Consider the following 72,089-nt stretch of genomic DNA (forward strand, 5'->3'; position numbering starts at 1 on the left):
TTGCTTACACAAGCCATGGCTAACCGAATCCTTCGGGTGCCTTCCAACAATCACATACCATGGAGGAGTGTCTATTTAGTTTAATTAATTTGGGACTGGGAATCCCGTTGCCAGCTCTTTTTGCAAAATTGTTGGATAAGCGGATGTGCCACTAGTCCATATGAGAGTCCGTCAAAAGTAAATGACAAGGTTGAAAGCTAAACACCACATACTTCCTCATGAGCTATAAAACATTAACACAAATCAGAGGTGATAAATTTTGAATTGTTTAAAGGTAGCACTCAAGCAATTTACTTTGGAATGGCAGGAAATACCACATAGTAGGTAGGTATGGTGGACACAAATGGCATAGTTGTTGGCTCAAGGATTTTGGATGCATGAGAAGTATTCCCTCTCGATACAAGGTTTAGGCTAGCAAGGTTGTTTGAAGCAAACACAAGTATGAACCGGTACAGCAAAACTTACATAAAAACATATCGCAAGCATTATAATACTCTACACTGTCTTCCTTGTTGCTCAAACACTTTTACCAGAAAATATCTAGACCTTAAGAGAGATCAATTTTGCAAACCAATTTTAACAAGCTCTACAGTAGTTCTCCACTAATAGGTTTAAACTACATGCAAAAACTTATGATCTACTTGAGAGCTCAAAACAATTGCCAAGTATCAAATTATCCAAGACATATGAGGCATTTTCTTTTCCCAACCAAATAAAGATAAATATTGTAGCTTCCAACTTTTATCATTGAACATTAAAAGTAAAACGAAGAACAAGTGTTCATATGAAAAAGCGGAGCGTGTATCTCTCCCAAACAAGGATTGCTAGGATCCAAATATTATTCAAACATAACAAACGAAAAAGTAAACACACAGACGCTCCAAGTAAAGCACATATGATGTGACCGAATAAAAATATAGTTTCAGGGGAGGAACCTGATAAGTTGATGAAGAAGGGGATGCATTGGACATCCCCAAGCTTAGACGCTTGAGTCCTCTTGAAATATGCAGGGATGAACCACGGGGGCATCCCCAAGCTTAGACTTTTCACTCTTCTTGATCATATATCATCCTCCTCTCTTGACCCTTGAAAACTTCCTTCACACCAAACTTCTCATAAACTTCATTAGAGGGGTTAGTACTCAAAAAATTTGAATCCACCTTGGTCCTGTAGTGGCACATTGCAAGAACTCAATAAAACATTAGCTACAGCTCTCTACGTCTAGAAAACCTCGCTTAAAGTCCACAAGAGACAATGCAAAAAACAGAGACAGAATCTGCCAAAACAGAACAGCCAGTAAAGACGAATTTTAATAAAATACTTCCGTTGCTCAAATCAGAAAACTCAAAACTAATGAAAGTTGCGTACATATCTGAAGAACACGCACGTAAATTGGCACAATTTTCTGAGTTTCCTACAGAGAATTGGACCAAGATTCGTGACAGATAGAAATCTGTTTCTGCGCAGAAATCCAAATATAGTATCAACCTTCGATTAGAGGCTTCACTTGGCACAACAAAACACAAAACTAAGATAAGGAGAGGTTGCTACAGTAGTAAACAACTTCCAAGACACAAATATAAAATAAAGTACTGTAGCAAAATAACACATGGGTTATCTCCCAAGAAGTTGCTTTCTTTATAGCCGTTAAGATGGGCTCAGCAGTTTTAATGATGCACTCGCAAGAAATAGTATTTGAAGCAAAAGAGAGCATCAAGAGGCAAATCAAAAACACATTTAAGCCTAACATGCTTCCTATGCAAAGGAATCTTGTAAATAAACAAGTTCATGAAAAGCAAAGTAACAAGCATAGGAAGGTGGAACAAGTGTAATTTCAACAATTTCAGCATATAGAGAGGTGTATTAGTACCATGAAAATTTCTACTACCATATTTTCCTCTCTCATAATAATTTTCAGTAGCTTCATGAACAAACTCAACAATATAACTATCACATGCAACATACTCTTCATGATCCACAAACACATAATTTTTATCAAGTTCAAGAATAGTGGAATTTAAACTTTCAAACTTACTTTTATTAATAATATAACAAGGTAGTTGATCAATCTCAAGAGATATGGGACTCATAGATAAAGTCAATAACTCTCCAATCCCATTTTCATTAGTAGTACAATTAATATTATCAAGTATCATAGGACCATCATCTAGAGATTTATCATAAACATTTGCTAAGCAAAATTCTTTAGTACCATGCATTTCGACATCAGGCACAAACAAAGCATTATCATAAGATTTATCAAAGTAGCATGGATTATCATAAATAACAGTAGCATAATTATTCTCGCAAGTATTACTCATAGGTACTATTTCAAGAGAATCCACAGGAACACAACATTCAACCTCTTCCGGTAAGCATGGAGGACAATCAAATAGTGTAAGAGATAAAGAGTTACTCTCATTAGAAGGTTGGCATGGGTAGCTAATCCATTCTTCCTCCTTTTGTTCGTCGCTCTCCTCTTCTTTTTCATCCAATGAGCTTTCAGGTTCATCAATTTCCTCCTCTTTTTCATCCAATGCGCTTTCAGGTTCATCAGTTTCTTCTTCCACCGGTTCCTGCAAATTGTGAGTGCATTCTTGTGCATTAATGAGTCTCTCTTTATAATCAATGATATAAGGATTATTACCGAAGCATTCCATGCAACAATTAAGGATAGAAGAGACATAATCTTTAAGGTCCTTACAAACAACACAAGTTTCATAATTCTCAACCATGAAGGATTCGATCTCAGAGGCTCCCATAAACACGACAAATTGTTCTACCTCTTCGAACCCATAATGAATATAGCAATTCCGATTATAGTTCTTAATTAAAAATTCCTCACTAAAGCCACATTGAAATTTAAGATGTTTAGTATCCTGTTGAGAGCAACAGTTTATATCATGGCGTTTAAGCAAGATTTTAGCAATTGTATCCACTTTTTCTATCATAGCACTCATTATTTCACCAGCTCTTGATTTCCTATAATTATTATAACATTCTATGAGCTCCAAGTAGGTTGTTGGTTCTCCCATAACAGCAGTTTTTAATTTTTCAGTTTTTCAAATTTTTATGGATTTTTGGGTATATGAGACAAATAAAATAAGACAAAAATAAACTAAGCAAAAGTAAACTACGCAAACTAATACTAGACAGAAATAAACTAAGCACAAATAAACTAGACAAAAGTAAACTAAGCAAAACAAAATAAAATAAAACAGAGAGAGAGGTAGAGTGTACTCCCCAGGTGAACTTATGAGTAGAGCTATGCCTCCCCGGCAACGGCGCCAGAAAACAGTCTTGATAACCCACAAGTATAGGGGATCGCGATAGTCTTCGAGGGTAGTATAACCCAAATTTATTGATTCGACACAAGGGGAGGTAAAGAATACTTATAAGCCTTAACAACTGAGTTGTCAATTCAGCTGCACCTGGAAAAGCACTAGCAACAGGGGTGATGTGAAAGTAGCAGTAATATGAGAGCAATAGTAACAGTAACACAGCAGCAGTAATAGCAATATGGGAGCAATGGCACCGGAAAATAGTTGATACTACTTCCAATGACATGTAGAACATGTATATGATGATGAGATATGGACCGGGGTTCCCAGCGATCTACACTAGTGGTAACTCTCCAATAACAAGTAACAAGTGTTGGGTGAACAAATTACAGTTGGGCAATTGATAGGAATCAAAGCATTAAGAAAGAACATCAGGCTTATTAATCATGTAGGCATGTTTTCCGTATATAGTCGTACGTGCTCGCAATGAGAAACTTGCACAACATCTTTTGTCCTACCAGCCGGTGGCAGCCGGGCCTCAAGGGAAACTACTGGATATTAAGGTACTCCTTTTAATAGAGTACCGGAGCAAAGCATTAACACACCGTGAAAACATGTGATCCTCACATCACTACCATCCCCTCCGGTTGTCCCGATTTCTGTCACTTCGGGGCCATTGGTTCCGGACAGTGACATGTGCATACAACTTGTAGATACAATCTAAGCAATAAGTATAGAGCTCAAATCTAAGATCATGCCACTCGGGCCCTAGTGACAAGCATTAAGAATAACAAGATTGCAGCAACAATAACTTCATAAACTTTATAGATAGACTAATCATAATGTATCATCCATCGGATCCCAACAAACACAACACCGATTACATCAGATGAATCTCAATCATGTAAGGCAGCTCATGAGACCATTGTATTGAAGTACATGGGGGAGAGTATACCGACATAGCTACTGCTAGAACCCGTAGTCCATGGGTGAACTACTCACGGAGCATGGCGGAGGCGGTGGCGTTGATGGAGATGGCTTCCGGGGGCACTTCCCCGTTCCGGCAGGGTGCCGGAACAGAGTTCTGTCCCCCGAATTGGAGTTTCGCGATGGCGGCGGCGCCCCTGGAGTCTTTCTGGAGTTTCGTCAATTGGTACTGTGTTTTTAGGTCGAAAGGGCTTTTATAGGCGAAGAGGCGGCGCAGGGGGGCACCTGGGGGCGCCACACCCTAGGCCGGCGCGGCCTAGGCCTGGCCCGCGCCGCCATGTGGTGTGGTGGCCCCCTGGCCCCTCTCCGACTCTTCTTCGGTGTTCTGGAGCCTTCCGGAGAAAATAGGAGGTTTGGCGTTGATTTCGTCCAATTCCGAGAATATTGCCCGAACAGCCTTTCTGGAACCAAAAACAGCAGAAAACAGGAACTGGCACTGTGGCATCTTGTTAATAGGTTAGTTCCGGAAAATGCATGAAATCATCATAAAGTGCAAGCAAAACATGTAAGTATTGTCATAAAACAAGCATGGAACAACAGAAATTATGGATACGTCGGGGACGTATCAGTGCCGGCCTTGTTGGGGCGGCAGTGCCGGCCTTGAGGTGGCGGCAATGCCGGCCTGGGCGGCAATGCCGGCCTGGGCGGCAGTGCCTGCCTGGGCGGCAGTGCCGGTCCCTGATGAGCAGCTCGAACTGTTCTTCACGAAAAGCGGACGAAAATTGACCAAAACGACGAAAATCGATGGAATTGGGGGCTAGAAAGTGGGGGAAACGTAGATCAACCAGAGGGACACGAAATCCATGGACCAAAACCACTCAAAACTCAACAAAATCGTAGATCTGACCAAAGGCAATTTAGGGCTATTTTTGGGGCATTTTTTTGGAAATTTTTTTGGGGTGAAATTCGATGGATGGGGGTCAAATCCGTGCTAACCAAGAGCTGATGATACCATTTGATGAGGCCTAAGGGCTAGGATGTGCGCAGATATCACGAATTTGACCAAGTGAGTGGATGGGAGAGATGGAAAAGGGAAGAACACACACAAACACAAATCAAAACACAGACAACCCAACAGAAACCAAATTTACTCCCTTGGTAGGTTAGACCAAGCCAATAGAACCACTTCTTAGAGAGACCCTTGGGTAGAATCTAAGAAGTGAGAGATTGGTGATGGAGATCCAACTAGAACTTGGATGAAAGAGGTAGAAGCCTTGAATCATCCATGAAGAGTAGAAATCCCTCAAGAGTGCCTTGATACAAAGAACATAGTTCTAGGGAGACAAAGCTCAAAGTAGTTTAAGCCAAATCTTGTCTAAACCCTAATTGAGGTGGGGGAAGAAGTACTTATTGGTCCAGATTCGTACAGGGGTAAAATAGGCATTATATTAAAGTATCCAGGTCCATAGATGATAAATAGACGGCTGAGATGAAGTCAACTCGGGTGGGGCCGGCAGTGCCGGAGTGATCCCAGCGGCAGTGCCAGTCATGCCTGCTGTAGCGTCGTCAGGATGCTTGGGCGGTAGTGCCGGCGGTTTGGGGCCGGCAGTGCCAGGGTGCGCAGGCCGGCAGTGCCGGTGGCTTGGGGCCGGCAGTGCCGGGGTGGCCGGCAGTGCCGGTTCGCAGAGGTCGGCAGTGCTGGGGTGTCGAGGCCGGCAGCGTCGGTCCTGGGTGGTGGCCTCCGGATGAAATGCTTCTTCCTCTCCTTCCTTGTCCGGAGTTGGGCCTCCCGTGATGTACTCTTCTCGAGGCTCGTACCTGATGACACAAAGTACATTGGCATGAGGTATGATGACCCACAAGTATAGGGGGTGTATCGCAGTATCTTCGATAAGTAAGAATGTCGATCCCAATGAGGAGCAAAAGGTGTTGACAAGCAGTTTCGATGAAGGATTCACTGTAAATGCTCACAGACAAGTATTCAGGGGGTTTTGATGTAACAGATGAATAAAGTACGAGTAAGTAAAGTGCGAGAGTATCAATTGCAGCGAGTGGCCCAATCCTTTTTAGCACAAAGGACAAGCTGGTTTGTTTACTTATAATGACCAAACGTTCTTGAGGACACACGGGATTTTAGTCTAGTGCTTTCGCTACATACGGCTAATTAATCTTCATTGTTTTGATAAGTGTTGTGTGGGTGAACCTGTGCTAATGTACCGCCCTTCCTAGGACTAATACATACTTGTGATTATACCCCTTGCAAGCATCCGCAACTACAAGAAAGTAATTAAGATAAATCTAACCACAGCCTTAAACTCTGAGATCCTGCTATCCCTCCTGCATCGATATACCAATGGGGGCTCAGGTTTTTGTCACTCCGGCAACGCCGCAATTGGCAAACGAGTACAAGATGCATTCCCCTAGGCCCATAAAGGTGAAGTGTCGTGTAGTCGACGTTCACACGACACCACTAGAAGAATAACACCACAACTTAAATATCATAACATTGAATATTACTCAACCATACTTCACTACTAGCATTTAGACTTCACCCATGTCCTCAAGAACTAAACGAACTACTCACGAGACATCATATGGAACATGATCAGAGGTGATATGATAATGAATAACAATCTGAACATAAACCTTGGTTCAACGGTTTCACTCAATAGCATCAATAACAAGTAGAAATCAACACCAGGAGAGTTTCCCCTATCAGACAATCAAGATCAAACCCAAATTGCTACAGCGGTGACGAGGTGCAGCGGTGGAGATGGCGGTGATGATGATGAAGATGATGGTGATGGTGATGGAGATGATGTCCAGCTCGATGATGGTGACGATGGTGTCGATTTCCCCCTCCGGGAGGGAATTTCCCCGGCAGATCTCAGCCTGTCGGAGAGCTCTTTTCTCTCTGGTGTTCTCCGCCCCGCAGAGGCGGCTGTGGCTCTTCGCGACGTACCCCTCTGGCTTAGGTTTTCGGGACGAAGGAGTACGCGAAGAAAAGGAGGCGAGAGGAGGCTGTGGGCCCCCTCCTCACAGGGCGGCGCGGCCAGGGCAGGGCCCGCGCCGGCCTGTGAGGGGAGCCCATGGCGGCCCTCCTCGGCTCCCCCTTCTGGCTCCCTTCGTCATCTGGAAAAAAAGGATTTTTCGTATAATTCCCGTCAATTGTTGATCTTCCAAAATATTGCATTCTGACGGTGCTTTTTCCAGCAGAATCCTAGCTCCGGTGCGCGATCCTCCAATAATCATGAAACATGCAAAATAGATGAAATAACATAAGTATCATCTCCAAATATGAAATATATCAATGAATAACAGCAAATTATGATATAAAATAGTGATGCAAATTGGACGTATCAACTCCCCCCAAGCTTAGACTTCGCTTGTCCCCAAGTGAAACTGAACTCGGTAAACAGGACCACATGTTTATGGAGTGAAGAGTCGATAAATCAAATACGGACAAGAAGCATCATATTCATTCACACAAGACATTCTAGTAAACAACTTCCTCATATAACTCAACTTGAAATAAGTATAAGGTAATCACAAATAAAGGTGCATACGGAATCATAATTGGTGATGGCAAACTTTGTTCTTGGTCAGAGAACAGTTAACAGATTATACTTATCTATTGAGCAGCGCTCTCATGTTAAAGTTTATATGGCTCATTTTGCATACTCAATCATAATGATCATTGATAACTTCCAAAGCTATATTCATTTAGATAAAACTTGTACTAAACAAGAAAGAATAAAAGACATGATGAAATAAATCACAATATAATAGTTTGATCGCAACAACTCAAATGCTTGCTTGAGATGGAGGGAAATAGGTTTACTGACTCAACATAAAGTAAAAGACAGGCCCTTCGCAGAGGGAAGCAGGGATTAAATCATGTGCTAGAGCTTTTTCAATTTTGAAATCATATAAAGAGAATAAAAGTAAAGTTTTGAGAGGTGTTTGTTGTTGTCAACGACTGGTAGCGGGTACTCTAACCCCCTTGCCAAACAGACCTCCAAAGAGCGGCTCCCATGAAGGACGTCATCTCTACCAGCAAGGTAGATCATCCCTCTTCTCTTTTGTTTACACATGTACTTTAGTTTATTTAAGGATGACACTCCCCCCAACCTTTGCTTACACAAGCCATGGCTAACCGAATCCTCGGGTGCCTTCCAACAATCTCATACCATGGAGGAGTGTCTATTGCAAAATTAAGTTGCTTACTGATGAATCAGGGCAAAACATGTGAAGAGAATTATTAATGAAAGTTGATTAATTGGGGCCGGGAACCCCGTTGCCAGCTCTTTTTGCAAAATTATAGGATAAGTGGATGAAGCCACTAGTCCATTAGTGGAAGCTGCCTAACAAGACTGAAAGATAAAACACCACATACTTCCTCATGAGCTATAAAACATTGACACAAATAAGAAGTAATAATTTTTGAATTGTTTAAAGGTAGCACATGAAATATTTACTTGGAATGGCAGAAAATACCATGCAGTAGGTAGATATGGTGGACACAAAGGGCATAGGTTTGGGTTCAGGTTTGGATGCACGAGAAGCATTCCCTCTCAGTACAGGTCTTTGGCTAGCAAGGTTAATTAGCAAGCATAAGAGTTGAGGGAAACAAACAAATATACATGTGATAGACATAATCATGCATCTTTCTTGCAAGCACAAACAATTTTAACTTCAGAATAATAAGCTATGAGCTAACAAGAAAGGAAGACAATGAAACAACTATATGTATATTTCTCTTTTCTACTTAAACTTCAAGGTGTTGTTGCTATTGACCAATGCTAAGTTTGCCAAAACCAAATAGATTAACTCAATGCTCCCAAAGTGGTACCAATACTAAAATCAAGATCAATCATATAATAGAATTGCAAACTAAAATAAGGTGTGCAATATGTAAATGATAAGACTTCTCATTAATATTTCATAACGATAACTCACACCAAGGGATACATAGACAAACTAAAGGAGAGATACTTCCACACTGCAACCCATCTTATATGATAACTTCCCTACTCATGATATGACACTACTTGACAGTAAAAAGTAAAAGGTAGTGATGATGTGATACCGCGGCACTCCCCCAAGCTTGGAACAAACCAAGGGGATGCCAATACCGATGATGAATTACTCCTTTGGCGATGGTGGTGATGAATTCCCAACAAGCTTCTCCACAAGCTCCTGAAGCTCATCAATCTTGTACATGAGGTTGCGGATCATCTCCGAATTGTGCTCGACGCGGTTAAGAAGTATGTCCGACGGCGAGTCCCAACTCTTGGAGTTATTTCCCCACTCTTCAGTTTCAGGTTTCATCCTTCCTGCAGTGTTAGAACGATCTATATCCCAATTGCTAGGCAATGCTGCCTTGGGAGTCCTTTCAATTTGATTATTGTAAATTAGATTGCGGAAGGGGTGATAAGTGCCTGGAGAAGATGTCTTTGGAGCTAGGTAGTGACGTGGAAGTCCTCCTCCGGTGCGAATTCTTGCGCTCTTCTTTGCATTAAAAAGGGTTCTCCACCACCTCGATGCTTGCAATGGTAGCACGCGGGTACGCGCGCGAGTCTTCCTCCACTTCTTCTTCATCTTCTTCCTTGACGCTCTCGTCCACCTCTTTCCACTCGGGATCTTGAATATCTTCCTCCATAGGCTCCTTGTCTTTGTTGTTGGAGACCATGGTGCTTCTAGATTGAAAATAGATCCTGGCAGAAACAGCTCGAAACAAAACACGTCGAGAAAATGATATACGGACATCCAGGGGTCCGGGGGATTATATAGCAGGAATTTTTATGTCATAAGGAAAGTACCAGGTCGAACCGGAGTCGGAAAGGGGCGACGAGGCGGTGTCTTCATAGGGCGGCGCGGCCAGGCTGGGGCCCGCGCCGGCCTATGGGGACACGCCCTCGTGCGTCTCCTCCACTCCGTTTCGATCTCGTAATTTTTCTTATTTTCCAAAAACAGCAAAAACATTGTTCGGAAAGTAAATTGCGAACTTTTTATTACCTGTACTGTTACCTATTCAAAGTCGGGTTCTGGCGGACTGTCAATTTGACCTTTGATGAAAGCCTCCGGTGTTTCCACTCAAATAACATCAACATCTACATTATAAGAATCACCTGAGATATAATGCTTGAGCCTTTGTCCATTCACCACTTGCGTGGCATTGCCTTGGAGAGAACTAATTTTAATTGCTCCTGAACGATACACCTCCTCAACAATATATGGTCCTTCCCATTTTGAGAGTAATTTCCCTGCAAAGAATCTGAGACGAGACCGATACAATAGGACTTTTCCCCAATATTAAACTCTCTTTTGATAATCCTTCTATCATGTCATTTCTTAACTTTCTCTTTAAAGAGTTTAGCATTTTCATAAGCTTCAATTCTCCATTCATCTAGAGAACTTAATTGCAACAACCTCTTATCACCGGCTAGTTTAGGATCTTTGTTTAGTTCTCTAACAGCCCAATAAGCTTTGTGCTCTAATTCTAAAGGTAAATGACAAGCTTTTCCATAAACCATTTTATAAGGTGACATTCCCATGGGGTTTTTATAAGCAGTTCTATAAGCCCATAGTGCTTCCTTCAATTTACTAGCCCAATTCTTTCTAGTTTTATTAACAGTCTTTTGCAGGATAGATTTAATTTCTCTATTTGATAGTTCTACTTGCCCACTAGTTTGAGGATGATAGGCGGAAGCAATTCTATGATTAATACCATATTTAGCAAGAGTTTTTCTAAAACCACCATGAATAAAATGAGAACCTCCATCTGTCATAATATATCTAGGAACTCCAAATCTAGGAAAAATAATGTCTAAAAGCATTCTTAAAGAGGTCTCACCATCAGCACTTTTTGTAGGTATGGCTTCCACCCATTTAGTAACATAATCAACAGCAACAAGTATATGAGTGTTACCTTACGAAGAGGAAAAGGTCCCATGAAGTCAAATCCCCAACAATCAAACGGTTCAATAACAAGAGTATAATTCATAGGCATTTCATTGCGTCTGGAGATATTACCAACCCTTTGACATTCATCACAAGATAAAATAAACTTCCTTGCATCTTTGAAGAGAGTTGGCCAATAAAAACCTGATTGTAGAACCTTTTGCGCGGTTCTATCTCCGGCGTGATGTCCTCCATAAGCGCTACCATGACATTTACTCAATATCTCTTGTTGCTCATATTCGGGAACACATCTTCGCAGAATACCATCCACTCCTTCTTTATATAAGTGTGGGTCATCCCAAAAATAATGCCTCAAGTCATAAAAGAATTTCCTCCTTTGCTGAGCTGAAAAGGTTGGAGGCAAATACTTGGAAACAATAAAGTTAGCATAATCAGCATACCAAGGACTGTCTCGCGAGCTCACCTTTATTACAGCCAATTGTTCATTTGGAAAACTATCATTAACAGGAACAGGATCATAAGCAATATTTTCCAATCTAGACAAATTATCAGCAATAGGATTATCAGCACCTTTCCTATCTACAATATGTAAATCAAATTCTTGCAAAAGAAGTACCCATCTAATAAGCCTTGGCTTAGCATCTTTCTTTGTCATAAGGTATCTAATTGCAGCATGATTAGTATGAATAGTAACTTTTGAATCAACGATATAAGATCTAAACTTATCACAAGCAAAGACTACAGCTAACAATTCTTTTTCAGTAGTAGCATAATTTCTTTGAGCAGCATCAAGAGTTTTACTAGCATAATGAATAACATTCAGTTTTTTATCTACTCGCTGTCCAAGAACAACGCCTACAGCAAAATCACTAGCATCACACATAATTTCAAATGGTAAGTTCCAATCAGGAGGTTCAACTATAGGGGCAGTTGTTAAGGCTTTCTTTAGAGTTTCAAAAGCTTCCTTACAATCATCATCAAAAACAAAAGGTACATCTTTTTGAAGAAGATTAGTAAGAGGCTTCGAAATCTTAGAGAAGTCTTTAATAAATCTCCTATAAAACCCAGCATGACCAAGAACACTACGAATACCTTTAACATCCCTAGGATAGGGCATCTTCTCAATTGCTTCAACTTTAGCTCTATCAACTTCAATACCTCTCTCGGAAATTTTATGTCCCAATACAATTCCTTCATTAACCATAAAGTGGCATTTCTCCCAATTAAGAACAAGGTTAGTTTCTTCACATCTCTGCAAAACTTTATCAAGGTTCCGCAAGCAACTATCAAAAGAATTCCCATAGACAGAAAAATCATCCATGAATACCTCTACAATACTCTCACAAAAGCCATGAAAAATAGCAGACATGCATCTTTGAAAAGTAGCAGGAGCATTACATAAACCAAAAGGCATACGCCTATAAGCATAAGTTCCATAGGGACAAGTGAAAGTGGTTTTCTCTTGATCTTTAGTTTTAACAGCAATTTGTGAAAACCCAGAATAACCATCAAGAAAGCAAAAATGAGTATTTTTAGATAACCTTTCTAACATTTGATCAATAAATGGTAAAGGGTAATGATCTTTCTTAGTAACCTTATTAACTTCTCGATAATCAATGCACATTCTATACCCTACAACTACTCTTTGAGGGATGAGCTCATCATTATCATTAGGCACAACAGTCATTCCTCCTTTCTTAGGAACACAATGCACAGGACTAACCCATCTACTATCAGCAATAGGATATATAATACCAGCTTCAAGGAGTCTTAATACCTCATTTCTTACCACATCCTTCATCTTAGGAATTAGACGGCGCTGAGGTTCAACAACAGGCTTCGCATCATCTTCCATATTAATGGCGTGTTGGCAAATAGAGGGAGAAATCCCCTTCAAGTCATCAAGAGTGTAGCCAATAGCACCTCGGTGTTTCTTCAGTATTCCCAATAACCTTTCTTCTTCAAACTCTGAAAGCTTAGAACTAATAATAACAGGATATATTTTCTTATCATCAATATGAGCATATTTAAGATTATCAGGCAATGATTTTAAATCAAAGACAGGATCTTCCTTTGGTGGTGGTGTTGTACCCAGATCTTCCACCGGTAAATCATGCTTAAGAATAGGTTGACGAAGGAAAATTTCATCAAGCTCATCTCTTTCTTCACTAAAAACTTCACTCTCACTATTCTCCAAATGTTGCTGCAAAGGATTACTAGGAGCAAGAGCAATAGATGCACACTGTTCAACTTTAAAATCACTATTAGGCGAATCAATTTTATAAGGAGTTTTGGTAAATTTAGAGAAGTTAAACTCATAAGATTCACCAGCAAATTTAGTCAAAATTTTCTCTTTCTTGCAATCTATAATAGCTCCACAAGTATTTAGAAAAGGTCTACCAAAAATGATAGGACAATATTTACTAGCAGCAGAACCAAGTACCAAAAAGTCAGCAGGATATTTAATCTTACCACATAGAACTTCCACATCTCGAATAATACCAATAGGAGAGATAGTTTCTCTATTAGCCAGCCGAATAACCACATCAATATCTTCAAGTTCACAAGACCCAATTTCGTGCATAATCTCCGTGTAAAGCTCATAAGGAATAGCACTAATACTTGCACCAATATCACATAAACCATAATAACAATGATCACCAATTCTAACAGATAGCATAGGAGCACTAGCTTTCCTAGACTTATTAGGATGCGAAACAATATTAGAGGCATCTTCACGGAAAATAATATGACCATCCTCTACATTTTCAGTCACAAGATCTTTAATAATTGCAACAGCAGGTTCAACTTTTATTTGTTCTTCAGGTTCTATAGGTTTCTTTTCACTTTTATGAACCGCACTATTTATAACAGAGTACTCCTTCATTTTAGCAGGGAAAGGAGTTTTTTCAATATAAGCTTCAGGAATAACATGATCAACAGTTTCAACTACAACACATTTATTTATAGATGAATCAATTTTATCTTTATACGGTTCATGATACTTATCAAAGTCCTTCTTAGGCAATTCATAATGAGAAGCAAAAGCTTTATAAAGATTTGCAGCAACTTGAGAATCAAGACCATAAGTAGCACTCATATTACGAAATTTATCAGTATCCATAAAAGCTTCAATGCATTTATAATCATAATTTATACCTGATTCTCTATCCTTGTCGTTCTTCCATCCTTCAGTATTTTCTTGGATACGATTAAGAAGGTCCCTTTTAAACTCTTCCTTGTTGCGTGTAAATGATCCAGAACAAGAAGTATCCAGCAAGGTCTTGTCTTGAAAAGAAAGTCTTGCATAGAAATTATCAATAATAATATTACCAGGAAGCTCATGAATGGGGCATTTGAGCATTAAAGACTTCAATCTCCCCCACGCTTGGGCAATACTCTCTCCTTCATGAGGCAAAAAATTATATATGCGATTCCGATCTTTGTGAATCTCACTTGGAGGATAGAACTTAGAATAAAACCGGGGCACAATATCATTCCATTCAAGAGAATCCCCATTATCCAGTAATTTATACCAATGCGCTGCTTTACCAGACAGCGATACAGAGAATAGTTTCTTCCTCACTTCATCCATAGCAATACCTGCACACTTGAATAAACCGCATAATTCATGTAAGAACAGTAAATGATCTCCAGGGTGGACAGTTCCATCCCCTGTATAACGGTTACCCACTACACGTTCAATAATTTTCATAGGTATTTTGTATGGTATTTCTTCCTTACCTGGCGCCTCATCCACTACCTTTGCAGTAGTAGTAGATTTCCCAAATAAACACTCAAGAGAAGATCTCTCCATAATGAGTTATAGCAGCAGGCAGAAATAAAATCAGCACAAACAGTAGAAATTTCCCTTACCAATTCCACTTACCAATAGCGCTTCACTCCCCGGCAATGGCGCCAGAAAATAGTCTTGATGACCCACAAGTATAGGGGTGTATCGCAGTATCTTCGATAAGTAAGAATGTCGATCCCAACGAGGAGCAGAAGGTGTTGACAAGCAGTTTCGATGAAGGATTCACTGTAAATGCTCACAGACAAGTATTCAGGGGGTTTTGATGTAACATATGAATAAAGTACGAGTAAGTAAAGTGCGAGAGTAACAATTGCAGCGAGTGGCCCAATCCTTTTTAGCACAAAGGACAAGCCGGTTTGTTTACTTATAATGACCAAACGTTCTTGAGGACACACGGGATTTTAGTCTAGTGCTTTCGCTACATACGGCTAATTAATCTTCATTGTTTTGATAAGTGTTGTGTGGGTGAACCTATGCTAATGTACCGCCCTTCCTAGGACTAATACATACTTGTGATTATACCCCTTGCAAGCATCCGCAACTACAAGAAAGTAATTAAGATAAATCTAACCACAGCCTTAAACTCTGAGATCCTGCTATCCCTCCTGCATCGATATACCAACGGGGGCCCATGTTTCTGTCACTCCAGCAACCCCGCAATTGGCAAACGAGTACAAGATGCATTCCCCTAGGCCCATAAAGGTGAAGTGTCGTGTAGTCGACGTTCACACGACACCACTAGAAGAATAACACCACAACTTAAATATCATAACATTGAATATTACTCAACCATACTTCACTACTAGCATTTAGACTTCACCCATGTCCTCAAGAACTAAACGAACTACTCACGAGACATCATATGGAACATGATCAGAGGTGAGATGATAATGAATAACAATCTGAACATAAACCTTGGTTCAACGGTTTCACTCAATAGCATCAATAACAAGTAGAAATCAACACCAGGAGAGTTTCCCCTATCAAACAATCAAGATCAAACCCAAATTGCTACAGCGGTGACGAGGTGCAGCGGTGGAGACGGCGGTGATGATGATGAAGATGATGGTGATGGTGATGGAGATGATGTCCAGCTCGATGACGGTGACGATGGCGTCGATTTCCCCCTCCGGGAGGGAATTTCCCCGGCAGATCTCAGCCTGCCGGAGAGCTCTTTTCTCTCTGGTGTTCTCCGCCCCGCAGAGGCGGCTGTGGCTCTTCGCGACGTACCCCTCTGGCTTAGGTTTTCGGGACGAAGGAGTACGTGAAGAAAAGGAGGTGAGAGGGGGCTGTGGGCCCCCTCCTCATAGGGCGGCGCGGCCAGGGCAGGGCCCACGCCGGCCTGTGAGGGGGGCCCATGGCGGCCCTCCTCGGCTCCCCCTTCTGGCTCCCTTCGTCATCTGGAAAAATAGGATTTTTCGTATAATTCCCGTCAATTGTTGATTGATGTCTACGGGTGCTTCTATTCTTGTAGACAGTGTTGGGCCTCCAAGAGCAGAGGTTTGTAGAACAGCAGCAAGTTTCCCTTAAGTGGATCACCCAAGGTTTATCGAACTCAGGGAGGAAGAGGTCAAAGATATCCCTCTCATGCAACCCTGCAACCACAAAGCAAGAAGTCTCTTGTGTCCCCAACACACCTAATAGGTGCACTAGTTCGGCGAAGAGATAGTGAAATACAAGTGGTATGAATGAATATGAGCAGTAGTAACGGCGCCAGAAAAGTGCTTGCTGGCGTGCAGTTGATGGTAATAATATTGCAGGAAGTAAACATGTAACAGAACAGTAAACAAGTAGCGATAGCAGTATTTAGGAACAAGGCCTAGGGATCATACTTTCACTAGTGGACACTCTCAACATTGATCACATAACAGAATAAATAGATAGATGCTAGACTCTACACCCTCTTGTTGGATGATGAACACCACTAACTGTGTAGGATTACACGAACCCTCAATGCCGGAGTTAACAAGCTCCACAATATTCAATGTTCATATTTAAATAACCTTAGAGTGCATAACAGATCAACATAACCAAACCAAGTACTAACATAGCATGCACACTGTCACCTTCACACTACGAAAGGAGGAATAGATCACATCAATACTATCATAGCAATAGTTAACTTCATAATCTACAAGAGATCACAATCATAGCCTACGCTAAGTACTACACGATGCACACACTGTCACCATTACACCGTGCAGGAGGAAAAGACTACTTTAATAACATCACTAGAGTAGCACACAGATAAATTGTGATACAAAACACATTGCAATCATAAAGAGATATAAATAAGCACTTCACTATGCTATTCATAATAGTGAATAAGTATTCTGTGAAATATAGCCTAAGAGACCCACACGGTGCACACACTGTCACCTTTACACACGTGGGACAAGGAGTCTCCGGAGATCACATAAGTAAAACCCACTTGACTAGCATAATGACATCTAGATTACAAGCATCATCATATGAATCTCAATCATGTAAGGCAGCTCATGAGATTATTGTATTGAAGTACATAGGAGAGAGATGAACCACATAGCTACCGGTACAGCCCCGAGCCTCGATGGAGAACTACTCCCTCCTAATGGGAGACAGCAGCGTTGATGAAGATGGCGGTGGTGTCGATGGAGAAGCCTTCCGGGGGCACTTCCCCGTCCCGGCGGCGTGCCGGAACAGAGACTCCTGTCCCCCAGATCTTGGCTTCGCGATGGCGGCGGCTCTGGAAGGTTTTCTCTGGTTTCGTCGAACGTGGTAGGGTTTTCGCGACGGAGACTTTAAGTAGGCGGAAGGGCAAGGTCGGAAGGGGTCTGGGGCCACCAGACACTAGGGCGGCGCGCCCCCCTCCTGGGCCACGCCGCCACCATGTGTGGGCCCCCTGTGGCCCCTCTCTGGCGGCTCTCGGGTGTTCTGGAAGCTCCCGGGGATTCTAAGATGCTGGGCGTTGATTTCGTCCAATTCCGAGAATATTTCCTTACTAGGATTTCTGAAACCAAAAACAGCAGAAAACAGCAACTGGCCCTTCGGCATCTCGTCAATAGGTTAGTTCCGGAAAACGCATAATAATGACATAAAGTATGCATAAAACATGTAGATATCATCAATAATGTGGCATGGAACATAAGAAATTATCGATACGTCGGAGACGTATCAGCATCCCCAAGCTTAGTTCCTGCTCGTCCCGAGCAGGTAAACGATAACAAAGATAATTTCTGGAGTGACATGCCATCATAACCTTGATCATACTATTGTAAGCATATGTAATGAATGCAGCGATCAAAACAATGGTAATGACATGAGTAAACAAATGAATCATAAAGCAAAGACTTTTCATGAATAGTACTTCAAGACAAGCATCAATAAGTCTTGCATAAGAGTTAACTCATAAAGCAATAAATCAAAGTAAAGGTATTGAAGCAACACAAAGGAAGATTAAGTTTCAGCGGTTGCTTTCAACTTATAACATGTATATCTCATGGATAGTTGTCAATGCAAAGTAATATAACAAGTGCAATATGCAAGTATGTAGGAATCAATGCACAGTTCACACAAGTGTTTGCTTCTTGAGATGGAGAGAAATAGGTGAACTGACTCAACATAAAAGTAAAAGAAAGGTCCTTCAAAGAGGAAAGCATCGATTGCTATATTTGTGCTAGAGCTTTTATTTTGAAAACATGAAACAATTTTGTCAACGGTAGTAATAAAGCATATGTATCATGTAAATTATATCTTACAAGTTGCAAGCCTCATGCATAGTGTACTAATAGTGCCCGCACCTTGTCCTAATTAGCTTGGGTTAACACTGATTATCATTGCATAACATATGTTTCAACCAAGTGTCACAAAGGGTACCTCTATGCACTTTGTACAAGGGTCTAAGGAGAAAGTTCGCATTGGATTTATCGCTTTTGATCATTCTTCAACTTAGACACCCATACCGGGACAACATAGACAACAGATAATGGACTCCTCTTTTAATGCTTAAGCATTCAACAACAGTTAATATTCTCATAAGAGATTGAGGTTTTATGTCCAAACTGAAACTTCCACCATGATTCATGGCTTTAGTTAGCGGCCCAATGTTCTTCTCTAACAGTATGCATACTCAAACCATTTGATTGTGAAAACCGCCCTTACTTCAGACAAGACGAACATGCATAGCAACTCACATGATATTCAACAAAGAGTTGATGGCGTCCCCAGGAACATGGTTATCGCACAACAAGCAACTTAATAAGAGATAAAGTGCATAAGTACATATTCAATACCACAATAGTTTTTAAGGCTATTTTGTCCCATGAGCTATATATTGCAAAGGCGAATCATGGAAATTTAAAGGTAGCACTCAAGCAATTTACTTTGGAATGGCGGAGAAATACCATGTAGTAGGTAGGTATGGTGGACACAAATGGCATAGTGGTTGGCTCAAGGATTTTGGATGCATGAGAAGTATTCCCTCTCGGTACAAGGTTTAGGCTAGCAAGGTTATTTGAAACAAACACAAGGATGAACCGGTGCAGCAAAACTCACATAAAAGACATATTGTAAACATTATAAGACTCTACACCGTCTTCCTTGTTGTTCAAAACTCAATACTAGAAATTATCTAGACTTTAGAGAGACCAAATATGCAAACCAAATTTTAGCAAGCTCTATGTATTTCTTCATTAATGGGTGCAAAGTATATGATGCAAGAGCTTAAACATGAGCACAACAATTTCCAAGTATCAAATTATCCAAGACATTTTACCAATTACTACATGTAGCATTTTCCGTTTCCAACCATATAACAATGAACGAAGCAGTTTCAACCTTCGCCATGAACATTAAAAGCTAAGAGCACATGTGTTCATACGAACCAGCGGAGCGTGTCTCTCTCCCACACAAGCATTTATTCAAACAAAAACACAAACAAAAGCACACAGACGCTCCAAGTAAAGTACATAAGATGTGACCGAATAAAAATATAGTTTCAAGGGAGGAACCTGATAATGTTGTCGATGAAGAAGGGGATGCCTTGGGCATCCCCAAGCTTAGATGCTTGAGTCTTCTTGAAATATGCAGGGATGAACCACCGGGGCATCCCCAAGCTTAGACTCTTCACTCTTCTTGATCATAGTATATCATCCTCCTCTCTTGACCCTTGAAAACTTCCTCCACACCAAACTCGAAACAAACTCATTAGAGGGTTAGTGCATAATCAAAATTTCACATGTTCAGAGGTGACACAATCATTCTTAACACTTCTGGACATTGCCCAAATCCACTGGAAGTTAATGGGACAAAGAAATCCATCCAACATAGCAAAAGAGGCAATGCGAAATAAAAGGCACAATCTGTCAAAACAGAACAGTCCGTAAAGACGAATTTTAAAGTGGCACCAGACTTGCTCAGATGAAAATTCTCAAATTGAATGAAAGTTGCGTACATATCTGAGGATCACACACGTAAATTGGCAGATTTTTCTGAGTTACCTACAGAGAATTCTGCCCAGATTTGTTACAGACAGAAATCTGTTTCTGCGCAGTAATCCAAATCTAGTATCAACATTACTATCAAAGACTTTACTTGGCACAACAATGCAATAAAATAAAGATAAGGAGAGGTTGCTACAGTAGTAACAACTTCCAAGACACAAATATACATAAAAAAATACTGTAGTAAAATAAACACATGGGTTATCTCCCAAGAAGTTCTTTCTTTATAGCCATTAAGATGGGCTCAGCAGTTTTAATGATGCACTCGCAAGAAATAGTAGTTGAAGCAAAAGAGAGCATCAAGAGGCAAATTCAAAACAAATTTAAGTCTAACATGCTTCCTATGAAAAGGAATCTTGTAAATAAACAAGTTCATGAAGAGCAAAGTAACAAGCATAGGAAGATAGAACAAGTGTAGCTTCAAAAATTTCAGCATATAGAGAGGTGTTTTAGTAACATGAAAATTTCTACAACCATATTTTCCTCTCTCATAATAATTTTCAGAGGCATCATGAACAAACTCAACAATATAAGTATCACATAAAGCATTCTTATTCACATGCATAAAAGTATCATTACTCTCCACATAAGCATAATCAATTTTATTAGTTGTAGTGGGAGCAAATTCAACAAAGTAGCTATCATTATTATTCTCATCATCAAATATAGGAGGCATATTGTAATCATAATCAAATTTATCCTCCATAACAGGCGGTACTAAAAGACCAATATCATTATAATCATCATAAATAGGAGGCAAAGTATCATCAAAATAAATTTTCTCCTCAATGCTTGGGGGATTAAAAATATCATGCTCATCAAAGCCAGCTTCCCCAAGCTTAGAATTTTCCATATCATTAGCAACAATGGTGTTCAAAGCGTTCATACTAATATGTTCCATAGGTTTTTTAATTTTCGCATCAAACCATCCATGTCTTAAATCAGGAAATAGAATAAGAAGCTCATTGTTGTCCATTATGCCTAACTAGTGTAAACAAGAAACAAAAAGATGCAATTGCAGGATCTAAAGGAAATAGCTTCGAGCGCACACACAACGGTAACAGAAAAGTACTTAGTTACCTGGGACCGGAGTATGAGTGCCTTTTACCTTTCCTCCCCGGCAACGGCGCCAGAAAAGTGCTTGATGTCTACGGGTGCTTCTATTCTTGTAGACAGTGTTGGGCCTCCAAGAGCAGAGGTTTGTAGAACAGCAGCAAGTTTCCCTTAAGTGGATCACCCAAGGTTTATCGAACTCAGGGAGGAAGAGGTCAAAGATATCCCTCTCATGCAACCCTGCAACCACAAAGCAAGAAGTCTCTTGTGTCCCCAACACACCTAATAGGTGCACTAGTTCGGCGAAGAGATAGTGAAATACAAGTGGTATGAATGAATATGAGCAGTAGTAACGGCGCCAGAAAAGTGCTTGCTTTGGCGTGCAGTTGATGGTAATAATATTGCAGGAAGTAAACATGTAACAGAACAGTAAACAAGTAGCGATAGCAGTATTTAGGAACAAGGCCTAGGGATCATACTTTCACTAGTGGACACTCTCAACATTGATCACATAACAGAATAAATAGATAGATCCTAGACTCTACACCCTCTTGTTGGATGATGAACACCACTAACTGTGTAGGATTACACGAACCCTCAATGCCGGAGTTAACAAGCTCCACAATATTCAATGTTCATATTTAAATAACCTTAGAGTGCATAACAGATCAACATAACCAAACCAAGTACTAACATAGCATGCACACTGTCACCTTCACACTACGAAAGGAGGAATAGATCACATCAATACTATCATAGCAATAGTTAACTTCATAATCTACAGGATATCACAATCATAGCCTACGCCAAGTACTACACGATGAACACACTGTCACCATTACACCGTGCAGGAGGAAAAGACTACTTTAATAACATCACTAGAGTAGCACACAGATAAATTGTGATACAAAACACATTGCAATCATAAAGAGATATAAATAAGCACTTCACTATGCCATTCATAACAGTGAATAAGTATTCTGTGAAATATAGCCTAAGAGACCCACACGGTGCACACACTGTCACCTTTACACACGTGGGACAAGGAGTCTCCGGAGATCACATAAGTAAAACCCACTTGACTAGCATAATGACATCTAGATTACAAGCATCATCATATGAATCTCAATCATGTAAGGCAGCTCATGAGATTATTGTATTGAAGTACATAGGAGAGAGATGAACCACATAGCTACCGGTACAGCCCCGAGCCTCGATGGAGAACTACTCCCTCCTCATGGGAGACAGCAGCGTTGATGAAGATGGCGGTGTTGTCGATGGAGAAGCCTTCCGGGGGCACTTCCCCGTCCCGGCGGCGTGCCGGAATAGAGACTCCTGTCCCCCAGATCTTGGCTTCGCGATGGCGGCGGCTCTGGAAGGTTTTCTCTGGTTTCGTCGAACGTGGTAGGGTTTTCGCGACGGAGACTTTAAGTAGGCGGAAGGGCAAGGTCGGAAGGGGTCTGGGGCCACCAGACACTAGGGCGGCGCGCCCCCCTCCTGGGCCGCGCCGCCACCATGTGTGGGCCCCCTGTGGCCCCTCTCTGGCGGCTCTCGGGTGTTCTGGAAGCTCCCGGGGATTCTAAGATGCTGGGCGTTGATTTCGTCCAATTCCGAGAATATTTCCTTACTAGGATTTCTGAAACCAAAAACAGCAGAAAACAACAACTGGCCCTTCGGCATCTTGTCAATAGGTTAGTTCCGGAAAACGCATAATAATGACATAAAGTATGCATAAAACATGTAGATATCATCAATAATGTGGCATTGAACATAAGAAATTATCGATACGTCGGAGACGTATCATTGATCTTCCAAAATATTGCATTCTGACGGTGCTTTTTCCAGCAGAATCCTGGCTCCGGTGTGCGATCCTCCAATAATCATGAAACATGCAAAATAGATGAAATAACATAAGTATCATCTCCAAATATGAAATATATCAATGAATAACAGCAATTATGATATAAAATAGTGATGCAAATTGGATGTATCAAGGTAGCATTCCATCCAAAGTAGTTCCAAGGTTGAGTGTCGAGAGGATTGAGTTCACCTTTTCATGTAGGGCTTTTACTCGGGCTCGAGTCATTGGTCCACTTGGGGGACTAGTTGGTCTTGGTGTAGTGTCGTCCTTAGGCGGGGCTACATCAATAGTGCTAGTATCATAGCTAGTATCATACACATTGGTCCCACAAAAATGCTGATGTGACAGCAAATTAAGTAGAAGAGAGGAGATTAGAGTAACATAGGTAGATACTGTATCATAGCGTAAACAACGAGAAAAGTTAATGCTAAACAAATCTTTTACACAAATTTTCATTGAGATTCTAAAAAATAATAAATATAGCATGACTATGATACTACTCCATGATACTACCCACTATAGAAATAGTATCATGTAGTAGTATCATATGCATGATACTACTACATGATACTTACCACTATGACCAGCCTAAACCGTAAAATAGGCACCGCATAATGGTTTTGCAATATTTCACATATAAATCACAATAAATCAACACAACAATAATCCGAATTTACAACAAATGTTTTAGTATCATACAATACAACAATGATCCGAATTTTGCAACAAATGTTGAACAACACACAATACAACAATAATTCAACAAATAACAAATGGTTACAAATACAAATAAATCCAAATGTGACACTACCTAGTTGTCGTGCCTCTGCCAACAGTGTTGAATGAGATCAAGCTGAAGCTGTTTTGCTGATCCGGCATTGTCAATCTCACACTATGTTTCAAGAAACGCCGCAATAGTATCCCGGTTTCTTGATGGTTTGATCCGGGTGCCAACATCGTCAAAGAAAAAGGACTAAGTTCAAACCCCTCTCGTCCTTGATGATCATATTGTGAAGAATCACACAAGTGGTCATGATGTCCTTGAGGGTTTGCATATCCCAAAATCGGGCTGAACCTCGGACTATTGCAAATTTATCTTGCAAAACATCAAAAACCCTCGCAATGTCCTTTCGGGGCAGCCTCTTCAGATTTTGGAAATTCAGCTTTAGCTCTGCCAATTGGAATCTTGATGCTCTTCACAAATATAATCCAATTCGGGAATATGCCATCGACAAGGTAGTATCCTATCGTATACTCCCTCCCGTTGATGGTGTAGTTGCAAGACGGGGCATCATATTTAGCTAGCTGGGCAAGAAGATGAGACTTGTGCAACACATTGACATCATTGACAGAACCGGCAAACAAAAAAAGCTATGCCAAATACATAGGTCATAGTATCAACTACCTTAAGCACGATCGTCGGCTCCTTGCTCTTGCCACGGTACATGCCTTGCCAAGCCTTCGGATAATTTTTCCATGTCTAGTGCATACAATCAATGCTACCTAGCATACCGGCCAACCTCGGCGTTCATCTCCGCCATTAATCTAATGGTATCTTCTTTGTTGGCAGCTAGAAGATTCTTCGTCCATACACACGGATCATAACCTTGCAAAACCTACGAACGGATTCCATGGCTGTATCTTTGCCTATGCAAAGATACTCATTGGCATAGTCTGCCGGGATGTAGTAAGCGAGGATACGCATCACGGCGGATAGCTTTTGATGGCCACTAAATCTTATCAGCCCGGCCACATTATTCTTACGCTTGAAATAGCGCGTATTGATCTTGCATGCATCAAAGATTTTGTTGAACAAAGATCGACGCATACGGTACTGGCGGCGAAAGAGATCAGGCGGGTATGTGGGTACGTCATCGAAATAATCCCTCATGAGCATATTGTGCCCAGGAGCGCGGTCCCGAGGGATGCAAAGCCGGCCCATGGTCGACCCCTGCCGCTTCTTCAGCCTCATGTCCATGATCTCCTTCGCCATGAGGATTATGGCGTTTTCTTGCTACCGTCGTCGAGCAAGTCCTCCAATCGAAATCGTCGTCGGAGGAAGAATCCTCCATCAAAAACAACTCGCACGTGTCCATCTACAAGCGACCGCAGCAAGCAAAATTAGGACCGGCAGTGAGGATTCCGCGGTGGCGACGAATCCGCGACTATTGAGAAAAATAGAACGGTGGTGAGGGTTGGTATTGATGGGTGCGTTGCATGGAAAACAAAAAATTTCTACCGTGAACAAGAACAAAACCAAGATCCAATATAGGAAGAGCTAAGATCTAATCTATGAAGATCGAAGCAACGAGAGAGATGAGAGACTAACCCTCGAAGATCCAAAGCCTTACGAGATCAGATCTCGTGGTTGACGTAGTCGATCGTTCCGGTGCTGCAATCCGGCAGCACTTCCGTACTCGGTCGCACGTACGGTGTCGATGAAGTCCTTCCTCTCCCCTTCCAGCGGGCAGCGGAGGTGTGGTAGATCTTCTCGGAATACCAGCATCACGACGACGTGGTGGTGGTGGTAGAGGAGAAATTTCAGCAGGGCTTCGCCAAGCCTGCGCAGGAGGAAGGAGGAGGGAGAGAGGGGCGGCTAGGGTTTGGGGGGATGATGTGTTGCACCCCAACCCTCCCCTCCCTCTTATATAGGCGTGGGGGGGCTGCCTTGGCCCCTCCTCCAAGCCCTAGGGTCGGCCAAAACAAGGGGGGAAACCCCACCCCCCCCCCCCCAAGTTAAGTCCCTATTTTCAAGGGATTTGATCTTATCCACTTGATCCAGCCACATGGGCCTTGGGGGGCTGGTGTGCCTGGCCCATGTGGGCCTATGTGACCCCTCCGGTCCATGTTGGTCGTTCAGCATAGGTGGGCCCCACTATGGTACCCTCCGGAACCTTCTAGAACCTCCAGTACAATACCGAAAAATCCTGAACTTTTCCGGTAACCCTGAAAATGACTCCCATATATGAATCTTATTCTCCGGACCATTCCTGACCTCCTCGTGATGTCCTGGATCTCATCCGAGACTCCTAACAACATTCGGTCTCCAACTCATATTCCATATCTACTATACAACATCGAACCTTAAGCGTGTCACCCTACGGTTCGTGAACTATGCAGACATGATCGAGACTCCTCTCCGATCAATAACCAATAGAGGGACCTGGAGATCCATAATGGCTCCCACACATTCAGCGATAACTCAGTGATCGATTAAACCATTAACATACGATACCAATTCCCTTTGTCGCGCGATACTTTACTTGTCCGAGGTTCGATCATCGGTATCTCCATACCTAGTTCAACTTCGTTACTGACAAGTACTCTTTACTCGTACCGTGGTATGTCATCTCTTGTAACCGTGTCACATGCTTACAAGCTAATTAGACGACATTCCACTGAGAGGGCCCAGAGTATATCTATCCATCATCGGGATGGACAAATCCCACTCTTGATCATGTGCCTCAACTCATACTTTCCGAATACTTAATCCCATCTTTATAACCACCCATTTACGCAGTGAAGTTTGATGTAATCAAAGTACCCTTCCGGTATAAGTGATTTACATGATCTCATGGTCAAAGGACTAGGTTAATATGTATCGAAAGCTTATAGCAAGATGAACTTAATGACTTGATCTTATGCTACGCTTATTTGGGTGTATGTCCATTATATCATTCACCCAATGACATAACCTTGTTATTAACAACATCCAATGTTCATGATCAGGAAACCATGATCATCCATTAATCAACAAGCTAGGTTTACGAGAGGCATACTAGGGACTCTAGTTGTTTACACAACACACATGTATTAATGTTTCCGATTAATACAATTATAGCATGGGGTGTAAACATTTATCATGAACACTAAGACATAAAAATAAATAATTTATTATTGCCTCTCGGGCATATCTCCAACAGGTATACATTGGTGGCGGTGACGAATCCACGACCGATTCGCGAGAGTCTGCGGTCGATTCGGGCGCAGCAACGGGAAACAGACGCGGCGGTGTAGAGGGAGTGTTTCTTCCGGTCAGATTCGAAGGGGAGGGCTTGCGCAGGCCGGGATCTACGGGGGTGCGCGTCGGCGGCGAAGGAGGCGATGTGCTATGGGAAGAGCTGAAACTTCCTTCGCGCCAACGCAGGGGTGGGGATGGGGTTCGCGCTCGGGCAGCCTCGCGAAACTAGGAACTTAGGGTTTCCGTGGCGCGGAATTGGATGGCCCGGAAAAATATTGTCGGATGTGGGCTCGATGCGGTGTTTGGACCGGCCCTTTTTTACCTCTAAACCCGCAAAACGGCGCTTATTATGCAGATGTGGATTCGATGTGGAGTCTGCTAGAGTTGCTCTTAGGTCCACAAATTTAGAGTTTGGTGAACCGTAAGCAAAGCTATGGTGGCTATGACGGTGCTAAGCAGAACAATGATAAGGATTTCACTTCTCCTTGTCTACCTTGTCGGTCGAAATTTAGTCGGTGACATTGAGGAGCACTGAGAATTGTCTTGTTGATTCTCACTCACAATGGTGGATATCATTTTGTCTATGTGTATTACAGGTTTGGTGCTAGGATAGTCAGATCGATTCAATCGTTTGATAGCTGCTTTGGCTCTAGGGTGCTGGTCCTTAGGAACATGTTGCACGAAGAACTCCCGATTGGTCTGGTCGGAGTGTAGCGACAGCGGCTCGTCGGAGGCTTGTTCTGGCGGCGGCGGTGGTTGATAGGTGCTCGAGGGATTTCGATGTAATAATTATTGTGTCTGAGGTGTTTTGTACTTTCTGATGAACCTTTACAATAGATCCATGTTCTTCTCAGAAAAAAGGTAGACCATGATGTAACCATTACTCCATGATGAATGGAGTATTTTTTTTTATTATCTTTGTGAGAATCGGAAATTCAATTCGGTAGCATGAAAGTTACAAGAGAAAAAACATCTATGTACCGTTTTGTGGTTGGATTGTAAATAGAATATCGGTTGGGACTTGGGAGTCATGAGTTGGAATGTGTGGGTTCTAGAGGACATGAAGTGTAAAAACATTCATGTACCTTTTAATTTGCTGAAGGAATTAAAGAAATTGTGAGTGTTTTTCAGAAAGTTGAATGACCTTCTTCAGCGAGACCTAGTTCCTCAGGCGACCCACCGGCAATTGGGTTCGATCCGTGGTCAATATTTCCTGCCAGTGTGTATTTGAGTTGCTATTAATTACTGAACTCCTTATTCCTGTCTGCTACCAGGTAAAAACTGTTTCTTAATAGTTAGGTTAGTCAGATATTGATTCTTTGCAACCGAATATTGCCAACGAATTGAGTCGTGCGTGGGCGGCTTGGCGCTAAGAGCATCCCCACTCGTCTCCCCGAGAAGCCCCCACGACCACTTTTTTTCATCCGGACGGCGAAAAACGGCCCAGTCAGGCCCCCGATTCCTCGTTTTGGTCCGGATTTGAGCCTATTTTCGTCCGGACTCCCCATGCCATCCTCGGTTTCCCGGGGGTCTCCCGGGGACTCCGGATGGACGAAAACAAGTCCATTAGCGAAATAATTGCCACGCCCACGCCTCTCCACGCCCACGCCCACGCTCGCCGCCGGGGCCGCACTCCGCTACTGCCCCTTGCCCCGCGCGCCGCCGCCCGCCCACGGCCCCGCGCGCCGCCCGCTTCGCAGCCCCGGTGCGCCGCCACCCGCCCCTTGCCTCGTGCGCTGTCGCCGCAGCCACCTGCGCGCCGCCGGCCTTGGTCCTGCGCGCTGCCCCTTGCCCCGCGCGCCGCCGCTGCCGAGCGTGAGGACGGACTGGTCCTCCTCGTCGGGCGCGCACACGACGCCGGCGGCGTCGTCCCAGGAGTCGAAGAAGCGCGAGCCCGGCAGGTCCATGCGCGTGGCGTCGAGGTGAGCTCGGAGAAGGACGACGCGTGGCGGCGAAGAGGAGGCTTGGGCGAGGCACGGCTGGGAAAACCCTCCTCCCCAGTGCAAAAATTCATCCGGATTAGGTTCATCCGGACGGAAATTTGGCCCCGGGGAGCTCCAACGAGTGGAGATGCTCTAACCTTTAGCACTAGTATAAGATGAATTTCCTCACAGTAGCATGATAGCATCATCTGTCACCATTTATACACAGAAGCGGCTAGAAAATTTCACATCAGGTGACACTACTAAAATTCTTATAACCCTAACAGGGGTGCTTAATAAGAGAAGGTGTAGTCAGATTTCAACTGGGAAAGAACAAAAATATTTTCTTCTGAGGTAAGAAATCTATAGAGCATATTCAACAGAAAAAAATCAATTAATCATACTATAATAACCACGAGATGGTGTATGGTACATCATAACACAAGATGGCGTATGGTTCATTCAGCATAAGGAGATGCTCAGGTCCTGGCGACAAGTGTTTGCTGTCGCAAACGTTGATTCTGCCTTTGCCGCTGAAAATGGCACATAGAAGCCTTCTCTTTGAGCTCTTGGAACGCGCGCATAGTGTCAACGTCGAAACCATTTGCAAACTGCATGAAACGACATGTTTGAATTCTTTTAAGTTGGTCCGTACTATGCCTCGTGAGTCATGATGCGAAGAATCGTCTATATACCTACCTGGTGCACTCTGAAGGCGAACCGTACTCCTTGAAGCATCAACTCCTCTTCGTCTGGGCCGACTTTAATGGCCTCAAGCTCGGAGGAAACCCGTTCAAGGTATTTCCTGGCCAACTTTACTGATTGGAATTTTATCTATACATACACGAAATCGATCATTAGCAATCATCAAACTTTCATGTGTTTCCGTACAAATGGCCAAAACAAGCAACATACCATTACAAAGTGCTAAAATAAGTAGATGGGAACTACCCAAGAATGTTGTGGACAAATCAATAGATCATCCGTGCCACCCTAGAATGAAAATCTACATCTATGCATCGGAAACACATTCCTCTTGCCCCTTCCTCTGTTGACACTGTCTGTTTGAATCAATCCTTAGCAACTAGACTATGACAAAGGCAGAACTGAAATTTTCATATTGTCTGTCTTCTTTCTAGTAACAAGATATTCAATAAAAAATAGCATACCCAGTGCTGAAAGCTCCCACACATTGTAGGGGTCTGGGGAAGGGTGGCAGCCTTTCCCTTGCATTTTATTATGCAAAGAGGCTGATTCGAACTAACAAGATATTCAGTATGTTAACAATACCCAAGAGCATGTAACTTCCTATCAATCAATCCAACTTTTTGGAAAATGTAAACTGTCCTCATATGCAAGAACGGATATTTTATTCATGTGACAGAAGTGAAATGGTGGTACCGCGAGAAGGAAAAATAAACATGAATTGTATTGAAAGATAATGTGATTTACATAGTTGTCAAGGAAACAGTTCTATGAACATTTTCTTTTGAGAGTGCATGCAAATTAGTCCATAGAAATATTTTTTTCGTACAAATGGATAAGATGAAACAAGTTCGATAGCAAAATAAGGACCAGTTAGTTGAAGTGTTGTAACCAATGCAGTATATTCTGGATGCAAGTTGCATTTTAAAGCAGGTATGTTAATGTTTCCTAACGATTTGTGCTTGGAGTAACTGCAAAATATGACGCAAACTGATGTGGAAGTGTCCAAATTGATCAGCACACTGATAATTTAAAATTACCTATCTCTCGTGAATCATGCATATCTATTGGCAATGCACACCGCAGAAAAACAATTCAGGCTAAAACAGGAACAACCAAGTGAGAGTAAGCACTTGCACATGTGCAGATTTACTAGAATCACATTTTGACACTGGTCATGTCCTTTTCTTATTCTATGCCAAAAGTAAACATGATGGTTTCAATGTGGATTTCTATAAAACAAAGATGGGACTTTGTCAAACAAGACCTCTTTGAGCTACTAAAGAAATTCCATAAAGGAAATCTAGATTTGGCTTGACTCAACTATGGTGTTATTACTCTAGTCCCAAAAGGAAATGACGCTGATAAAATTAAAAATGCAGGATAATTTGCCTGTTAAATGTTTCCCTAAAAATCATAACTAAGATGTTAGTTAATAGTTTTACTCAAGTAATTTGGCATCACGTACAACTTCTATAAAAGGAAGATGTATAATGGAAGGAGTTTGTGTGATACGTGAAGTTTTAAATGGCATGCATAAGAGAAGAAACCTGGAGTTCTATTCAAGATTGACTTTAAAGGACTTTGATAAAATCAAATGGCCTGTCCTAGTGCACCTTATGGAAATGAAAGGTTTCCCAAAAGAATGGATTGACATGGTTATGAAGGTAGTCACAAGGGAAAAAGTGGGTGTTAGGGTCAATGGAGAGGTTGGGCCTTATTTCTCTACGTATCAAGGGTTGAGACAATGTGACCCATTATCCCCATTATTATTTGATTTGACTGTGGATGTTTTGGCAATGCTGGTGGAATGGGCAAAAATTCAAGGGCTTATTTCTGGATTGTCAGATGATTTAGTGGATGGAGGAGTGTCAACGCAGTATGCAGATGAGACGATCCTCCTACTAGAAAGTCTCAAAATTATCCTCTGCATCTTTGAGTAGATGTCTGGCCTCAAGATAAACTTTCATAAAAGTGATATCTTTTGCATAGGCCAGGCCACTGCAAATGCTGCTGCTTTTGAGGAGATTCTGACCTGTAATTTAGGAGCTCTACACATGAAATATATGGGTTACTGATAGATGAGAAAAGACGGAAGCTATTTGGTTGAAGGCCTTCTGAAGACAAAATGGGGAAGAAACTAGGTCCTTGGCAAGGGAAAATATTACATGTTTTCCTTCCATAGGATACCTATAGGTCCTAAAGAGATGTGAAGTACAAAATGAACATTGCTCAAAGTGGCTTTGGAAATCATTCAACGAAAAAGGAATGTGGGTACACATCTTGTCTAGAAAATATCTGAAACAACAAAGCCTTAGCCAGGTAGGTAGCTGGCAAACCTGGCGACTCACATTCCTGGCAAGGGTGGTTGGAGATAAAACATTCATTTTAGACATGTGGCAGAATTAAAATTGGCAAAGGGGACAAAACTCGGTTCTGGGAAGACCATTTGGTAACTGATAAATGTTTATCCAAATGTTTGCCTAGACCTTTTTATGTATCTCTTAATCACAACATTACTATTAGGGATGTTAATGGGATCTCATCCCTCAAATTTAGGAGAGTTTTGGTGGAACCCTAGGACTAGGAGCACAATGGAATGAGTTAAGGAAGGCTATAGCAAAAGCAGTTTTTATAGGGGAGGAAGACAAACTGAGATGGAAATTCTCAGGCTCCGAGAATTTGCAAGTCAAATATTTCTACTCAAAATATCCTCAAAAACAAAATCCCATATAGAGGCAAAACCTTTCTCTAGCTAGTACTGGAAGGTAGCATTCTAACTAGGGATGTGTTGCCTCACATGGGGGTAAATGTGAAAAATAAAGTTTGATCTTTTGGGAAAATGAAACACTATCTCACCTTTTCTTCCAATGTCCCCTGACTAGATATGGATGGAATGTGGTCAGCTGCGCTTTGGCCTTTTCGTGTCACTTTGCTAACGTTGATCAATGCATTTTGAACTGGCTTAGGAGCTTTGTGAAGGAAAAAAAAAGGACCGTGTGCAATGCCGAGATTACGTTGTAGATTTCTGAACAAACGGTACACAAGAAAAACTGAATTTTGGGTGTTTGTAGACTTCCAGCTAGTTTTGTGGAAGTACTCGCTCCACATGCTCCATGTAAAACTGTACTGGTCTTCAGAGGATGGCGCTATGCTACTGCTACGTACGTACCCCGGACGACACGGATCTCGAGATCGAGGCGTCGTCGGTTGGCTTGTTCGTTAGCTGTACACGGTAGAGAACGAAGCATGGGTCACGAGATTGCAGGCTCACGTGCACGCCATCGGTCCCGTTGAACGGGCCGGCCCCGTGTGAGACACCGCTCAGTACCGTATTCTTTTGTTGTCTTGCCTAGCACTGTACTCATACCTACCTACGTGAACAGAAAGGTCGCGTCGCATCACGCTTTGTGCATTGTTTTAGTTACTTGCCTACTTGCAACTCTGCAAACAGTGCGGTCACCAGAAGGTTTGTTGTCCTATATGTCGACCTCCGAAGTGAAATTAGCTACGGTATTCCTTCCGTCTACACATTAGTCTACTTCTATCTTTTTTGTTAAGTCAATTTTTTAAAATTATCCAGCAACATATGTGATACTAAATCATATTATGAAACTACATTTGAAAATGAACCTACTGATATTCATTTAGTGTCTTAGTTGTTGATGTTGCTATGTTATCTATAAAGCTAATTAAACTCTTAACAAATTTATGTGTGGATGGAGAGAGTACCTGGCTCACGATCCCAGAGTCTTGCATCCACTTCGAGGGGATCTTGAACCGGCCATACCTGCTGGCGGCGCTGTCCCGGACGCGGGCGAGATCGTAGACGCCATGCTCCAACCTGCACGCACGCCGCCATGTGAGATAAATAATCCATACGAAGCGGAGGGCTGGACTGATCAACATGGGCAAGATCAGAGAGAGCACTTACTTCTCGAAGAGGGCTTGCATCTTCTTGAGCGCGGTTGCACAGGGTAGCCGGGCATCGTCACAGAACGAGGCGGCCTCGCCCTCTAGCTTCTTCAGGTCACGGTACCCGAACGCCGCCTCCCGGAGCGCGTCCGCCTTCTGCTCCGGCCACTCGAAGTGCTTCAGCACCGCCCGCTCGTCCACCTACAACAACACATTATCATTTCCTGCTATTATCAATCACTCGTTGGTCGATTGAATCGAACAAGCACCCTAGGGTTAAGCTGTACCAGGCGGGAGAGCTCGTCGTCGAGCCACTTGACGAAGGCGACCACGTCCTCGATGCCGGCGAACGCCGCCGCCTCCACCTCCTTGATCAGGAACCGGATCAAGTCGCCCTGCCTCTCCACGTCCGATCGGATCTGCAGCCACGTACACACACGGCCTCTCCATCATCAATTCCAACGGCGTACGAGTAACTCCAGCGGCTAACCGATAACGAAATTCCGGACGAGATCCATCGGATCGGAGCAGTAATTCTCTGGTTTAATCGGTGGCCGTAGATCGCACGTGCATCTACCGGCACCGCATCTTAAATGTAGTGCTTCCATCGCTTGCCTTGCCCACTTCCGACTGTTTCTGCATCTGTCTTATCTAGGCAACCATTTTTACTATAGTGCCAGGATGCGATTAAATTAAGAGAAATTCGCCCAAAATTCATTTTAGATCCTAGGTACCAGTGCTCTCGTTGTATTAAAAAATTCAAAAAATATATTTATGTGTATAAAAATATCATGTAACAAAATTCTAAAAGGGGCTGATGATTTATCCCACTAACATACAAAATCCTAATTACAATTTTTTTGTTTTCCGAGCTACATAGAAATGACAAAGTCTGATTTCTTTTTGAAGATTTGAATCACTATACTCGGATGTACCTATTTCTTACTTTTGTCTAGCTCAAAATACAGAATATTTCTAGTTGAAAGTTTGCACATTTGTGAGATACAATACTGGCTACATCATAATTTATTTTCATATTTTTTTTAAACTTAAAAATATGATTTCTAATTTTTTTTTAAAAAAAAGATCACTGATGCCCATGTGCACCAAATATATGTCCGAAATTCGCTCAGTAATTTGGAACGGCTAGCATCGATAACTCTAGAACAAAAACAAAAGCAGAAAGCCGTTTTCGCATAAGGAGCTTATTTTGTTTCACATGTTGCAGCGTGGCACTTAGGAGCGTGCAGGCTCACCAACAACTAAGGTCTCTGTCCAAACTAATCATTTCGAAGTTGTCTTCTTTGCTATAACACACCTATACGGCTGTACCAACCGAAACTCGGGTGTACTATTTGCTATACTCGTAGTACCAACCTAGAGCAAAGGCTATATGTTTACGCAACTTCGTAATGAAGCATTCTTCAGCTGTTCATGACATGAGCAGTAGAAATTCAGTTTAGATGTAATGTAAAACATTTAGTGTCATTAATTGTTGGTGTTGGTATGTTTTCTAGTAGTATGAAGCTACTTAACTTTAGCAAACTTAACATAAGACAAAGATAACAGTTCTGTTCATGACATGAGCAGTAGAAATTCAGTTTGGATGGTAATGTAGAAAGAGGGAGTTCACTGATCACTCCACGGTACAAGTTACAGCAGGTTCCTACTGGAAACCTTCGTTGATCACTACACGGTTTGCAGCTTAGTTTCGCCTTAATGCAGTTGTGCGATTCAGAGGAGAAGAAACAGTACGTACCGCGAGGAGGTGAGCTGATCGGTTCTCGATTTCGCCGATCATGTCCCTGGTCGCCGCCGCGCCGCCACTGTTCGCTGGATCGCCGCCGCTCCCTCCGTCCCTTTTGGACTCCCTCCGCATCAGCGAGTGGTAGAACTCGACCACCTCGGGCACGCGCCTCACGCACGAACCGGATTTCGACGGCGAACATGCTCTGCTGACCGCCCTCCTGGACGGTGGGGGCGGAGGCGGAGGAGGCGGCGCGCCTGCGCTTCCGCACACGCCGAGTGAGCTGGGGGGCGAGGAGCTCACCAGCGGAGGCCGTGGTGGCGGTGGCGGAGGTATCGGCGGCAGCTTGGACAGCTCTGGCACGCGGGTTCTTGGTACGGGCGATGTGCATGACGACGACGAGCCGGAGTTCGTGGGCGAAGTCGACGTGGAGGAAGACGCCGAGGATGAGGAAGAGCTCGCAGGCGAGGCGTGCATCGAGGCCGGGAAGGAGGACTTTGACACGAAAGCTGGCGGCTGCAATGGAGCTAAGCTCGCGGTATTCGCCGCGGCAATGGAGCTCTCGCAATGCTCCACCGAGACGGAAGCCGAGGAAGAGCAGCAGTCGTCAGCGAGCGCCTCCTGCTGCTTCCGCAGCTCCGTCATCTCCTTCTCCATCTGCACAATCCTCTGCTTCCTGCTGGTAGCCTCCAGCACGGCGGCGTCGAGCTCGGCGCAGAGCCGCAAGTTCTCGGACTCGAGCCGGACCGCGGACTCCCTGTACCTCTCGAGGTCGCTGCTCTTGGCGGCGAGCTCGGCCTCCAGGAAGGGGACGATGGCGACGGTCTCCTTGAGTATCTTCTGCTCCAGCAGCTCCACGCGCAGGCGCGACTCCCGCTCCTGGAGCTGCTCGATGGCGCGCAGCAGCCCGGCGACCTCCGGCGGCGCGCGCGCGGGCTGCACCTGCGCCGACGCCGAGCGCGGGAAGTAGGCGCCCAGCGAGCGCGCGAACGCCGACGCCTTGGACGCCGCGGGCGAGGACGGCGGCGGGACCCGGGCCGGCGTCCGTGTATGCTCCTCGGCGTGGGGCGCCGGCGATTTGGGCGCCCTGGGAGTGGGACTGCTGTGGTGGAAGCCCATGGCCGCCTTGACGCGCCCGGCCACCATGACGTCGTACGCACGGGCGGATTAGGATTGGGCCGCGGCGGGCACTGGGTGTTTCAGTTCGGCGTGCTTGCCGCTGCTCCACATTGTCGCTTTGCTTTGGGGTTTAAGCGAGAGGGGAGGCGCGATTTACGAGGAACGGTCCGACCTTGGGTTGGAAAGCGGGTGGCGGGGAAGCGAGCGAGACACCAGGGTCAAGGGCCAGCAGCTCACCGGGTGATGATGGTGCTAGGGTGCCAGGAGCTACATCTGGGCATGGGCAGCCCGGCCCGGGATTCTCTGATGATGGTGCTAGGGAGCCAGGAGCTACATCTGGGCATGGGCAGCCCGGCCCGGGACGAGAATCCCGGGCCGGGCTGGGTTGGGCTTGCATGTCGGGCTGGGTTCGGGCCTCATTTCGGAGCCCGAACATCGGGCCGGGCCGGGTCGGGCTTGGGCTTGCAGAAAACGGGATTTACGCCTAGTTCAGGCCGGGCTTGTCGGGCCGAGCCGGGTTTTTCTCTGTTCGGGCTGGATTCAGACCTGATTTTTAAGCCCGAAGGTTGGGCTGGGCCAGGCTCGGGCCTAGGAATTTAGGTTCGGGATTTTTCGGGCCTAGCTCGAAACCCAGCCCAACCCAAATAATGCTCAGGTGTACCAGGAGCAAACGACTGGCCAGTGGCCAGACCGCCAGAGACGCGGAAGAAGAACCCATGAGTATTTGTTTTTGTTTTTTGATGGGAAAACCTCTCGACGTAGGGCGTTCGTGCAAATAGAATTGAGTCGATTTATAAGGTAAACCAGATTTAAACTATATATATACATTGCATGCTCATTTGATTCATAGGGTAGGAAAATCATAGGAATAGAAAAAGAATAAGATTAACATCACATGTAGTTCAATTCTATAGAAAAATCAGTTGTGTTTGATTGTGCCAAAGGAATTTTTCTATGAGCCATGCACTAATGTTTTATTTCTATAGGATTTGCACTACAAAATTCTTATAGGATTAGTTTTTACAGGATATATTCCTATGAATCAAACAACTAGTGTAGAAAATTCTCATAGGATCTAAATCCTATACAATTTGTATATGAATCCTGTGAATCAAAGAAGGTCTGCATGTTTACAGAAAAAGGGGTTCAAAAATCACACAAAGGGATAGAACCATCGTCCACACGACATTATTCCACCAAACAAATGCAACAAAACCATGCCACCAACTTCGGGGCAGGCATCCTGATTTACACCACTCGGGGCCAAAGCCGTGTACGAACCATAATTGCCGCAATATCTAGACATCTCCTAGCCCACGATACCCTGACAATTGCCTATAGATCCTCGAACGTTGCGCTACATCTAGGCGGACGCCCTAGCGCAACAACTAGATCAACTTTGCATTACCCTAAGTCAAACCAACTGAGTCGACTAACTCGCTATCCTCACGACTGCAAGTCGCCACCAACACATCGCCACCGTTCGGGGCTTACACATCCTCAACCATAGAGTCAGTGTGCCCGACCTCCACAAACTAGTTGCACCACAAGGGCTAAAATGCCTAGAGGCGACGGCCCCGACAAGGTAGCAATGCGTCTGTTGCCGCCGCCCGCTTTAGAGGAACATAGGTTTTCACCTGAAGATTTTAGTGCCACTCACGTTGGTCGGTATCAAGCAACACCACATGGACGCCACACAAGAAGGAAACAACGCCCGTAAGCACTGTCGTCGTTGACACTGATCGAGAAGTGAGAGGAGAACTAAACGGACGCCAGACTCTATCGCTAGACACTCCTCTTCTTCACCATCCGCTAGGATTCGCTAACTTCGTGTTGCCACTTTGGCTGACTTTGGGTCACTGACATGTAAACCCTACGTTGCATGGGACCCATCTGCCAGTGACTCAAAGATAGCTGACTTTGAGCTCCATAAAGTCAGCCAATCCAGGCCCTGCACCAGTATATCTCCTCTAGCATTGCCTCCGAAAGGCACGACCCACTCGGGCACAGATCTAGTCGGAGTGTTTGAGGTAGATATTACAATTCCGAGCAAATCCTAATGCAAATCGTTCCGCCAAACTAAAATAGTTTGCCAGAATAGCTTATATTGGAAAATAGATCGATAGTTTACATTCGAATGAAAGCAAAAGCAAATGCTAACAAACGTGCCCTGGGAGACTCCCTGATGGTACTCGTATCCAATGTAGATTTAATTCATTTTTATTAAGAAAGTGTACGATGATTATGCTATCTAGGAAGACATTATATTATTGACACGTGTATTTTTTTTTACTATATAGCATTACCATGGTATGCTGAATCAAAATTTTGATTTGTCAATTGGCCGATAGTTCTTATCTGGAAATAAATGAGTATGCACTCTCAACATCCAACAAAATCCTCGGTACCTAAGAAAAAAATTGCTACTGCGACAAATCATCCCAACAATTCTAAAGATGTTACAAGCAAAACAACAAGTTTCACAACATTGAAAAAGTGACACAACAAAACATGGTTATGCATCAATCAACATTTTTTTAGAAAGATGTTACAACCATCTTCACGACATTATTAAAAAATTTAATGCAACAAAAAGTTGGTCATGTTTCATTTTTCAGGAAGATGTTACAATTCTGAGCAAAAAAGACTGGCACCATTCGAAAATGTTAATTCAAAAATAAAATGCTTTTCCAACATTTTAAAGCACATATGCAACATCAAAATATCCGAGAAAACCCTAATTTGAAGGAAATATCCAGAAAACCTTGCAGCATCTCTCGTATGCTTTCGTAACAAAACCTATATGAGTTGGTTAAATGTATGTATGCAACATAAAAAATCCCTAAAACTGAAAACGTGTAACGTCATGGTAGGAGCATCGTGACACAAGCGAGAGAGGGGTTGGACGGCGGGAGCTACATGGTGGTAGAGCCAACCAATCGAACGATTGGTAGCCCTATGTGAAGCCTCTTCCATTTTTTATGGTTAAGTATTGAACTGAAAACATGCCATGTAAGAGTTTGTATATCTAACAAGGTAAAATCATCATATTAAACCATGCAAAAATCTCCTCTGTTCTATTGCGGATTGTGGCACCTCGACCGGACAATAATGGGAGTATCGTCCACATGGAAGACTAGTACCGGCCTGAAGTACCACCGAGAAAACCTTGTAGCATCTCACATATGCTTTTGCAACAAAACCCATACGAGTTGGTTACAATTTAAACGTATGTATGCAATATCAAAAATACAATCGGTGAAACTCATCACTGTGCTGGAGCACCGATCACGTAGGACTCTAGACACGACGGAGCTGCACCGGAGTATGTTCGGAGCGACCTGAAACCCAATCCCCTAGGAACCCCATCGTCATGAGCTCGAACACTAAAGTCAAACTCGATTTTTTGTCATGAGCCCATGGTTGCGATCACCCACCTAGGTGGGAGGACAAGGACAGTGAAATAGGAGGAACGGTGGAGAGGACGAGATCTCAGTAGAGTGTAACCAACGGCGGCGCCACCAGGGGGTCGAGCCTGGTCGGTCGACCCGGCTCACCAAAATCGGCATTCAATACCCCAGGGGCCAGGCCTGTTTGTACCGGTTAAAGTTGGAAGGAAAAAAAAATAGAACAGCACCACGGGTGAGCAAATCCCTAATTCCTCTCGCGTGCGTTCCTCTCGCCGGCCGGCCGCCGCTGCAGTCCGGCGCCACGCCGCCTCCTCTCCCGCTGGCCGTCGCTTCAGTTCGGCGCCACGCCGCCTCCTTTCCCTCCGGCCGCCGCTGCAGTCCAGCGCCATGCCGCCTCCTCTGTCCTCTTCCGTCGGCTGCTGCTGCAGTCTGGCGCCACACTGCCTCCTCTACCGCCGGCCGCCTCTGCAGTCCGCCGCCAAGGCCGCGCCTCCTCTCCCGACGCCGCAGTCCGCCGCCACGCTGCCTCCTCTCCGGCCGCCCGGCCGCCGCGCGCCCTCTTCCGCATTCCAGCCGCCGTCGCGCACTGATGGACCCCGAGGATGAAGCGGCACGAGCGGCCTGGATACTGGAGCACGAGGAAGAAGAATCCGCAGGAGAAGAGGCAGCGCCCCAAGGCGAACAGGTTAAAGTTCCTTCTCTGATTTGCTCACTGTTTGTAAGATATTGCTCACTCCTAGCTCACGGTTTGCTCACTGTCTGTAGAACACTCAACAAGCAAATGTCCCTGAAATGTTTGATCTAGCAAATGTCATCTCTGATCCTGGAATGCGGAGACCAATCGATGAATTTGATACCCTGGAAATTAGAGATAAAATGAGATGGACATATTTATCGAGAGGCCCGAGTCGTTTGATTGTTCATAATTTTCCCAAAACCAAATTTGGTTTGGATTGGCTGTCATTTCGAGATGCATGGTATCCAAGTCGTTCTTATTTATTTTCATGTATCCAAGTCGTTCTTATTTATTTTCATGTTTTTGCTAGTTGTATTTCATGAATTATGAAAACTGAATCTTTAGGGTCATTTATTTTGTTGTATAGACTTCTATTTCTGCTTTAAAAAATTAGGCCTTATATGTTCGACCCCCCTCGTCTTAATTCCTGGCTCACATCATGGTGGGAGCATAGCTACACAAGCGAGAGAGGGGTTAGGCGGCAAGAACAACGGTACTTAAATGAGAGAACCAACAGAACTCGCCATTGGTTGCCCTATGCCCCTATGTGAAGCCTCTTCTATTTTCTTTTGGCGATGTGTCAAACTCAAAACATGCGCTTTCATAAAAGGTAGGTTTATTTTAGATAGTGTGGTCATTTTACATGAGACTATGCATTATATCCATAAGAAGAAGAAGTCTGGGATTTCCTTCAAAGTTGACTTCGAAAAAGCTTACGATAAGATTAATTGGGAATTTATGTTCTTGGTGTTGGAAATGAAAGGGTTTCCAACAAAGTTTATTGAATTGACTAGAAAGGTTGTAGAAAATGGTAAGGTTAATATTATGGTTAATGATAAGGTAGGTTCTTATTTTGTAACTAGAAAAGGGCTACGTCAGGGAGACCCTTTCTCTCCGATTCTTTTCAATGTGGCCGCGGATGTTCTAGCAACCTTGATTTCAAGGGCTCAAGAACAAGGTTTTATTAAAGGCTTGATCCCAGAGATGTATGAGGGGGGTCTATCCTTGTTACAGTATGCGGATGACACAATTTTCATGTTTGAGGACAATCTTGAATATGCTAGAAATTTAAAAATAATTTTGTGTACCTTTGAACACCTAACCGGGCTGAAGATTAACTTTTCTAAAAGTGAGGTTTACTGTTTTGGTTCAGCTGTTGAAAAGCAAGAGGAATATGCTTATATATTCACTTGCAAAGTTGGAGAGATACCGTTTAGATATCTAGGGATGCCTGTACATTATAAGAGACTGAGTAAGATTGATTGGCGGCCAGCAGAGGAAAAGGTAGAAAAGAAATGTCCTTGCTGGCAAGGGGGCTTACTTTCTTTTGGAGGAAGAATTGTTCTTACAGAGATTTGCCTTAGTAATGTGCCTGGTTTCATGATGTCTTTTTTTAGAGTTCCAAAAGGGGTTCGTAAACGTTTTGATTTCTTTAGAGCTAGGGTGTTATGGCAAGAAAAGGAAGGGGTCCGCAAGTATCACCTTGTGAATTGGGCTGAGGTATGTCAGCCGAGAGATCAAGGTGGGCTGGGGATCACAAATCTTGACGTAAAAAACATTAGCTTACTTTGCAAATGGTTGTGGAGGCTAGAGAATGAGGAAGGGGATTGGCAGAAAATCTTAAAATTTAAATACTTTAAGAATGGTATTATTACACAGGATAGAAAAAATAATGGTTGCTCACATTTACGGTCGTGTTTGATGGGTGTTAAAGATATTTTCTATAGTTGTTGTAAAAGATTATTAGGGGATGGGTGCAAAACCAGATTCTGGGAAGATGTGTGGGTGGGAGAGAAACCGTTGTGTGTTCTCTTCCCGAGGCTATATAATTTGACTTTTTCGCAAGATGTGTCGGTAGCTAAAGTGTTTGCACAAAATTTTAATTGTATTAGATTTAGAAGATGCTTATATGGGGAGTCTTTGGAGATGTGGAATAAATTACTAGACATGTGTGGTAATACGTCTTTATCGCAGGAGCCTGATAGAGTAAGTTGGAAACTAACTAGATCTGGAGTTTTCTCCGTTAAATCGCTTTATACTTATCTAATGGCTAGACAAGTTTTATTCCCGTATAAGATGATCTGGAGGTTGAAAATTCCTCTTAAGATCAAAGCCTTCATTTGGTTGATAGTGAAGAATAGAATCTTGACTAAGATGAACTTGGTCAAGAAAGGTTGGAAGGGTAATGTCAGTTGTGAATTCTGTGAGGGAAAGGAAGATATGAATCATCTCTTCTTTGAGTGTCCCATGGCTAAATACAACTGGACTGTGGCTAGCTGTGCTTTAGGTATAGGGACAAAACCTAAGAACTTCTATGACCTGTGCCAAAATTGGCTTCAGAAATTCGCGGGCCGAGATAGGACTGTAGTGATGTTGGGTACAGCAGCTTTGTTATGGAATTTATGGAAGACAAGGAATGCATCTTGTTTTCAACGGAAATTCCCTAACAACCCTGTAGCAGTTATTTTCTCTATGTGTCAACTAATGGATGATTGGAATCTTCTTCAGAAAGAAAAGGTCCAAAAGCTCGTGCGACGGGTGTCTGATCGGATCCGGAGCATTGCGAGCGAGACGTTTTGCAGAAACCATGGGTGGGCGCCTATGACGAGGAGGATCGGTGTCGGTTGATTCAAATTCAGAGTTTTTGAGTTGAATCTGTGTGTGGTCTTCTTTGCTGATATTTTGGTTGTACTGGTTGGTTGTAGAGTTGTACTTGGCTCTGTTTAGATGGTTTTATCTAGTTTTATGTGGCTAAGCCTGTAGAGGTTTAGTTTCTATGTCTTTTAGAGCGCCTGTTTTTCTTCCTTGTATAAACAGACTCCAATTTCTTAAATGAAATTGGGGGCCATGTGGCCCCTGCAATCAAAAAAAAAAAAAAAAACTCAAAACATGCCATGTACTGACAGAGTTCGTCTATTTAACAAGGTGAAATTATCATATTAAACTGTGCAGAAATCTCCGATGCTGTATTGCGGACTGTGGCACCTCAACCGGACAATATTGAGCGTACCGTCCACATGGAGGCTAGTACCTGCCTGAAGTAATCTGTGTCGTTAGGTAGAACATTACGAGCAACAGAACATCAGTTGCCATTCTGTATACTCCAGAGGCATCTATTGGCTACGAGAACCCAATGCGTAGGCCTTAGATTTCCATCGCAAAATTAGAGTTGGTGCTGGTTCTGGAGTGACCCAGGTAATGATTGACACGTCGGATATGGTTTGTGTCTTCTTCCTTATTATGGCGTTACCGATCATCACTATACAAAAAGGACTTCCCTAACTTGCACGCATTCCGCGGCTGGACCACACGGGGTTTTCTTCACCACGCACACGGGAACACTTGAACATGCAAGCAAAGCGATTCATTCAGTGAATGACAAGATGGTTACGAGAAACAGTGGGTTAAACGGGACGGGGTTCTCGACACGAAGGACCACACGGGATCTGCACCAGGTTCGTCATGTCTGTAGGCTGGCCTTCACCGCGCTCACCGCAACGAGTAAATGAGATTGTCTACTGTGGATGGCAATTTTACCCACGGGTATGGGTACCCGTGGGTGCCGTACCCGTATGAGCAGGGTATGAGTACACTTTTATGCCCATGGGTAGTATCCATATCTTGTCCGTTAAGTCATGGGCAGGGCACGGGTATAGCCTCGTACCCGCGGGTATATCCATACCCTACCCATTTATTGTTAAATTCTTACGTGACACGTCTAGAATGTGATTTTTATATTATGTTAATTGTTATGTACTCAACTACCTATTATTGAGTTGAGATAATTAATTTTCTAATCAAAATTGTTATCGATAAATGTAAAATTGTGATTGACTTGTGTACAATTTATCCTACCCACTGGGTACCCAATGAGTACGGGTACCCGCCGGGTATGGGTATGGGTAAAGTTTTATACCCATGGATAAGGGTATGGGTAGAAGTTTGTACCCATTGACTATACAGGTACGGGTATGGTATTGCTCTACCCTGCCTATACCCTGCCCATTGCCACCCTTACCGCTGACGGTGGAAACTACATGCCATTGCCATTCCTTTGAAAGTAAGATTGCCTATCGTGGTATAATTCTTGTGATAACTGGAGTAGATGATGCGATGCGGATTTGGTGGATATGGGTGCGTGTAGATCTTTATAAAAACAGTAGATCATATATAGGATGGTAATTTTGTGGACGATGCACCGCAAAACTTGATGGAACCACACAAAGACAAGATTTATACAGGTTCGAGTTTGAAAAACAATAATTCAGTAAAAGATCATACTCTTGTTTATGGTTGTCTCTCTATTATCTCCGGTGCTCGCGTACGATCTCGAGAGTGGGGCTCGATTGTGCTATGGTTGGTGATGTGAGTTCAAACATGATAATGAATCATGCAGCTCGGTAGATAGCTACCCGACCTTATATACTTGGACGGTCAAACCAATAGTGTACGAAAAACGTCTGCCTCCTGAGTTGGCCCAGTAAAGTGTTAGGGCTCATTGATTTTTGCCCACACCGCTTCATTTCGTAGATTCCCCATTTCCGCCGTTGGAGCTCCATTGCTTCCCTAGCCCGTTCACAAACTTGCGCATGCGAGGCTTGTCCAGTCCCTTGTGTTCCTTGACTCGTCACTCCCCAATAACTCCACCGTTGTCTCCATTGTCTTCCTAGGGGGCGTCGATGAATCCACATCAGGGTTTTGGAATACAAGGTATCATCGAAACTAATATGAATTGCGGATGAATAATTTCAAGTAATACACATACAAATCCACAATAGAGTTCTTGATTAGTATGAGATGGATGGATGGATGATTCTATGATAAGGGCGTAGATGATAATGATGATGTAGATTGATGACATGACCTCCATGGCCGAAGCTATGGCTGGGTGGATGCCCTTCAGCTGATTTGGGGGGCCCTACTGATATTAGCTGAAAAGGTGTGTGCAAGCATGATAAATACTAAAATTCCTATGTCTATGGTGCAAGCTCAAACATGACGCGAAATGCATTTATTGCATATGCACTCTAAATTTAATCAATGTGAGATAATTTTTATTTGACCGATTAAAGGTCATCAAGAATCAAGAATGTGCCTTAACTGTTAATGCATGCAAATAAACTAATTTTTTATAAAATAAAATCACATGCCCTGAAACCCCCGTTTTTGTGGATAATTTGTTTGATGGAAATATAGATTATGACAACTATAATTAGTACTACCTCCATACCGGATTAATGGGCAATTACGCATTTCGAGAAATAAGGTTGACTACTAATTTGGTCATCAAAATATGAGATATATGCCACAAAAACTATACCGTTGGATTCGTATTCAAAAAATGTTTTCAATAATATATTTTTTGTGATATATATCTTATATTTTATTGATCAAATTAGTAGTTAAACTTGTTTCTCAAAGTGCGTAATTGCCCATTAATCCAGTATGGAGATTATGTTATTATTTTTAAAAATCATTAATTGAAGGTGTTTCCCTACCATATTTATTTTAAAAAAATCTTATAAAATTCAACCCTACAAATCAAACATTATGAAAAGATCAAAAAGATCGAGTTTCTACGAAAGACTTTTAAATAAAAAAGGCTCTTTTTCGATTAAGGGAGTATATTAATTTCGCAAAAGATATCAACTACACTCGGCCTCTGCATCAACAAGATGTTCCAGACATCATGGGATGCACACAACCAAGAAAAAAAAGAGAAAAAAAACAAAGACACTGTCTCGGTGATGAACCACTCGCAACAAACAACATTCTAACCGCCACCGTTTACAACACCCAGACTACTCTCCAAAATCAACACCTTCAAAAAGGAAACAATGCACAAGCATTGTCATCACCCGATCGAAGATCTCAGGATTTCACCCTCGATAAAGCTCGAGCTCAAAAAAAATGTCGTCAGTAAGACCGTTGCCAGGTACAACCAATGTAAACCGTGAATCGGTACTCAAGAAGCACCACTAAGAATGCAGTCCACCTGTGCGGCCACCCCCTCTTGTTAGGGGTACTGCTACAAGTCGCCAAACACCTGACACAGAGGAAGAACATGTGTCGCATTGTCTTCATCGCAACCAAGACCTTCTCCGCCATTACCAACCTCCGATCTTTGCCCCATGACATTCTCCGCCTCTTTCAGTTCCAAGGAAATCTATAATAAGATATGTCCCATGGCACCGATAAGAAGGCGAAGCTTGGCGCCTCACCCAAGTGAAGCCACTGGCCGAAGATTAAGATGCGCATGACTGCATTGATTCTGCTCCAAACTATGAAACTCTCATAGAGGAAGACCAGAACTCGTCAGATCGAGGAAGCATGCATCAAGCATATTGACCCCTCTGATGCTTGAAGATCAGCAAGGCCAGACCACCTTTATTCTAGGCTAGGCCAGCGGCCCCCACGCTACCGGCCGACTCCCACACGGACTGGCTGGTAGACCCACCAGCTAGATATCGAGAAGGCGATCCGGGCCACTGCCACGCCCGCAAGCACTATGATGGGTACCAATGTTGTAGCGGATATTGTACAGTAGGCGAGGTGGCCACTCCAACATTTGGCTGCAGCAACTTCGCGCACCCGCCGCAACCCTTGATGGGTCGCTGACATTCGCACCCGAGCGTTGCGCCGCCTTGCTGCGCTTGCACAGCCACACGAGCATCCAATCCACCGCAGAACCTTCCTGCCTCATTGCCAGAATGGCCACCGCGCCCTGCACCCCGCCGAATCCTACACTCGAATAGGAGGGATAGTAGTGCGCCGTCATTGCCCCGCCGCCTTCGATGGCCTGAGCGCCGCCACCACTGCATGCGGCTGTGATGGTTAGGAGATACAAGTCTGTACGGTGCTTGGGTGTCGGTTTTGGTCGCCCCGGGATCGCCTCGCACGAGCGATCCAGCGGCGGTTTCCAAAAAACACTTCATCTCCAAATCAAGTGCAGCAGGCACTGAAGGAACGAATCCTTTAAAATTTATATATGGGATTTCTAGAAAGAAAGTAGACCCTTCAAAAAAATTCAAAACAGGTTTTCGCTTTGCTTTTATTATGAAGCATTAAGGCCGAATGACACAAGGTGGCCCCCGACTAGGGTTTCCTCATCTCCCACTGTCACCGCCGCCAGGCCCTCCCCGCCTTTGCTCGCCTCTCCCCTCCCCCCTCGCTAGACCCTTGTGGCATCCCTCCGGGCGACCCGGTCGGGGGACCAATCCTTCAAGTACACGAGGAGATTGGCGGGGAGTGCCGTACCGCCGCTGCCACTGGCTTCAATCGTAGTGGTGGCGGCCCCTGCTTCCCTAATGGTGGCGAGGACCCTCGGGTTTCTTGCAGTGCAGGCGACACGGGTTTGACGCCGGGGCGGCAACCTCGGGTTAGCGGTGGGCGACGACGGCGGGATTTGCGCTGGTGGCGTGACTGCTTCTCTATCGTCGGCTGCAGGCGGTCATTGACTCCTTCAGTTGTGAGGGCGATGACGGGATCGGCGATTGGTGGGCGTCCTCGCAGCTGGTTTCCTCCTCCGGCGAGGGTGTTGTTGTTCGCGGCCCTGGTGTGGCATTTGGCGCGAACGCTGCGGCAGGGGTGTGCGAGCCAGTGAAGGCGCGGGCCGGTTTTTCGGCTGCGTGAGGTGGTGCTCCTGAAGCTCCAAACGGAAGTTTTCCCGGATATGTCCGGCCAGCGGTGGTGGCGCTTGCGGGTGTTGCTTTCTCATTGGAGGCTCCGCTGTGGGATCTTTATCGACGTCTTCAGCCTCGGAGCAAGCTCTTCGTGTGAAAGCCTAGACCCGTTTGGTCGGGCGACGGGCGTCGCCCTCTCGAGTCGCTTTCCTCCTTCGGGGCATCGTCTTCAAGATCTTTCTCCTTTTCGTGGCTCTTGGTGGGATGGATGCACACGACATCGCGGTTGGCTAACCGGCGATATGGGAGTTTCCGCGTGGCAACGATGAATTTGACGAGTGATGGTTGGTCACGGCAAGACCTTGTTAGTCGGTGACAAGGTATTAACTTGTCAATGCCTACGGGTTGTAGACTAGGGTTTAGTTGGAAGTAGAGGGCAAGTAGATCTCGAAGGTTTCAGCCGAAAAGTACTCGACGATATGAAAGCTAGGGTTTGTGAGACAATGATTCGATACTTTCTTTGTCCCTCGGCTCCCCCTTATATAGGAGGTGGAGCCGAGGGATTCATGATGTACAAGTTACAGAGTCCGGGAAGGTTTCTAACTCATACCGCAAGATTACAAATAATGCTTCCTATTACAACTCTAGTTTTCCTTAATAGTATCTCGGGCTTCTGAATGTTCTTATCCTTCGGGTTGTGGGCCTTCAGTAAACCCCGGGTACCTTCTTCGGCAGGCCCATTGGGGATGCCTATGTCAGTAGCCCCCGAGATTTTGCTTGAATCGTAGAGTCAGAGAAAATCTCCACATTTATATTTATTCGATAACTCTGAACTTTATCACATATCTTTGCATACGAATTTCTATATTGTACAGGGATAATGGTAGTTGGGGCTAGTTCATCTGACAGATCAGGTACTAGTTAACTGCTCTAGTGGCAATCCGCAAAAACCTACTTCAAGATCACGTCCCTGGACATGATCTCGGGATACTGGTGTAAACTTTGACAGGTGCCGCTTAAGGTCTTACCATTATGTCGAGTCCCAGTCATATTTATCGAGTACCTAACGCGTCCGTTAGGATTTTTCTTCGTATCTGTTGATACGGAAAAAAGTAGCAAACCGACGTCAGATACGGCGCCACGCCACACAGAACGGATCCGGGGTCTTACCTTCGCAAAGTTTTGCGGCATTCAGAAATTGTTCGCAACTTTGGCGTTCTGAGAATATATTGTCGAGTGCTTTTTCGGCTGTTGGAATAGCACATTTTATTGAGTCAACGGATGACTTATATTGCTCTCCCGATGGGAGTATATGTAGTGTTATTTACATAACTCGAAATATGCTCATTTTTTTATTATTATTATTTTTAATTTCATCGGGCACGCGAACAGCGTTCCCGATGGGAGTAGCCCCCGAGGCTACAGTCAAGGACTTGTGCTTGGGTGTAGGCTCCACGCCTTATGTCGCTATATTTTTCACCTGTCGCATAGTCTTTTCAAATCTCTCGGGTGCGCGAACAGCGCTCCCGATGGGAGTAGCCCCCGAGGCTATGAACAAATACTTGTATTTGATCATAGGCTCTCGCCATTTCTATTTTGTCTGTCTCGAATCTTTCATTTTTCCAAAGTAGCCCCCGAGCATTTGATCAAAAACTTGTATTCGATCAAAGGCTCTCCGATATCTTTTGTTGTCGCCTTTTTTATGAAAATGTTGAGTCGAAATTTTCTCTTGATAAGATGACATCATTGCTGACGATAGCCATGACCGCTGTTCCTGGAAATCGCGAGAAGTTCTCTTTCACTGCCTTGCGGGCCCAGATTACGCATCGTATTGACACATCGTTCAAGTGGAGGACACACGTTCTCCGCTTTTCCTGGCGCACGCACTGTGACGTGCAAGGTGAAATTACTTTTTTACCCCTGTTCCACGTGTGCATCATCTGCCTCACACTTTTTCCATCCAAGGGTACGCCGCTTCGCCGCACCTCTATTTAAGGACTCCATCTTCTTCCTTCAGCACTTTCGCTCGCGCCGCTCCTCTGCTCTTCTCTGCAAAAAATCCCCTCTTGCGCCCCATAACTCCTTGAGCTCAAGCATTCTCACGCTGCACTCCTGCGCCATTGTTAATGCCACCGCACAGGCTGACCAGGCACATCACCCCTGAATCAAAGATGGCTTCCGCAGATCTGGGGAGCGCTGAGTGGGAGAGATCCAAAATCTCTACCCAAGACATCAACCTCCTGAAGAAACTGGGGATCAGCACGAAGCCAAAGGCGCTATGCTTCCCTAGCGAAGAGAGCTACCCAACCCCTCCAATGGAGTATCGGGTTAGTTTCATCGATCATCTCATCCGTGGCCTCTCTGCCCCCATCCACAATTTTCTGCGGGGGTTGCTTTTCGTTTACGGGTTGCAACTGCATCATCTCACTCCCAACTCTATCCTCCATATTTCCATCTTCATCACTCTGTGCGAATCCTTCCTCGGCGTCCAGCCTAACTGGGCGTTGTGGAAACACATCTTTTTTTGTCGCCGTAATGGCTCTCCCAATGTCGCCTATAACATAGGCGGCGTTGTTATCTGCGTTCGCCCTGATGTCGAGTACTTCGATGTCAAATTCCCTGACTCGGTTCAAGGGTGGCGCAAAAAATGGCTGTATATCCACGAGGAGAATCATGGGTCTGTCGAAGACAACATTCCTCCTTTTGACGGTGAAGAGAAGATCTTTCGCCGCCGCTCCTGGGATGCAGAGGCTACCGACGAGGAGAAATCGGCGACGGAAGCACTGATGACTCGCATCCATGAACTTCAAAGTACCCGCGGCAAAGAATTGTCGGGTGTTCAGATCACAGCATACTTCCTTAGCATCAGAGTGCAGCCGCTGCAAGCTCGCAAAAATCCCCTCTGGAAGTATACTGGCGACAATGATGGGGATCGCCTGTCGGTGGATTTGCCGGTCAAGGACTTAGAGAAACTTGTCCGGAAAATTTCCTCCCTCAGCAAAAAAGATGCTGTCCCCTCTTCTTGTTGGGTAAAACCATACAGCGCCACCAATGCGCTTCCCAAGGTAACTTTTGTCGACTCTCTATTTTTGTTTGACATCCTTTGCATAACTCCTTTATTGACATCCCTCTTTGCTTTGTACAGAACCATCCAGATATTGTCTCTCTTCCTCCCCTTCCTGAAGGTGGGGAAGTCGAAGAACGAGCCGTTGTCACTGATGACAACCAGGGTGCTCCTTGCCCTGAGAGTGAACCCGCAGGTTCTCGAAAATCTGCGGGATCCTCTGAAAAGGAGGCTGAATCCGAGGCTACCACATCGGCACACTCTCCTCCTCCTGATGTTTCTCCAAGGAACAAGAGGAAAAGGACTGATGTCGAAGATTCCGGCACCTCCAAAGCCGAAGAAACTGCTCCTTCACGTCAGAAGGCAGTTTTCGATCCATACCTTAACGCCCTCGTCAGTTCGTAAGTTACTCCTTGGCTCTCGCTATTTTAATTCTTAAAGATTTTTGTCTATCTTGCTTCTTATGCTGTCGCCATTTAACCGTAGTGGTGACGAGGAAGAAACGCCAGCTATGGATGCGGCTGCTCGAACGAGTACGTCGCATACTTTAGTTGTTTCTGAAGTGCAAGTTGAGGGAGAAGAATCTTCGCCTCTTCAACAAAACACCGACGAACCTGCTCCTCCTGCAAGCCCCCTCGTCCCTTCGCCAAAAAGGGCGAGGATTGAATCAATCACGGAGCCTACCCCACAATTGGGTAGCTCCTCGACTCCTCTTTTGGATGATGAAAGTCCTTAAATATTTTCTGATACTGTCGATGTTTTCACTGTTTGCTTCTTTTCACTTTATGCCATCGCGCTTTTCCCGATACCCATGCTTTCTTTCTTTATCTATCTTTGACAGCCCTTGATTAAGGAATTCATCCGCTTCGGTGCCCAATTTGTCGGGTACCGTGAATACGCTAGCAAAGCTGAAGGTAATATCTTCCTGCTTCTCTCGACTCATGATTTTTTATTCCTTTCTTGTCGTAATTTTGACTGTATTTGACTATTTTGGCAGAAAAACTTGCAGAGGCCAACAAACGTGCCGAGACACTTGCTCAAAAATTAGAGCAAAGTGAGGAGGCTCGTAAGAAGGCCGAATCAGATGCTAGTAAGGCTAGGGCAGATGCTGATAAGGCCAAAGCAGACGCTGCTAGTGTCGAAGAACTTCAAAAGAAGCTTCATGACGCTGAAACTACTTTGAACAAGCATAAAGCCGCACAAACTGCTCGTGAAGAGGCAATTACGAAGCGTTTGGAATCACAGAACCGTCGCTTTGTCAGTAAGTGCCCGATCTATTTTGCAATCTTTGGACTTGCTTTTCTTTACTCGTTTGTGGACCAACAAATTTTTTCCTTGACAGAGAAAAAGCATCTCAAGACTATGAACTTGAAGATCCCGACGATGATCCCCTTCTCGACGCACTTGCTTTCCTTGAGTTTCACGGAGATGAAGCACGCGAAGGCATTGATCAAGCCAAGGAAGGGTTGTTGCGACTCTACCCTTACTTCTTCCCGAAGAAAAAGGAACCCGCAACCTTTCTTGCTCTCGCCAAATGCTTCAATCCCAAAGAAGATCTTGGACTGAAGCTTCGCCAAGAAAATATCAAGGTTGCCGTTGAGAGCACTGTCGCCCTGGTTGCTGACAGCCAACAGAACATTGACTGGACCAAAGTTGGCGACACGCAAGATATGGAGACCACAAAATGGCAGTCGCTGATCAGGGCTGCAAAGCCCAACTCAAAGAAGATCCTCGCCTTTCTTGGAATCAAGCCGACTCCTGCTCCTAGCTCGTCAAAGCCGGAGGTCTAGTAGAATGCCTTATCTTTTCCTGTTTTTCATTTTTCTGTTTCTTTTGAGGTTGTCGCCACAGTAGCTTTGGCGACAACTGTCGTAGTAATTCTTTTGAAGACTCCTTCTGTAATATCTGTGTAAATGTCTCGAAGATCAATGGAATTCTATCTTGCGTGACCATTGATACTGAAATTTTCTTTTCCAGTTGATATTTGATAACTACTCCGCAAATCCTCATCGTGCCGATACTTTTCCTGCTTCCTCCTTGAAGAAGACACTTGTCGATGATGACCTTATTGAGGGTTCTTCAAGCAAACATTCCTCGCAAGATTTGCAAGAACTTTGCCAACAACTTCAGTCCATGAAAAAGCAAACTCTTGCGATGATGGAGCAATCCCGCAAAGCATCCGAAAGAGAGAAAATTGCCCTTCAACAAGCTAAAGAGGCCATAACTGCCAAGGAAGCTGCTATTTCGGAAGCTGAAAAAGCAACTACTCGAGAAAATATTATGCTCGAGCTAATGACTGAAGCTAGTGTGGATATGTTAGGTATGCTTTTTCAACCCAGAACTTCTTCTGTCTTTTGCAGTACCCCCTTGTTTTTTGAATTTCTTGTTCTTTCGCTTGATAGGTTCTGTTCTCGACACTACTGCTGAAGATGAAAGGGTTAATGTAAGAACGAACCTCCTCGTTAACTTTCCCTTAACCATGGATGTCTATTCTGGGCCACTCCCGAGCGAACTCAACAGATTGTCAGGTTCCAAGACCGCACCTGTCAGGTTCGCGAATTCCTTAACTTCTGCACGAGAACCTTGACCCTTGTTTACAAGACTATGTTCCCTCGAGATGAAGCTCCCGATACTCTTCTTGGATTGATGGAAAAGTTTTGAGATGCCCCTCGTATTCATAACTTTGTACGAGCTCACTGCTGGAGCAAGATTCGCCATGATCATGATACATATTTGCCATCCAAAATTAGATCTGACGAAGATTGTATCTGACTGCCTGGCCACGAAATCAAGACGAAAAAATAACATCGACGAAATTAATGACATGGTGACTCCTGTAGCCGAAGCGATGATGGATGAACTTCTTCGGATGGATTCCGAATTCTTCGTCAAGGGGAGTTATGCTGAGCACAAGACAACTGATGCAAATAACAAAGGTTTATCCATAGATAGTATATTAGGCTTTGACTGAGTTGTACTATATTGCAAAAAGTTATGTCTATATTTTTCCCGACTTCGTTGTATTGACGAAGTTATCTGTATTGTAAAGTGTAATCTATATTGCGAAGCCCCCGAGCCTTTGGCTGGAACTTATACTATTTTGTCTTCTCGAAGAATTTACTGTTTTGTGAGAACATATGTATTTTGCTGCCGTGGGTTATGAGCCCCCGAGCCTGTCGGAGAAAAAGGATGTATATCATCACTATCTTTTATATTGCAGCACCGCGAGCCCGCCTCATTAAAAACCTTTCCAGCCCACTCGGTGCCCTGAAAAGGAAAAGAGTGCGTCTGAAAACTCGCGGGCGTTTCAGTACATTGTATTTTTATAAAGGAGGACTATATTTCGGCTCTAAGCGTAGAACCGCCTGAGCTGCGCCACGTTCCGGGGGTTTTTCTCGGGAACCCCTGTCTTCTTGTCCTTGATCCTGTACGCTCCTCTTTCAATTACTTCTGTGACGATGTAAGGGCCCAGCCATGGCGACTCGAGCTTTTCAGTACTTTGTTGATTGAGCCATAGGACCAAATCTCCGACCTGGAAAGATCTTGGTCGCAATCGTCGACTGTGGTAGTTTTTTAGGTCCTGCTGGTACTTGGTGACTCGTGAGAGTACTTCATCTCGAGCTTCGTCGAGTGTGTCCACATCGTCCTCCAAAGCTCTTCTTGAGGTTTCTTCATCATACTCTCTGACTCTTGGGGAGTCATGCTCTATTTCGATCGGTAGTACTGCCTCAGCTCCATGGACTAAGAAGAACGGAGTTTCTTGTGTCGCCGTGTTTGGTGTTGTTCGAATACTCCACAAGACACTTGGCAATTCTTCTGGCCAGGTATGTCGAGCCTTTTCAAGTGGTCCTAGCAGGCGCTTTTTAATACCGTTGCAGATGATACCGTTGGCTTTCTCGACTTGGCCGTTGGTTTGCGGGTGCCCAACTGACGCGAAGTGCAATTTGATGCCTACTTCTGCACAGTATGCCTTGAATTCCTTGGACGTAAAGTTACTGCCATTATCTGTGACGATGCTATGAGGTACTCCAAATCAAAAAATGATGCCCTTCACGAATTTTACTGCTGATGCTCCATCTGGTGAATTTATCGGCTTTGCTTCTATCCACTTGGTGAATTTATCGACAGCAACCAACATGCACTCGTATCCTCCTGGCGAAGCCTTGTGTAATTTTCCCACCATATCGAGACCCCATTGGGCAAAGGGCCAAGACAATGGTATTGGCATCAACTCTGCTGCTGGAGAGTGGGATCTTGCGGCGAATCTCTGGCACGTGTCGCAAGTTCGTACTATCTCTTTTGCATCCTCGATTGTTGTCAACCAGTAAAATCCAGCCCGAAAAACCTTGGCCGCAATAGCTCGACTGCTCGCGTGGTGACCACATATTCCCTCGTGTACGTCCTTTAAGATTATCCTTCCTTATTCGGGTGTCACGCACCTTTGTAGCACGCCCGAAATACTTCGCTTGTATAACTCCCCTTTGATCACTTTAAAGGCTTTGGATCGTCGAATAACTCGCCTTGCTTCAACTGGGTCGTCGGGTATTTCTTTCCGTAGGATATACGATATGTACGCTTGCATCCATGGGACTTCTACCATCATCACCAGCTCCTGGTCCTCTTCTTCGTCTGGAGCTTCGTTGAGAGGCACCGAAGTTTTCTCCTCCTTCTTTTTCTTCTGCGCCTTCTTTGGCTTTGTGGATCTCTCAGCTATCTCTTCCCAAAACACACCTGGCGGGATTGCGAGACACTGCGACCCGATGTTTGTGAGAACATCGGCTTCATCGTTGCTCAGCCTACTGATGTGATTTACTTCGCATCCATCAAACAGCTTCTCAAGCTCATTGTACACTTCCTTGTATGCTACCATGCTATCATTGACTGCATCACATTGGTTCATAACCTGCTGAGCTACCAATTGTGAGTCGCCAAAGATTTTTAGTCGAGTTGCGCCGCAAGCTTTCACCATCTTCATCCCATGTATAAGAGCCTCATATTCTGCTTCATTGTTAGATGCGTTTGGGAACGTCATCCGTAGGACATACTTCAATTTGTCTCCTTCGGGTGATATGAGTATCACTCCTGCGCCAGCTCCTTCTACTCTCTTGGATCCATCGAAGTTCATGGTCCAAGTTCTCGACAAATCTGGGGGTCCTGTATTTTGCAGCTCCATCCACTCTGCAATGAAATCTGGCAGAATTTGCGACTTGATTGCTTTTCTTTTTTCATACGTGATGTCCCGAGGGGAAAGTTCTATTCCCCAAAGGGAGACACGCCCTGTAGCTTCTGGATTGTTCAGTATATGTGATAGAGGTGCTTCATTGACCACTTTTATCGGGTGTGCCGAAAAATAGTGGCGCAATTTTCTTGCTGTCGTGAATACTACATATGCTAACTTCTGGTACTGCGGGTACCACTGTTTGGAAGGCGATAAAACTTCACTGATAAAATATACCGGCCTTTGCACTCCATGGAGTTTCCCTTCTTCTTCTCTTTCGACGACTAACGCCGTGCTAACCACCTGAGGTGTGGCTGCGATGTATAACATGAGAGGTTCCTTTTCTTTCGGCGCCACCAAGATTGGTGGTGTCGAAATTGTGCGCTTCAAATCCTCGAAGGCTCTATCGGTCTCTTCGTTCCACTGGAATTTCTCTCCTTGCTTGATTAAAGCATAGAACGGTAACGCTTTTTCTCCCAGCCTGGCAACGAATCTGCTTAAAGCTGTGACTCGCCTAGTTAGCTGCTGTATTTCTTTCAACTTTGTTGGCTTCCTCATTGTTACGATGGCTTGGATTTTTTCGGGATTTGCTTCAATCCCTCTTGCTGAAACTAGAAACCCAAGAAGTTCTCCTGCTGGGACACCAAAGGAACACTTCGTCGGGTTCAATTTGAGGCAAAACTTGTCGAGGTTGTCGAAAGTTTCCTTCAGATCTTCGATTAGCGTTGTCCCCTTTTTTTGATGTTATGACGACATCGTCGATGTATACTTGTACATTTTTCCCAATCTGTGTTGCTAAGCACTTCTGCATCATCCTCTGGTATGTTGCCCCCGCGTTCTTCAGACCAAAAGGCATTGTTTTATAACAAAACACGCCATAAGGTGTGATGAACGCTGTTTTGACTTCATCTTCTGCTTTCAATCTGATCTGGTTGTAACTAGAATATGCATCCAGGAAGGAAAGACGTTCACATCCTGCCGTGGAGTCGATAATTTGATCGATCCTCGGGAGGGGAAAGTGATCCTTTGGACAATGTTTATTCAGACACGTAAAATCGACGCACATGCGAAGGACTTTAGTGTTTTTCTTTGGCATCAACACTGGATTTGCTACCCATGTGGCTTCTGTATGCAGTTCCTTGATAAAACCAGCTTCTCTCAGTCGATCGATTTCTGACAGCATAGCTTTGCGGTTTGACTCCGAAAAACGGCGCAAAGGTTGTTTGATTGGTCTCGCTAATGGATCCAAGTTTAGGTGGTGCTCGACAAGTTCCCTGGGTACTCCTGGCATGTCAGCTGGACACCATGCGAAGATTTTCCAGTGCTCACGGAGGAACTCGACGAGCGTGCTTTCCTATGCGAGGTCCATGTCGTTTGCAATGGACGTCGTCTTTTTCGGGTCTGTCGGGTGGATCTGCACCTCCTTAGAATTTTTCTCAGTGTTGAAAGTTGATTCTTTATTTGGCCTTCCTACATCTGGCAACACATCATAGTCAGTTGTGAGCCTTGACGCCATGTACTCCGCTTGCATCCCGAAGGTTTCTGACAGTCGATGAAAATCCTTATCACATTTATCGGCTAGCGCAAAGCTTCCTTTGACTGTGATTGGTCCCTTAGGTCCAGGCATCCTCCATAACAGGTGCGTATAATGTGGTACCGCCATAAACCTAGCATATGCTGGGCGCCCCAACAAAGCGTGGTATTGTGATGGGAAATCCACGACTTCGAACTCCAATCTCTCTATCTTGTAATTTTCTCAGGTCCCAAACTGGACGTCGAGATTAATCTTCCCCAGCGGATAACTTGGCTTCTCCGGTGTAATACCGTGGAATCGCGTGTCGGTTGGTTTCAGGTTTGCTAGGGATATATTCATCTTCCTTAATGTATCTGCATACATAAGGTTTAAACTGCTGCCGCCATCTATGAACACTCGAGATACCTTGAATCCTGCAATTACTGCTGGTAAGATAAGTGCTGATTGTCCTGGTCGAGGAACTTACTGTGGATGATCCGCTATTGTGAATCCAATATCTTGCCCTGACCAATTTAGATACTCAACCGTTGGTGGAGGCATCTTCTCTGCCATGAACACCTGTCGCGAGATTACTTTCTGAGCTCTATTGGATGGCCTGCCTTTCTGAATCATCGAGACCGCTCCGTTGGAATTGGGATCAACATAAGGCGGTGGTGCAGGTGCTACCGCAATTCTGAGCTGATGTCGATTATCGTCTGTAATTGCGGGAGGAGGTGGCAGGTGAATCTCACTCCTGGGTCCTTGAGGATTTCTGGGCGCTGCCTGAGCATTGGCATGCCCTGCCCACCTTAACATTGCCTGGAAATTTCGGCAATCCTTTTGCAAGTGTCCTGACTGTCTTTTTCCGTTATTGTCGAGATAAAAATGCATCTGACACAGCCCGTTGATACGTCTCCAACGTATTGATAATTTCTTATGTTCCATGCTACTTTATTGATGATACCTACATGTTTTGTGCATACTTTATGTCATATTTATGCATTTTCCGACACTAACCTATTAACAAGATGCCGAAGAGCCAGTTGCTGTTTTCTGCTGTTTTTGGTTTCAGAAATCCTAGTAAGGAAATATTCTCGGAATTGGACGAAATCAACGCCCAGGGTGACATAGGCATCCCAAATGGGCCTGCCGAAGATAGTACCCGGGGTTTACTGAAGGCCCATTACCCGAAGAATAAGAAGATTCGGGAGCCCAAGATATTATTAAGGAAAGACTAGAGTTGTAATAGGGAGTGTTATTTGTAATCTTACGGGAAGAGTTAGAAACCTCCCCGGACTCTGTAACTTGTACAGCACGAATCCCTCGGCTCCGCCTCCTATATAAGGGGGAGTCGAGGGACGCAGAAATCATCGAATCATTGTTCTCAAACCCTAGTTTTGTAATCGTTGAGTACTTTTCGGCTGAAACCTTCGAGATCTACTTGCCCTCTACTTCCAACTAAACCCTAGTCTACAATCCGTAGGCATTGACAAGTTAATACCTTGTCAATTGGCGCCGTCTGTGGGAACTAGAGGCGTATGGATCTGATCTCGATGGCACGTTCAAAATCTTCGACATCGTCAACCGCAAGCAACGCAATGGATCGAGGTAAACAGATCGCTGCTGGTCCTGTCGATTTTGTTCCTCACCCACCCTCCCGTTTGGATGCATATGCGTATCTGGCGGAGCCTATGGAGATGACGTTCAGAAGGTTTCACTTTCGCGTCGAGAAAGAAGGATCGTATCGTGTCGAAATTCCGATTTCGTCGGGATCGTCGGCGGTCGATTCCGATTTTTCAAGCTATACATCGTCAACCGAATCAGGAGAAGAAGAAACTTCGTCGTCACGCTACATCAGCACCAGGGCAAGAGAAAAACTCGCCAAGATCTTCAGCGACATGTCGTTTGAGTCATCTGCGGACTCATATATAAGCGATGGCTCAAGCAGTGTCGACAGCTACAACTTCATCGACAAATCTACTACAGTGGACAAGGTCTTCACCAATCTCAACGATGGTGTCACCAAACCCAGCATAGATCTGAACACAAAATATCATCAGATTTATGTCATTGGAGAGCCAAGTCATGACCAAGAGGAAACATCTGAGGCTTTCGACGATCTGGGAAATCCATACGTCGATCCCTCCGATCTGCGGCGAGGCCTAGGCAATAAATACATCGGGCAACAACCGCGTCACAGAGTCCAACTCCCGCAAACAGCATGGGATTGAGCCGCGAGAGCTATGGATGGCACAGAGCCAATGGCCACCACAGCCACGCCAGAGGAGCTACAAGCATATCAATATAGACTCGCACGAGCCGCAAGAGAGTTGGAAAAACAGGCAGATGAGTTAAACAGAAGAAAGGAGGCAGCCTCTGCATCCAGCAGGAGAAGGGCAGAGTTGAGTCGACAATCTAGAACTTTGGGTGATAGCCACAGGGAGGCTCGGAACAGAGCAAGATCAAGGTTACAACACATACCCGAAGGAGAGAGAGAGCACCTGGTCCAAAACCTCGACATGTCTTTTATGTCGATAGACACAAGAGGAAACATCATCCCTAAGACACCAGAGGCTGGGTATATAGCGACACAAGCTTTTATCCTCGCATCTAAACCACCTCCAGGAGATCCAACGGAAACACTGTACAACATGGCGATAGCAGGAGTTGGAGCCATGGGGACGGCGTTTGTATCAACACCTCCCGAAGGAACAGCAAGGCAAAATAGTCCACGACCTGCGGCAGCAGCAGCAACAGCTCCTGAAGGACCAAGTGGAGCAAGGGACACGGCAGCACAAGCAAGAGTCGACAGAGCGCGACAAAGCAGAAGGGAACATCGGCAGTCCCCAGAGTTAAACGACGAGGATATGTGTGGCTTGCCGTGCTTCACGAGGAGAGTGCGGAAAACTCGAGTACCTTCGGGATTCAAGTTACCTGATAATTTCAAAAAATTCGACGGCCTTCAAGATCTAGAGGATTGGCTAGTGGATTACCTCGAGACAGTGAAGCTTACAAGAGGGACCAGAGCAACAGCTATGCAAAGCATCCAGGTGCATCTGAGTGGAGCCGCACGGTCCTGGATAAAGAAACTTCCTGCAGGATCTATCGACAGCTGGGAAAGCTTCGAGGATGTGTTCGTCAAGAACTTCAGGTCCACGTGCAAGAAACTTGCGTCATTAGAGGAGTTGAGAGCATGCCGACAAAAGCCAGACGAGCCGATGAGAAAATATATCCAAAGGTGGAACATCATCAAAAACTCGGCAGAAAATATATCTGACGAAAGAGCGATAGATGCGTTTGTCGCAGGAATCAGGCGTGGAGATTTTGTAGAGGACTTGGGGAGAACCAACCCAAAGACAGTATCCGCGTTAATGGAAATAGCAAACAGATGGGCAGATGGAGAAGATACTGTTCACAACAAACGGCACAGGTCGCCAAAGGAGGACCGCGGCCGAAATTATCAACTGAGGCGACGATTTCCTCGGCAGTACCCGAGCTATGATGCCCCAGGACAAATTTCGGCAGGCTTTCGAGCAAACACCGGAGGAAACAATAGAGATGATTATCAGAGAAGCAGTGAGCAGCGAGGTGACAATAGAGATGATTCTCGAAACAATAGGCAAAATAGCGGGCCAAGGTTCCCAAGGCCTTTCGTGTCTCCCGAAGAAATGATGAACGGGCCGTGTCAGATGCACTTTTTCCTCGATAGCAACGGGAAAAGACAGTCAGGACATCTGCAGAAAGATTGTCGCAATTTCCAGGCAATGTTAAGGTGGGCAGAGCATGGCAGAGCATGCTAACGCTCGAGCAGCACAGAGAAATCCTCGAGAACCCAGGAGCGAGATTCACTTGCCACCCCCTCCCGCGATTACGGAGGACAATCGACATCAGCTCAGAATAGCGGCAGCACCTCCACCACCGCCTTACGTTGATCCTAACTCCAACGGAGCGGTGTCGATGATTCAGAAGGGAAGGCCATCCAATAGAGCTCAGAAAGTAATCTCGCGACAGGTGTTCATGGCAGAAAAAATGCCTCCACCAACAGTCGAGTATCTTAATTGGTCAGGGCAAGACATTGGCTTTACCATAGCAGATCACCCGCAGCAAGTTCCTCGACTAGGGCAGTCAGCACTTATCCTACCAGCAGTTATTGCGGGATTTGATGTTTCTCGAATGTTCATAGACGGCGGCAGCAGCTTAAACCTTATGTATGCAGATACATTGAGGAAGATGAACATATCCTTAGCAAACCTGAAGCCAACAGACACAAGGTTCCATGGTATCACACCGGAGAAACCAAGTTATCCACTGGGGAAGATTAATCTCGACGTTCAGTTTGGAACCCGAGAGAATTATAGAATTGAGAAGCTGGAGTTTGAAGTTGTGGATTTTCCGTCACAGTATCACGCTCTGTTGGGACGACCAGCATATGCAAGATTTATGGCGGTACCACATTATACATACCTGTTGTGGAGGATGCCTGGACCTAAGGGACCAATCACAGTCAAAGGAAGCTTCGCCTTAGCCGATAAATGCGATAAAGATTTTCATCGGATATCAGAAACTTTCGGGATGCTAGCTGAGTATTTGGCGTCAAGGAGTATGACTGACTACGACGTGCTGCCAGACGTTGGAAGGCCAAATAAAGAATCAACTTTCAATACTGAGAAAAATTCTAAGGAGGTGCAGATTCACCCGACAGACCCGAAAAAGACGACATCCATCGCAAACGACATGGACCTCGCATAGGAAAGCGCGCTCATCGAGTTCCTCCGTGAGAACTGGAAAATCTTCGCATGGTGTCCAGCTGACATGCCAGGAGTACCCAGGGAACTTGCCGAGCACCACCTAAACTTGGATCCACTAGCGAGACCAATCAAACAACCTTTGCGGCGTTTTTCGGAACCAAACCGCAAGGCTATGCTGTCAGAAATCGATCGACTACGAGAAGCTGGTTTTATAAAGGAGCTGCACACAGAGGCCACATGGGTAGCAAATCTTGTGTTGGTGCCGAAGAAAAACACTAAGGTCCTTCGCATGTGCGTCGACTTTACGTGCCTCAATAAACACTGTCCAAAGGATCACTTTCCCCTCCCGAGGATCGATCAAATTATCGACTCCACGGCTGGATGTGAACGTCTTTCCTTCCTAGACGCATACTCTGGTTATAACCAGATCAGATTGAAAGAAGAAGATGAAGTAAAGACAGCGTTCATCACACCTTATGGCGTGTTTTGTTACAGAACAATGCCCTTTGGTCTGAAAAACACGGGAGCAACATATCAGAGTATGATGCAGAAGTGTTTGGCGACACAGATTGGGAAAAACGTGCAAGTATACATCGACGATGTCGTCATAACGTCAAAAAAGGGGGCGACGCTGATCGAGGATCTCAAGGAAACCTTTGACAACCTCGACAAATTCTGCCTCAAGCTGAACCCGACGAAGTGTTCTTTCGGCGTCCCAGCAGGAGAACTTCTGGGGTTTCTAGTTTCAGCAAGAGGGATTGAAGCAAATCCCGACAAAATACAAGCTATCGTAACAATGAGGAAGCCAACAAAGTTAAAAGAAATACAACAGTTAACTGGGCGAGTCGCAGCTTTGAGCAGATTCATCGCCAGGCTGGGAGAAAAAGCGTTACCATTTTACGCTCTGATAAAGCAAGGAGAGAAATTCCAGTGGAACGAAGAGGCCGATAGAGCTTTTGAGGATCTGAAGCGCACAATCTCGACACCACCAATCTTGGTGGCGCCGAACGAAAAGGAACCTCTCCTGCTGTACATTGCAGCCACGCCCCAAGTGGTTAGCACGGTGCTAGTTGTTGAAAGAGAAGAAGAAGCAAAACTCCATGGAGTGCAAAGGCCGGTATATTTCATCAGTGAAGTTTTATCGCCTTCCAAACAACGGTACCCGCAGTATCAGAAACTAGCATATGGAGTAATTGCAACGGCAAGAAAGTTGCGCCACTATTTTTCGGCACACCCGATAATAGTAGTCAACGAAGCACCTCTCTCAAATATATTGAACAATCCAGAAGCTACAGGGCGTGTCTCCCTTTGGGGAATAGAACTTTCCCCTCGGGACATCACGTACGAAAAAAGAAAGGCAATCAAGTCACAAGTTTTGCCAGATTTCATTGCAGAGTGGATGGAGCTGCAAAACACGGGACCCCCAGATTTGTCGAGAACTTGGACCATGAACTTCGATGGGTCCAAGAGAGTAGAAGGAGCTGGCGCAGGAGTGGTACTTATATCACCCGAAGGCGACAAGTTAAAATACGTCCTCCGGATGACGTTCCCTAACGCATCCAACAATGAAGCAGAATATGAGGCCCTTATACACGGGATGAAGATGGCGAAAGCTTGCGGGGCAACTCGATTAAAAATCTTTGGCGACTCACAATTGGTGGCTCAACAAGTTATGAACCAATGTGACGCAGTCAATGATAGCATGATGGCATACAAGGAGGTGTACAATGAGCTCGAGAAGCTGTTTGATGGGTGCGAGGTAAATCACATCAGTAGATTGAGCAATGATGAAGCCGACGTTCTCGCAAACATCGGGTCGCAGTGCCTCCCAATCCCATCAGGAGTATTTTGGGAAGAAATATCGGAGAGATCCACGAAGCCGAAAAGGGTGCAGAATAAAGCAAAGGAAGAAAAAACTTCGGCGCCCCTCAAAGAAACCACGGAGGACGAAGAGGCCCAAGAACTTGTGATGATGGTAGAAGTTCCTTGGATGCAAGCATATATATCATATATCCTCAGGAAAGAAATACCCGACGATCCAGTTGAGGCAAGGCGAGTTATTCGACGATCCAAAGCTTTCACAGTGATCAAAGGGGAGTTATACAAGCGAAGTATTTCAGGCGTCCTGCAAAGGTGTGTCACACCCGAAGAAGGAAGAACAATTCTGAAGGATGTACACGAAGGAATATGTGGCCACCACGCAAGTAGTCGAGCTATTGCAGCCAAGGTTTTTCGGGCAGGATTCTATTGGTTGACAGCAATCGAGGATGCCAAGGAAATAGTACGAACCTGCGACGCGTGCCAAAGATTTGCCACAAAACCTCACTCTCCAGCGGCAGAATTAACACCAATACCGTTGTCGTGGCCCTTTGCCCAATGGGGACTTGATATGGTAGGCAAGTTGCATAAAGCTTCGCCAGGAGGATATGAGTACCTGCTGGTCGCTGTCGACAAATTCACCAAGTGGGTAGAAGCGAAGCCAATAAATTCACCAGATGCAGCGTCGGCAATAAAGTTTGTGAAAGGCCTCGTTTTTCGGTTTGGAGTGCCTCATAGCATTGTTACAGATAACGGTTCAAACTTTACGTCCAAGGAATTCAAGGAGTACTGCGCAGAAGTAGGCATTAAATTGCACTTTGCGTCAGTTGGGCACCCGCAAACCAATGGCCAAGTCGAGAAAGCCAATGGTATCATCTGCAACGGCCTCAAGAAGCGCCTGCTAGGACCACTTGAAAAAGCTCGACATACCTGGCCAGAGGAATTGCCAAGTGTTCTGTGGAGTATCCGAACAACACCAAATACGGCGACACAAGAAACTCCGTTTTTTCTCGTCCACGGAGCCGAAGCAGTATTACCAATTGAAATAGAGCATGATTCTCCAAGAGTAACAGAGTATGACGAAGAAACATCACAAAAAGCTCGGGAGGATGATATGGACGCACTCGACGAAGCTCGAGACGAAGTACTTTCACGAGTCACCAAATACCAGCTGGACCTCAAAAACTACCACAGTCGACGGTTAAGGCCCAGATCTTTCCATGTCGGGGATTTGGTCTTGCGGTTAAATCAAAAAAGTACTGAAAAGCTCGAATCACCATGGCTAGGCCCTTACGTCGTCACGGAAGTCATCGACGGAGGAGCATACAGGATCAAGGACAAGAAGACAGGGGCTCCCGAGAAAAACCCCTGGAACGTGGCGCAGCTCAGGCGGTTCTACGCCTAGAGTTGAAATACAGTCCTCCTCTGTAAAAATACAATGTACTGAAACGCCCGCGAGTTTTCAGACGCACTCTTTTCCTTTTCGGGGCACCGAGTGGGGCCGGAAAGGTTTTTAATGAGGCAGGCTCGCGGTGCTGCAATATAATAAAGATAGTGGAGATATACTTCTTATTTTTCGATATGCTCGGGGGCTCAACGCCTTCAAGTTACAAAATACGTACAATATAGATAACTTAGTCTTACCGAAATATTTCGTCTTGGTACACTAATACCTCGCCAAATATAAACATCGGAAGCTAACAATTATAAACATAGTGTACTCGTCAAAATCTCATTGCTTTGGTCTGAAAACCTCGCAACCTATCAATGGAAAAATAAAGATATCTTCTTACGACAAGAGGAAAAATCTTCGAGATAGCAAAACAGTACAAACTCTAGCCAGAGGCTCGGGGGCTCCAACAATATAGACCACTTTACAATATACAACAAATTTCTTTGGAAATAAAAAAGAAATCAAAAAAGATACAGAAACAATGTCTTGCAATATAGTACAGCTCAGTCAAAGCCTAAAATACTATCTATGGACAAGCCTCTGGTTGTCTTGTGTTCAGCATAAGACCCCTTGACGAAGAATTCTGAGTCCATCCGAAGAAGTTCATCCATCATCGACTCGGCCACAGGAGTTACCATCTCATTGATTGTGTCAATATCATTTTTTCACCGCGATTTCTTGGCCAGGTAATCAGCAACAATCTTCGTCAGGTCCAACTTTGGATGGCAAATGTTTATCATAATCATGGCGAACCTTGCTCCAGCAGTCAATTGAGCTCGCACAAACTTATGAATGCGGGGAGCATCTCTAAATATCTCCAGCAATTCAGGAAGAGTTTTGGGAACCTCATTTCGAGGAAATAAAGTCTTGTAAACAAGGGTTAACGTTGTCGTGCAAAAATTGAGAAATTCGCGCACCTGGCAAACACGATCTTGGAACCTGACAATTTGCTGAGTTCGTTCAGGGGTGGCCCAGAACAGACAGCCATGGTTAAGGGAAAGATTGACGAGAAGATTCGTTCTCTCGTTCACTCTTTGGTCTTCGGCGGCAGCATCAAGAACGGAGCCTATTAAGCGACAAGGCAGGAAATTTAAGGGGAGGCACAGGAAAGCGAAGAAGAGGCAGTGCGAGGTTGGAAAAACATACCTAACATATCTGTGCTAGCTTCAGACATCAGCTCGAGCATGCTATTTTCTCGAGTAGTGGCTGCCTTAGCTTCCAACACAGCAGCATCTTTGGCAGCTATAGCCTCTTTGGCCTGTTGGAGAGCAATTTTCTCTCTTTCAGATGCTTTTCGAGATTGTTCCATCATTGCCAGAGTTTGTTTCTTCATGGACTGAATTTTTTGTCGAAGTTCTTGCAAATCTGCCGACAAATGTTTGCTTGAAGAACCTTCGAGAGGGTTATCATCGACTAGCATTTTCTTCGAGAAGGAAGAAGCAGGTGAAGCATCGGCAGAGCAAGGATTGGTCAAATAGTTATCAAATATTAACTGGAAAAGGAAAATCCCACAATCAATGATAGTGCCAGGAGGAATTTCATTGATTTCTAGAAAATTTACATAGACATTACAAAAGAAGTTCTCCAAAAGGACTACCAGGATAATTGTCGCCAAAACTAAAGTGGCGACAAGGGCAAAAGAAACAGAGAAAGCAAAGAAAAGAAAAAAAAGAGGCATGCAACTAGACCTCTGGCCTTGATGAGCTAGGAGTTGTAGAAGGCTTGATCCCGAGATAGGCCAGGATTTTCTTCGTGTTGGGCTTGGCTGCCTTGATCAACGACCGCCATTTTGTTTGTTCTATTTGCTCGGTGTCGCCAACCTTCATCCAGTCAACAATTTGTTGGCTGTCAGCAACCAAGGCAACAGTGTTCTCGACAGCAACCTTCATGTTCTCCTGGCGCATCTTCAGTCCAAGATCCTCCGGTGGATTGAAGTCCTTGGCAAGGGCAAGGAAAGTCTTGGGCACCTCTTTCTTCGGGAAGAAGTAGGGAAACAGCTTCGACAATCCTGCGTCAGCATTCACCACGCCTTCGCAAATTTCTTGGCCATGAAACTCCAGATAAGAAAGTGCGTCAAGGAGAGGATCATCGGCGGGATTTTCAAGATCAAACTCTTGGTTTGTTTGACCTGCCACAGGAAATAAGTGTTGGTCGACAGCAAGAAAGAAAAAGCAAGTCCTAAGAAAAATAGAAGGGGTCGATAAAATTACCAAGGAAGCGCCGATTTTGCGTGTTCAAGCGCTTGAGGATTCCCTTTTCACGAGTAGCCTGTGCGGCTTTGTGCTCGTTTAAAGCAGCTTCAGCATCCTCAAGTTTCTTCTGCAGTTCTTCGACACTAGCAGCTTTTGCCTTGGCTTCATCAGCCTCTGCTTTGGCTTCGCTAGCATCAAGTTCGGCTTTCTTGCGAGCCGTTTCACTTCGCTCTAGTTTCTGAACAAGAGTATCGGCAAGCTTGTTGGCCTCTGCAAGTTTCTCTGTCAAAATAGAAAAGAACCGTCAAAATTGCGACAAAAACAGGAGCAAGAAGTTAGAAACAATGGCAGCAAAAAAGTTATTACCTTCAGTCCTGCTGGCATACTCACGGTACCCAATGAATTGAGATCCAATACGAACAAGCTCTTTGATCATGGGCTGTCAAAGAAGAATAGAAAAGAAAACATCGGTACGAGAAAAATATGAAGGCATAAAGAAGCAAACAGAGGAAATATAGATACTGACAAGAAAGTTAAAAAACTTACATCATCTAAGAGCGGATTAGAGGAGCTACCCAACTGAGGGGTAGGCTCCACGACCGTTTCCACCCTTGTCCTTTTTGGTGAAGGAGCAAGAGGGCTTGAAGGAGGAGTGGTGGTGACGATGTTTTGTTGAGGAGGCGAGGATTCTTCTCCCTCAACTGGCATCTCCGAAACAATTAAAGTATGTGACGTGCTCGTTCGAGGAGCCACGTCAAGAGTTGGTACTTCTTCCTCATCATCGCTGTGATTAAAGATCGACAGCATAAAAAGCAGGATAAGACAAAAAACTTCGAGTACAGAAATAAGGGGAAATCAAAGTGACTTACGAGCTGACGAGGGATTCGAGATATGGATCATAAGTTGCCTTCTGACGTGAAGGATCAACTTCTTCGGCTTTGGAGGTGCCGGAATCTTCGACATCATTCCTCTTCCTTTTGTTCTTTGGAGAAACAGCAGGAGGAGGAGATAGTGCTGACGCAGTGCCTTCGGAGGCAGCATCTTTTTCAGAAGATCCCGCAGATTTCAGAGAATCCACGGGTTCATTCACAAAAGAGGGGGCCTCTTGGTTGTCATCAGTGACAATGGCCCTTTCCTCGACTTCTCCACCTTCAGGAAGAGGAGGAAGCGAGACAAGGTCTGGATGGTTCTGTGCAAAACAAAAATAAAGTAGGGGAAGATATCAGGAAAGGAGTTACAAAAAAGATAGCAACGCAATAACAAGACAATCGACAAAGATTACCTTGGGAAGTGGATTGGCGGCGCTGAATGGTTTTACACGGCAAGAAGAAGGGACAGGATCTTTTTTGCTGAGAGACGAGATTTTTCGGACAAGTTTTTCTAAGTCCTTGACCTCCAAATCCACCGACAGCCGATCTGCGTCCTTGTCGCCAGCATATTTCCAGAGAGGGTATTTGCGAGCCTGAAGCGGCTGCACTCTAGTCCTAAGAAAATAAGCCGTGATTTGGATACCCGACAGCTCTTTGCCGCGAGTATTTTGCAACTCGTGGATGCGGGCCATCAAGGTTTCTGTCGACGCCTTTTCCTCTTCGGTAGCCTCTGCGTCCCAGGAGCGGCGGCGAAAGATTTTCTCGGCGCCATCAAAAGGAGGGATGTTGTCCTCAGCACATCCATGGTTCTCCTCCTGAATGTACAACCACTTCTTGCGCCACCCTTGAACTGAGTCAGGGAGTTTGACGTCGAAGTAGTCGACAGTGGGCCGAACAGAAATTACAATGCCGCCTATATTATAGGCGACATTGGGAGAGCCATTACGGCGATAGAAGAAAATGCGCTTCCATAGCGCCCAGTTAGGCTGGACGCCAAGGAAGGCCTCGCAAAGGGTGATGAAAATGGAGATATGAAGAATCGAGTTTGGCGTGAGGTGGTGGAGTTGCAGACCGTAGATAAAAAGCAGTCCGCGGAGAAGGTGGTCGACAAAACTTACCCGGTACCCCATTGGAGGGGTTGGGTAGCTCTCCTCACTGGGGAAGCACAGCGCTTTGGGTTTCTTGCTGATCCCCAGCTTCTTCAGCATGTTGATGTCCTGGGTGGAAATCTTCGATCTTTCCCACTCCGCCGTCCCCAGATCCACGACGGCCATGGAGGATTCCGGCATGCTGTGCCTTGTCAACCGCCGCGGTGGCATCAACAATGGCGCATGGTTTGCAGCTTGGAGGCGAGGAGCTTAGGAGGCTGTGGGTCGCAGGAGGAAGTTTGCAGATGAAAGCAGGAGGACGGCGCGAGCGGAAGTGCTCGAGGAGGAAGAAGAAGATCTTATATAGGGGTGCGGTGAAACGGCGGACCGTTGGATAAAGAAAATGTGTGGCAGATGATAGCCACATGGAAACAAGGGTAAAAAAGTAATTCAACATTGGAGAAGTTACGGTACGTGCGCCAGGAAAAGCGGAGGACGTGTGTCCCCCACTTGCACGACGTGTCAAGATAGTGGATCAATTGGGCCCGCAAGGCAGTGGGAGAAGGCTTCTCGCAATTTTTGACTCGCAATCGTGGCTATCGTCAGCAATAACGTCACCTTGGCAGAGGAAAAAATTCGACTCTACAATTTCGTAAAAGGCGACATGGAAAATAATCCTGAGCCTTTGATCAAATACAAGTTTTTGATCAAATGCTCGGGGGCTACTTTGGAAAAAAGAAAAAGATTCAGAAAGACAAGATAGAAATGGCGTGAGCCTATGACCAAATACAAATATTTGTTCATAGCCTCGGGGGCTACTCCCATCGGGAGCGCTGTTCGCGCACCCGAGAAATTATAAAACTTCGGGAGATAAAAGAAAATATAGCGGCATAAGGCGTGGAGCCTACACCCAAGTACAAGTCCTTGGCTGTAGCCTCGGGGGCTACTCCCATCGGGAACGCTGCTCGCGTGCCCGATGAAATCATAAAAAAAAAGAGAGATAAGAAGAAAGAAAAAAGAAGTGGCAGAGCAAAAAAGTATATTTCGAGTTATAAATAACTCTGCATATACTCCCATCGGGAGAGCAATATAAGTCATCTTTGACTCGATAAAATGTGCCATTCCAACAGCCGAAAAAGCACTCGACAATATATTCTCAGAACGCCAAAGTTGCGATAAATTTCTGAATGCCGCAAATTTGCGAAGGTAAGACCCCAGATCCGTTCTGCTGGGCGTGGCATCGCCGAAGACTGCACTCTGCTACTTTTATCCGTATCAACAGATACGAAGAAAAATCCTAACGGACGCGTTAGGTACCCGATAAATTTTACTGGGACTCGACAGAATGGTAAGACCTTAAGCGGCACCTGTCGAAGTTTACACCAGTATCCCGAGATCATGTCCAGGGACGTGATCTTGAAGTAGGTTTTTGCGGATTGCCACTAGAGCAGTTAACTAGTACCTGATCCGTCAGATGAACTAGCCCCAACTACTATTATCCCTGTACAATATAGAAGTTTATGAGAAGAAATATAGAAAAGTTGAAGTTGTCGAATAAAGATAAACAATGGAGATTTTCCTTAACTCTACGATTCAAGCAAAATCTCGGGGGCTACTGACATAGGCATCCCAAATGGGTCTGCCGAAGA

The 72,089-nt window shown here is 44.6% G+C and overlaps 1 protein-coding gene and 1 long non-coding RNA gene across 2 annotated transcripts; one reads left to right on the forward strand and one right to left on the reverse strand.

Annotated features, from left to right (window-relative positions):
* Positions 1-29,382: 29,382 nt before the first annotated feature.
* LOC127343165 (protein INCREASED PETAL GROWTH ANISOTROPY 1) lies at positions 29,383-36,800 on the reverse strand. The gene is made up of 6 exons (XM_051369281.2): positions 35,603-36,800; positions 34,131-34,262; positions 33,863-34,044; positions 33,661-33,772; positions 29,923-30,057; positions 29,383-29,834 (listed from the first exon to the last, which is right to left on the reverse strand). Exons 1-6 carry the CDS (start codon positions 36,734-36,736, stop codon positions 29,703-29,705), a joined length of 1,827 nt encoding a protein of 608 aa, XP_051225241.1. The 5' UTR covers positions 36,737-36,800; the 3' UTR covers positions 29,383-29,702.
* A 3,502-nt stretch (positions 36,801-40,302) lies between these two features.
* LOC127338509 (uncharacterized) lies at positions 40,303-41,207 on the forward strand. The gene is made up of 2 exons (XR_007874394.2): positions 40,303-40,804; positions 40,885-41,207. It is a non-coding gene; the product is annotated as an uncharacterized lncRNA (long non-coding RNA).
* Positions 41,208-72,089: the final 30,882 nt, after the last annotated feature.

Source organism: Lolium perenne, chromosome 3 (assembly GCF_019359855.2).
Source record: "Lolium perenne isolate Kyuss_39 chromosome 3, Kyuss_2.0, whole genome shotgun sequence".
NCBI classification, from domain to species: Eukaryota; Viridiplantae; Streptophyta; class Magnoliopsida; order Poales; family Poaceae; genus Lolium; species Lolium perenne.

Coding starts and splice junctions, on each gene's coding strand:
- LOC127343165 (XM_051369281.2), bottom strand. CDS start 36,736: ATGGTGGCCGGGCGCGTCAAGGCGGCCATGGGCTTCCACCACAGCAGT. Junction 30,058..33,660: donor ACTCTGGGATCGTGAGCCAG/GTACTCTCTCCA, acceptor GTGTATGTATAG/ATAAAATTCCAATCAGTAAA. Junction 29,835..29,922: donor TCGCCTTCAGAGTGCACCAG/GTAGGTATATAG, acceptor CGTTTCATGCAG/TTTGCAAATGGTTTCGACGT.